At 43.5% G+C, this 71,890-nt stretch overlaps 1 protein-coding gene and 2 long non-coding RNA genes across 3 annotated transcripts; 2 read left to right on the top strand and 1 right to left on the bottom strand.

The window, feature by feature from the left end:
- Positions 1-19,029: 19,029 nt before the first annotated feature.
- LOC144367111 (uncharacterized) lies at positions 19,030-29,570 on the top strand. The gene is made up of 4 exons (XR_013426356.1): positions 19,030-19,162; positions 21,009-21,266; positions 28,325-28,456; positions 29,512-29,570. It is a non-coding gene; the product is annotated as an uncharacterized LOC144367111 (long non-coding RNA).
- Positions 29,571-29,619: 49 nt separating this feature from the next.
- Positions 29,620-50,063, top strand: Tnfsf4 (TNF superfamily member 4). The gene is made up of 4 exons (XM_078022323.1): positions 29,620-30,344; positions 31,848-32,009; positions 45,607-45,649; positions 47,075-50,063. The coding sequence occupies exons 2-4, from the start codon at positions 31,857-31,859 to the stop codon at positions 47,425-47,427; spliced, it is 549 nt and encodes a 182-aa protein (XP_077878449.1). The 5' UTR covers positions 29,620-30,344; positions 31,848-31,856; the 3' UTR covers positions 47,428-50,063.
- Positions 37,970-47,321, bottom strand: LOC144367114 (uncharacterized). The gene is made up of 3 exons (XR_013426360.1): positions 46,226-47,321; positions 44,437-45,031; positions 37,970-40,341 (listed from the first exon to the last, which is right to left on the bottom strand). It is a non-coding gene; the product is annotated as an uncharacterized LOC144367114 (long non-coding RNA).
- Positions 50,064-71,890: the final 21,827 nt, after the last annotated feature.

Below are 71,890 nucleotides of genomic sequence, written 5' to 3'. Positions count from 1 at the left end.
TGGAGGTTCCCAGACACCAGATGTTCCTATTCACTAGGCTGCACCAAAGTCCACGGGTGGCTCTCAGCACACTTACTTGTGCTTTCCTCTTAAAAGGCTTTCAGACTCTCGGGAGCATCGGAGTCATCTGTGGAACTTCAGGCGAGCCCAGCCCCAGCCCCAGAATTCCCAGTTCAGTGTCTTAGGTGGAGCCTCAGAATTCACATATCTAACAGGTTTCCCCGTGATCTGGACGGTGCTGGTGCAGGGACCACACTTTCAGAACCCTGTCAGACCATCTATCTGTGCGTCTTATTTGTCTTCTCAGGACACTCAAGTGACCAAGACTCAATGCCCAAGAGTTTTGTGTACATAAAATACATATTAATCTCTATTTAATCTCTATTTCATATTAACTATCAGTATAATCTGTTATTTCTTTTTTACTGATTCTTTTTAGTTAAATATGACTTTAGGATACATTTTGACATAATCACAAAAGCATGGAATATAATTTGCTCTAATTCAGTCCCCAGCACTTCCTTCCCCACTCCCTACTCCTACACCCCTCCCTCTACTCTACTGATCTTTCTGCAATTTATTTATAGTTTTGTTTAAATTAATGTCTTGTGGATGTACCTGATGATGGGATTCTTAAATGGGCATATTCTGTCGAATGCTGTAAATCTGTCTCAAGATGATGAGCTCGGTTATAATTTAAATTGAAAATTCATCTAATTTTACTAATATGCCCAAATGATCAAACTTAGTTAAATCCTTTGAAAGTTTTCATAAGAGCAAAGAAATGAGAAAAAAAAATCGAGCAAACTGAAGTGAAATCTCAGTTCAGCCCCTAGATGCCATATATGTAACACGTTGAATGGCTTATCAGCCACGCTAATGAGTCAGGAGTTGCCATATATGGATAAATGGATAATCAAATTTTAAGTGTTCAGAATATGATGCAGTATGCTCAGTATTGAAGTTTATTGATTGATTGATTGATTGTGAAAAATACAGGAGCATTTGATGGTTCAAAGGTTTCAGGATCTTGGATCATGAGCTATCAGGCTGACCTTAGCTATCCCCATCACCCACTCTTTGTTGAGCGCCTGCTACGCACAGGCCCTGAGGCTAGTGCTGAGCGGCATCTTGACCTCACGAAGTCTCATGGACATTTTACTAAGGCTTTAGAAGGAGTGACCCTGTGTGTTGGCAGTCAGTAGTGGGTTGTTGCTCACGGCGGGAAGCTTCCCTGTCCAGGTGCATGAACTTCTGCTTTGGGGGAAGTGGTGCACCCTAAAAGGAGTGGGTAGACTCAGGCTGCTGCATCCTAGCAGTTACTGCTCTGCCCAAGTCCTCCCACGGACTTTAAAGCCCAGATGAACTTCGCCCCTTCCTTGCATCCTCCTACTCCTAGTGTGCTGGATGTGGCAGACCACAGGAGTGTCATCAAAGACACCAGAGTACAGACCCCTTCGCTAGGATATTTCCAAAATGTTCCATGAACAATTTTAGCTTTGGCCATTTCCCTCAATCTTGCCTGGGTCACGTGAGGGATGTTCTCAGAGATTAACAAAGACCTTTTTTCTTGATATCTAGATCAACTTGGCAGCATTCACAAATTCAAGTTCTCTTGCTTCTTTAGAGTGCATCTCAGTTTTAAAACGCCCCCAACTGAACCTACCATTTTCCTGCCCCTGCAGACACCATCCTCCTCCAGCTCTCTCCTCCCTATCCTTCAATCATCTATTTAACCATTTTGTTAACTCTCCTTCCTAAGAGAGCCACTCTTTCCCTGTTGGCTGTCTCTTCCTCTCTGCCTCTTTCCTCCTTGTTTTTGACTCTCTCGTCTTTTATTTATGATGTGAAAGTGATCCTTCTAATACTTAAGTTATCTTGAGAGCTCGTACTTAAAAACCTTCCAACAGCTTTCCTTTGCCAACAGCACGAGCTCCAATTTTGTAACGCAGCTCATGAGACACTCCAAGACTGGCCCACACCTTCCTCTCTTGTCTCATCCCTGACCTCTCCCACTCTCACCACTATGAATTTGGTTTTGATTCTTAAAATGGCCTCATTCTCTTTTTTGTCTGAATATTTTTATATGCTGTTCTGTTTATTGGAACACCCTTCCTCAATTCCTCCTCCTCAGCTCAAATATTCCTTTCTCCAGGAAACTTTCAATTTTTCTGAATTAACTAAGTTATTGACCTTCTGTAATGTAATGCCTATCCACTTTATTATAAATTTTTAAAAAAATTTTTTTGGATGTTGATGGACTTTTATTTTATTCATTTATTTATATGCGGTGCTGAGAATCGAACCCCGTGCCTTACACATGCTAGGCAAGTGCTCTACCACTGAGCCATCCCAGCCCCCACTTTATTATAAATTCTTAATAGTCTATCTTGTTTGATGACCTGTAAGCTGAGATGTCAGAGGCCCTATGTAGGTGCTTTGAATACCATATGGAAGGAGCAAAATAAATAGCTATTTATTAGTCACTTTAGTGAATAACGTAACCAGTGTTGCATTTTGTCCAGTCCTCACTAACTCACAGAAAACACGTATATAGCATTTTACCCCTACCACCCCGTCTTGCTTTTATGATTCAAAACAATCAAACAAGCTGGGCCAGAGTGTCTGAAACCCTGGGTTAGCTCTAGATAAAACTGAAATAACCAAAAAAAAAAAATAGAAGAAGAAGAAGAAGAAGAAGAATTCAGTGGTTGCTGCTGTCATGTCTGAGGTTTAGTTTTCTCTCCCTCTGTCTAGTATTCCCAACTAAGAATCTGGGTAGGCCCAATTCCCCCTAGAAATTGCCACTTTTCCTATTAGTCTTTAAAAATATCTCAGTGAAATCCATTCCAGCTGGATCCCCCACTTCCTCCAGAGCACACGGTTCAGAAGACACCCACACCATATCCGTTGTACTCACCATCCTGTTCTTTCACTCCTTTCAATTTCATGGTAAGGATTATCCAGCGCCAGTTGCCAAGATTCTCAGTAGAAGGACCTCCAAGGAGGCCCACCCAGGAGGTACTAAATGATTAAAAAGACACCCATCTCTGCAAGGGAGGATACATTTGGCCCTATTGACAGGGAAAACTCTGAGAGAGTTTATTCATGTTTTTCTGAGACCAGGTTTGGTGGGAAATAAGGGGAGACAATAGTTAGGGCATTTGTTTCCTGGGAAAAAGTTAGAAGGGACACGGCAGAAATGGGAAAAGGGTATAGACATGGCGGTCTGGCACTGGTAGGCAAGGTGGAACCCCTCTCCAGGCTGGCAAGCTCTTGTTCTAGACTTGAGATGCTTGAAAAGAGAGAGAGAGAGAGAAAGAGAGAGAGGGAGGATGCTTGTGTTAGACCAGGACGCAAGAAAAGACCACTGACTCCAATTAAAATCAAATTAAAGCAAGCTTATTATTTCCAACGGCCGGGCTGCCTCTCCCAACAAATACCACGGGAACAAGACAGCACTGCATCTTTCCTGCAGCCCAGCTTTATAGCCCAGAAATTACACAAAGGGGGGTTACAGATAACAAAACTCTGACGAGCACCACACTACTAATGCTAGTTTACATTTTTCCTGGCCCCAACATCAGAATTTATGAAGGTCATTAGAGCCTCAGAGAGGGTCGTTATCTGTCCAGAGAAGGCCAAGATTTGTGAGGTGTCACTAAAGTTTCAGAGAGGGCTGCTATCTGGTCAGAGAGAGCCAGGCATGGGTGAGCTCAAGGCCTGGGCAGGCATTCCAAGCAGGTTCAGAATTTGCAGTAATTTATAGTAAAGCCGAAATTATCTTTTCATGGCTTTGTGGTGAGATGGCTCCCAATTTTAAGAAAAGATCAGGTTGGGTCTATCACTTGGAGAAGAGAAGACCCAGAGAGACCAGCACCGGTAGTTTGTTATCTGGTGATTGTATGTGTGAGCAAAGCAGGAGGGAACAGGGGTTGCAAAGTAGTGCCTTTATTTTTTATACATAATTTACCTTAAATTAGGCCACTAGGGTCTGAGAGAAAGAAGAGTTTGGCATCTTTTACTTCAACATGTGTGTTTATAAGGGGATTAAAATATTTCATGTTAAAATTTAGTTTAAATAGTACTGATGCAATACAGCCCATGCTAGTCATCATTTAAAACTAAAATCACACCAGTTGAATGTTGATGCCCATCTAAAGTAACACAAGCAAGAAAAGGTCCAATTACTGCACCTATAAGAAACACATTGTACAAGTGTATGTGAGTTCTCTTTCTCTATAGACACACACACACACACACACACACACACACACACACACACACAGAAATACTCTATGCAAAGGTACTCGGAATGGGCTGTTACACAGTGCAAAGTAACTTGTTGTGTTCACATATCCAAATATCATTTGGGCAGTGGGGTCAACTTAACCCTCCTGGAAAGCTATAAGTGCTCCTCAATCATTTACTAACTCCAGAGCTTAAGTGTCCGTGGTTGTTTCTGGCTCAGAACTGGTGCTACACAGAATTAGCTGTACTCATGAACGGCCGCCCTGTCCAGCCAGCACTTCCCCTCCTTGCTGAGGGGCCTACCCTTCCAGCATCGACTGTGAGACCTTGAGGGCACAGAGAGACCCCTCAGGAGAGGATTTTAGAGAACAAAGTCTGCTTTATTGTGCAGCAAAAATAGCTTTTATAGTGGGAATTTGCCAATTTACATGTTAACAGTCACCACAGGCCTGAAGTGATACACAACATATCATCTTAGGGAAGTCCAGACCTGAGGGTTCAGAAACTGCCACTTAGGCCGACCTTGCACCAACAGGGGAGTAACTCCTTGTCAACGGGGCAAGTGTTCTGACAGCACTGTCCCCAAACATAGCATTCTGTTAGGACTTCCCTGCCGCCCCGTGAGCAAGATAAGCATTCCTCCATGAGTGTCCAAGGTCAGGCCCTGCAACACCTCCTTTTGACCAGTTAGACCGGATGTGGGACTTGGCCCTAAGACATAATAAATAATCTGTTTCTTTTGGAATGGTTTGGTTCAGTGCTGAATTGACATTTTGTTTTGCAAGATACATTGTTGTCATAGTCTATGTGAGCTTTATAATTCAAATATTTAGTCTTTATTCCCTAGTATGTAGACATTTACAAGATCAGGGGAAAGAGAAGAGGCTTTTACAGGCCTGGGAAAGACAAACCATGCTCCCCAGCACCCCACCCCACATTATGTGAGTGCACTAAGATCATTTGGAAATTGCAAGTGGAGACTCCCAGTTTGGGACAACTCCTCAAGACTCCCTTTGCTGAGCCTATTCTGGGGACCCAGCAACGTGGTTAGAAGGATTGTGGAGCAGAAGGGGACAAAACCAAGAGTAGAGACACAGCGGAGAGACCGCACAATGACCTCAGCACGAGCTAGTGGAGCCGTGAGGAAGGCCTATGGGAAGAACAGGCAGGTGGGCTGGGAGGTGGCTCAAGCAGCAACGCGCTCGCCTGGCATGCGCGGGGCACGGGGTTCGATCCTCAGCACCACATACAAATAAAACAGAGATGTTGTGTCCACCGAAAACTAAAAATAAATATTAAAAAAATTCTCTCTCTCTCTCTAAAAAAAAAGAACAGGCAGGTCCTGGAACCCGAGGTCAGGGAGGGAAGAGACGGCCACCACCTCCAGGTGGAGGGTGAGGAGTGACAGACAGTGGGGGAGGGCGGCTGGCAGGGAGGTGGGGAAAGGGGGAGTCCTGTGGGGCGGAAAGACATTTGTCAGGAGGAGGCTGTGACGGCTTTTCCGTGTTTTGCTTTGGGGATGGCTAGATACCCATTTATTTTCAGAACTGCCCAGATTAGGGATGTGTGGTCGTTTTCTGTGTGACCACAATCCCAGGGGCTTAAAACAATCCAAATTTGTTAAAGTCCTTTTGGACGGGACTTTGACATGAGTCTCCTCACTGAGCTAAAACCAAGGTGTCATGGGTGTGCACCTCCAGAGACCCGGGAGGAGCCGGCTCCCTGGCCCTTTCCTGAGGCTGCCAGGCTCAGGCTCCTGGGCCTTCCCCCGGCTGCAGGCCGCGGCATTGCTTCCCTGGTCCCTCTCCCTCTGCAGGTGCTCTCTGCTTCCAGGGACTCACTGGCCAGGACCTCAAGTTTCTCTCCTTCATTATGTCTCCAAGATCCCTTTACAGTGTGGGGAACTCCTACAAGCCATGATTCTGCCCCCACAGGGTGGTGCCTTGTCTGGCTTCAGTGCTACTCGAATTCTTTTTTAAAAATTAATTAATTATTTTAATATTGATTTTTCAAAATTAATCAATCAATTAATTAATTTTTAATTGATTTTTTAAAATTAATTTTTATTTGTTTTTAGTTATAAATGACAGTAGAATGCATTCCTATACTTTGATATACATAGATGGGATATAATTTCTCGTTTTTCTGAATATACATATTATAGGATCACATTGGTCATACAGTCACATACATACATAAAGTAATAATGTCTGTTTCATTCTACTTTCTTTCTAATCCCCACATCCTCTACCTTCCCCTCATTTCACTTCCCTCTACTTAATCTAAGGTAACGCTATTCTTTTTTTTTTTGCCTTTATACATGTACTTTGTTGTTTTTTTTTTGCATTACAATTCTTAATACATATAAATACCACAATTTTTGTATCTCTATTTGTATATACAGTATGTTGACACCCAATTCAAGTATATATAATGATATCCATCCCATTTCACCATCCTTGCCAATCCCCTGCCCCCTCCCTTTCCCTCCCACCCTTCTTCCCTATCTAGAATTCATTTATTTTTCCCATGCTCTCCCTCCCTACCCCACTATGAGCCAGCCTCCTTATATCAGAGAAAACATTCGCCATTTGTTTTTTTTGGGATTGGCTAACTTTACTTAGCATTATCTTCTCCAACTCCATCCATTTACCTGTAAATGCCATGATTTTATTCTCTTTTATTGCTGAGTAAAATTCCATTGTGTATATATGCAACATTTTTTTTTATCCCTCCATGTGTCCCTGTAGTATACTGTTTTTAAGTCCTTTGGGTATAGTCCAAGGAGAGGGATAGCTGGGTCAAATGGTGGTTCCATTCCCAGATTTCCAAGGAATCTCCATACTGCTTTCTATATTGGCTGTACCAATTTGCAGTCCCACTAGCAATGTGTGAGTTTGCCTTTTTCTCCCCATCCTCACCAACACTTGTTATTGTTTGTCTTCATAATAGCTCCCATTCTGACTGGAGTGAGATGGTATCTTAGAGTAGTTTTGATTTGTATTTCTCTAATTGCTAGAGATGATGAGCATTTTTTTCATATATTTGTGGTTGATTGTATAATCCTCTTCTAAGAAGTGTCTGTTCAGGTTCTTGGCCCATTTATTGATTGGGTTATTATTTTTTTTTTGGTGCTTAGCTTTTTGAGTTCTTTATATACCCTAGAGATTAGTGCTGTATCTGGTATGTGAGGGGTAAAAATTTTCTCCCAGGATGTAGGCTCTCTGTTCACCTCACAGATTGTTTCTTTTGCTGAGAAGAGTGAAGTAGGTGGCATCTGTATATCAGACCTTAAACTATACTACAGAGCAATGGTATTGTCACCAAAACAGACTGGTAGAACAATGGTACAGAATAGAGGACACAGAGACTAACCCACAAAATTACAATTATATTAGACAAAGTTGCCAGAAACATGCACTGGAGAAAAGATAGCATTTTCAACAAATGGTGCTGGGAAAACTGGAAATCCGTATGCAACACAATGAAATTAAGCCCCCATCTCTCACCATGCACAAAACTTAACTCAAAATGGTTCAAGGACCTAGGAATTAAACCAGAGACTCTGTGTCTAATAGGAGAAAAAATAGGCCCAATCCTAATCTTCATCATGTGAGATTAGGTCCCAACTTCCTTAATAAGACTCCTATAGTGCAAGAATTAAAATCAAGGATCAATAAATGGGATGGAATCTAATTCTTTTAATCTCAACAAAATTGAGGTCACTGTTACTAGCCAGCTCTCTATTGCCTATGGAATTCATTGTCAAGAGAGGTCCTGCTATTATCTACACCTCTTCTGCCCTATCTAAAGCACAAAGTCTCTAAATATCTGAGTGGTCCTGGCTCAGTTTCTTGGTGCTTGGAGGGTGGATCACAAAGCAGGCTGCCCGTCAGAGGAGATGAGTATCTTGACCACTCTCATTTTTTTTTTTTCATCTGGGGAAACCCTGTGCTCTGCAGAGCTATCCAATCCAAACACTCTTAAGTTCATCTCAGACTTTGAGGGGTCCATTTTTCTTTTCTTACATAGTCATGCAAATGCAGAATGATGTTTTGGTCACTGACAGACTGAATGATGGCGGTCCCAGAGAGTGTCGCTTGGTGATGTTATAGCCAGCTTAGTCTGTGATGGCCACACAATGACAAAATCGCCTCACCACATTTCTCAGGAACGTGAGCAATGCTTGGCTGTATTTAAAGTCAGACAGTGTGATTCATAGGAAAAGGGACGAATTGTGAGACTCTGAGAGTCAGATATTGTAAAACCTAGAATTCTGAATACGACTTTGACTCCTTTGAGCTTCATGAGATCCCAAAGGCTTGGCTTTGAGGCCTCTTGTCCTTGCCGGGCATGTTCTCCACCCAGAGAGAAAGGCTCTGTACCTGGTTATTCCTCTGTTGGCCAGGCCAGTTGCATCCCACCCGTCTGCAGCCTTGGGAGCCAGCCCATGAATTACGCAAAGAAGCCACACCCCTGCCACCTTGTTCCTGCTCAGCCTGCCTCCCACAGCCCTGCTGCTTCCCTCTGCTCCCGAGCACCTCCTGTGCGCACAACATACTTTCCTGGGCTTGAGCCTATGTCAGATGTCGTATGTGCAGCATTTGGTGCTACTCATGGGGCTGGGAGTCCCTCCTCTGCCTCGTGGGCGAATTGGAGGGGACCAGGGCCCATGTCTGCTGCTCTTGTGGCCAAAGTATCTAGCACATCCTTTGGAAAAAGAAACATTACACTCCTGGTCCCTTCCTATGAGCCTCAGGCACAGTCTTCCTATGCAAAAGGAAAAAATGAATACACAATTAGATCAGAGGCTCTCAGGATTTTTCTAGAGGGTTCCAGGAACACTGCTGAAATGTGGCAGGGGACAGAACATTAGGATATTGGTTTTACAGGAAATTCGTGAACTTCCTGGGTATAACATGACCTTCTGACACTAAGTGAATAAACTTAGAATGTGTGGGGAGGGAGAGGAACTTGGCTAGACAAAGCCCCATTCCATCTCACTTTGCAATGGTTTCTTGTCTTGAATTAAAAAAAAAATAGGAAGAGATTGATATCTAGAATGTCAAAGGAATTTGTAAGAATCTGCTAGGAAAAGAGAGGAAATTTAATAACAGAACATGAAGGGTATGACTAGGCAATTGGCAGAAATCCAATGAGAGAATCCTGATGGCTAATAAATGTTTGAAGAGGTGCTAAATCTCACTAGTAGTCAAGAGAACGCAGATCAAAATCACGATGCTGCCTTACGCTCATTATTTGGCAGTCACAAGAAAATCAGAATATCACAGACTGGCAAGATGTGTGGCACCTGGGACTCCACGCACTGTGGGGACAGTGTGGGTGGCTGCAGTTACCCAGGGTGCAGTCCCACTTAATGGGTGACTGAGCCTCCTGTGCTCTGTGACTAGCACTGTCGTTCCTGGGGGACAATGCCAGAGAGATCCTCAAGGAGGGGTTCATGAGGGAGTTTAGTCTAGTGCTTTTTTGTTTTTGCTTTTCGTGGTGCAGAGGATTGAACCAGGGGTCTTGCAAATGCTAGGCAAGTGCTCTCTCTACCACTGAGTTACACCCCCAGCTCCAAGTGGCATTTGTGGTAGCAAACTACATGATCATTGATTGCCAAGGCAGTGGATAGAATGGGATGAGATGACTGGATTATCGGCTTAGTCAGAAAATGTGATTTAGATGTATATTTATCAACATGGCTAAATCTCACATAATATCGAATAAAAACTAAGAGACAAGGTAACACTTAGAGATAATCCCCTTTATTTAAATGGAAATACAAACACAAAACACGCCACATTTAAAATGCACTTATCTCTAAGGAAATTATGAAAGAGAATATTTGCCTATGAAAGGGGAAAGAGACTTTGAGTGGAGATGGAGATTAAAAAATAATAATAATAAAGGAAGTATGACCATGGTCCTCCCTTGGCAGGTGGTGGGAGTGTGCTTCAGAATGGGGGTCGCGAGGAACTCAGTTCTGGGTACCGATTTCAAAGGGGTGAAGAAGGAAGGGAGGAAGAGAGGGAGGAAGGGAAAGAAGGAGAGAGGCAGGAGTGGAATGTGGGGGCCAGGTTACAGAAATCTGACTTCAGGAGGGTGAACTCCAAACACTGAGCCGAGTCTCTGGCAGCCACTTTGGGCCCCTTTACTAGTGAGGACAGACCGTGACACTGACGGCCTCTTGACCAGGCAGAAAGGAACTTGGAGTGGAAGAGACGTGCACCCTCCTTTGAGTTCGGCTATAAGCAGGCTGAGTAATCTTGGTTAGCTGGCGGGACGGGTCCTCTCTGAGGGATAACAACGTCTGCTCTGCCTGCCCTGCAGGGTCTTCTGAGAAGAAGAACACGGGATGGAAAAAGTTGAATGCTTTTGTAAAAGTCAGATGACTGATCTATTGTGACATAAGGGTGGATGTACCAGTTGATTCTGGTGCAGACGAGGCTGGAACCAAGTTTCCTGTGCCCTGAACTATCTGGTCTTGGTTCCCTGAAGGACTGAGAGAACAAAACCCAGGTCCGTAGAGCTCCTGGTTCCTGCCCTCCCCCCAGGGCTTATTCGCTTCCTTCTGAAGTTCAAACCCGATGCTGTTAGTGTGGCCCACCGAGATCCTTGGGTGAGTACCTTTCTGTTCTGGGAGGAGGGCAGACGGCTCCTGGGCAGCTGGGCCTAGCAGGTGCTGGGAGTGACCCCTGGAGGACGAGGAGGGGGCGTTCCGTTCTCGAGTGCCAGGACTAGATGGGAGGCCTTGAGTAACTAAGCAACCGTCCCGCTCGGTTGCGAGCACTGTCCCCATCTCAGAGACGAGGTGAAAGACCCGGGGAGACTTCAGGTGTACTTGGTGACCATCAGTGTCGCGCACACACAATGGCAGCACTGAGGTGCGAATCTGATTGAGGCCAGAGCCTGTCATTCTGCCCTGCACCTCCAGAGACCATGGAGGTCACCCCGCAACTGTCTCCTCCTCCAGGGCTCAGCCTGCATTTCAGATGAGAAAACTGAGGCCTTCAGAGTTGATGACTGCCCTTTGCTGTCACAGACTTAGGTGAAGGCAAAAGTGGGCTTGGAGCTGGAGAGCGGTGACTCCCATCTTCTGTTATTGTTTGATGCTTCCCGTAGTTGCAAAATTAGATTATTTATAATCTATTGATGGTAAGAAGTATTTTTCTTTTTTCTTTCTTTCTTTTCTTTTTTCTTTTTTACCCTAAGTCATTTCTTAAGATCTTTATCCTCATTTCATTGAGACAGGCTGCTCCATAGCCTCTTTGGAAACATCTGTGGCTGCTCAGACAGCACCATGGCGGGGAATTCTGAGGCACTCAGCCTATGAACATCAGCAGGGCCCTGAGTCTGGGTTGAAGGCAGTGTAAGAAGGCTTCTCCAGGGCGATCCACAGGTGGGATTGGTTCTCTAGAAAGATGATGAGCCCTGACCTCAGAGCCTGTTGAGGCTGAGGCCGGGAGGCCGCCTGCCGAAGGGGCCTGAAATGTAAGAAGGGGCAGGGGGGTGGCCAGTCGGCCTCTCTATATGACTTATATTGAGTTTCTAATCAAAATATAGATTACAGGAAAGAAGGAGCTCTTCGGCAGAAATATCAATGTGTCAGCAGTGCCTACAAGTCCCTCCAGGCCTACAAGTCCCTCCAGGCCATCCTGTGTTTCCTGTAGATCTTGTTTCCTTTGAAGTCTGTCAGAGGCTTGTTCTGGGTCTCTGTAGCCTGCTGGAGAGGTCAGAAGCTACCCGTCTGTCCTCCCTTCCCCTTAATCCAGGCTCTTCAGGATTCCGTGCCATTCCAGTTACTGCGTAGAAGTCTGCTGGCCTCCATCAGGAGAAATAAATGAGATCAGATTCCTGGGGAGAAGAAGTAGCTCTTGACCAGGGGGCAATGTGAGAGGAGTCTGGGGAAGAAGAAGTGGGCGTGAGATGATCTGTCCATCCCCAGGAAGGCCAGGTGACCCTGTAGACCAGGAGGGCCAAATGGGGGGTTGCAGAGGGATCAACATGGAACATTCCATGCCTGGTCCCTGGTGGGGAAGGGTGGTGGTGGGTGCTGTTCACTGTCGCGCCCGGGGACTTGCCAGCAGGTCTGCAGACTCTGAGAAGTGCACTGGGTGTCCGCAGATTGCCTTGGAGTCGCTGAACAGGAGTCTGAGTGGCCTTTGTGGAGGACAGTTGGTCGGACCAATGAGTGGTGCGTGGATTCTAGTGAACTACATTATACCAAAGCTCTCTCTCAGCCTGGACTGACATGATCCTCTGGAAATAAAAGCAGAAGCTGAAAAGGGAGACTGGGTCATGAGGCCCCTGGAACCCGGTTCCCATGACAGGGGTAGGAAGCACCTCACCCACTGCATTCTTTTCAATAAAAAGCTTTCTGAGAATGACGGGTTTGCCTCTAAACCGTGAGTCTCTGAGCCACGAGGGCTAGAGCCTGCTCCCACTCACACCACCGGTGGGCCCCGAAATGCCCTCAAGAGAGGGCTCTTCGACCAGCTTTCTCTGCGGCCCATTCTGGAAAGCTTTTCATCCCTTCTGACCAGAAGCCCCCGAAACCTGTTCTCTGGGCCACCATCTCCAGTGAAGAGGAAGTACAAATTTGTCTTTTGTTGAAAATGCTTTGAGATTTTTATTCTTATATCCTGTTCCACCAAAATAAACGCAGTGCACCGCTGTTTTGGGTTTGGCATGAGCCGAGCCTGCGCGCCCCAGACCTGTCTCTAATCCAGCTCCACGGCTTGCTGGCTGTGCTCTCTCAGGACTGCTGTGCTTGCTGTTTCCTCTCTCAGGTCTTTGCCGGAATCTTCCTTCATGGTGCACAGGTCCATTTACTCCCTAGCTTTCTACCCTTCTCGGTGTTCTTCACAGCACTTAGAATCACCTGTTCCAGGATTTGGTTGTTTTTTGAATACTCTCTTATCCTCTGTCCCCCCATTAGAATGATACCTGGCATGGAGGGAGCAGGTACCTAATAAATATTTAATAAATTGGTGAGGAAATGAATGAAATAGCAACTTTGGGCATCTTAGTCAATTTTACAAAGGTTGTTTATTTTTAATTTTTTTATTTAAAAAGATAACTGAACTTCACTCAAAGGGTTTCAGTAAAGATTAAATACTTACTATCTTTACACAGCAAGCCCAGTACCTACCACATTAAATGTATCAGGGACTTCTGGATTTCCTTTTCCTGCTGAGAAATGATTCCTTTACGCTGCATCTAACGAATACTTCGGGATCTGTACTGCTAAATGATAAATAGGTGCCTCATGATAACCATCTCAACAAAATCAATAAAAAACAACTCAATAAAATCTCAATGCTTTTATGTGGCAATAGGAAAAAATACTCAATGAAAAATTGATTCTGGGGCCAAAATTATATTGCAGAAAAAAGCTTAAAAAGAAGACATAGAATATAAGAACAGCATGCAGAATAAAATAATAGAAGACACATGCTAGAAACACAGTAGGGTTCTTGCCAGACTTGGTATCAAGTTGGAGAATGTTTTGTAAGACAGCTCGAATGGAAGAACACTCAGAGGGCTCTGGCTTTCCGATCACCTCCTATCAGGGACAGGGTGAGAGACATGCGGGAAGGTGTCACTTTCCAGGTAACCAGCCACAGAGCTGGGGCTGGACCCCAGATGTGTGAGCCTCCTCTGCTTGCGCTCTGACCTCCCACACACCACTTGCTCCAAACACAAGTTGGTTCAAACCAGTTTCAGAATTTAGAGGCTGAACAGGTGGAAAATATTAATCATTCTGGTTTCGGGTTTTTGGCCGCGTTCTGGAGGTTAAGCAGCTTTCTAACACTTGAGTTATAAACATCTCAGCTTCTGTCATAATAGCACTTCATTAAAAGCAAAGACAGATTTGTTTCTAGGCCCAAACTTGTATTGTAGAGAATTTTAAAAAAAGAGGGAAAATAACAGAACAAAATGCTGGAAACTCCGTAGGATCCCCATCAAACATAGCATCAAATCAGAGAATCATGGTCTGCAGGTGTCTGCACCAATCAGTGAATGTGAAAGACGAGGGAAAGTCACGGACGCGACTTGAAAGTGTGGTAGAAAACAAGTGCAGCAATTTAAAAAATAAGTCTCACTTTCAATGGTTAGATATGGGTAATCTAAGAAATTTGATATCTCTTCTGTAATAAAGGCTTTATAAGGTTTAAAATTAGACATGTTTTCTACTGTCAGCTTAATAGAAAAATTAAAAGTAAAGTGTGTATTAAGCTGTAGTTCCCATCTGTCTCATTCTAGGTAGAATCATCATAAACATTTTTAAATATATATTTTTTAGTTGTAGGTGGACACAATACCTCCATTTTTCCATTTTTTTTTGAAACGTGGTGCTGAGGATGGAACCCAGCGCCCCACGCGTGCCAGGCCAGCGCTCCCCCTCTGAGCCCCAGCCCCAGCCCGACATGAACATTTAAAAAAAAAACTAGTTTCTAAGAATGAGCTAATTTTTGTCAAATGGGCTTCTAGTGATTCTGCTGGCTCAGGTTTTAACGAACAAGCTCAACCATTGATTCTTCCCTCCCTCCCTTTCCTTTCCCTGTGAGGTCCCCTCGCTTCCCCGGCCCGTCCCTTCTCTCAGCATCTCCTTCTGTCTTCCTTGGTGCCTCCTCCACCCCGTGCCACTCTTCCTTCCGATTCCCACATTTTCCCCATTGCCTCTCCCTGTCCCTCTTTCCTTTTGTTGGCTCAAGTGAGTTTGAAAAAATCATATAAATAAATAAGGCTACCAATGTCTTAGGAAGCCATAGAGTGATCTTTTTAAATTTAAAATATGCTATTGTTTTGATTAATTAGAAATGGAAGTGATCTTAGGTATAATTTGTCGCACAGATGGCCCTAAACTTAGGACAGGGTTACATCCCAACAAACCCATCATAAATAGAAAATATTGTAAGTAAAAAATCCACTTAACACACAGAGCCCACGGAACACCATAGCTTGGTGACACAGGACATTGACCCCGGGGATCTGGTGGCTGACTGGGACCTGAGCTCACTGACAGACACTGTCCAGCATCTCCAGAGTATCCTACCACATATCAGTAGTCCAGGAAGAGGTCAGATTTGAAATCGGAAGAACAGTTTCTACTGAATCTGTACAGCCTCTGCACCACCATAAAGCTGAGAATTTTAAACTGAACTATTTTAAGTCCAGGGACTCTTTACATATGGTGTTCACAGTCCTGTGTCTTCCCTGCAACCCACGTTTTTTTGCCAAGCGACTGTGAAGTTCTCCTCCCTGAAAAGGTACAACTGTTTTGGCCAACAGAATGGGGTGAGTAGATGCCAGTCGTCAGCCTGGGGACCTGGGTGTGCTCTGGTCTGAATGTGGACCTGGCACGTTCACGTGCTGTTCCTGATAGCTTAGGGGGGGCTGTTAAGAGGTGGTTGAATCATGCGGGAGCCTTCCGGGTGGTTAAAGAGGGCGTGAGTGAACTAGCAAGCCCATTCCATCCCTTCTGCCTGTGAAGACAGTGCTCATTCCCTCTGGAGGAAGCGGGGTTCAAGGAAACCTCTTGGAAGCCGAGACTTGGCCTTTGTTGGCCACCACGTCCGGCAGCACCTTGATCTGAGCTCCCCAGTATCCAGAACCGCGAGAAATAGATTTTGCTGCTTGTCCACTACCCGCGAAGGTATGCCCATAGCAGCAGAAACAGGCTGAGGCAGAGGCTTGGCATGTTTCTGCTTTGCCCTCTTGCACCTCTGTCATTACCAAGAGAAGAAGGAAGAGGGAGGAACAGGGAGGAGGAAGGCAACCCTTAATCTTCTCCTAGAAAATCTTTTCCCTGTAACAACAGGCCCAAGGGGGTTAAAAACAAACAAACACACTTTCTTCCCTTGCCAGGATCGTCCCCCACATCTCCTCCAAGAGCAATCATTCGCCTCTTCCCAACCACCATGGGTCCCGAAGGGAGGAGGCGGATACTGAATTGCGGGGCCCTGGACTTCTACCTTTTCCCATTGCGATGAGTCCTGGAAGGAGAACAGCAAACACCGAAGGTCTGGGTAACCATGGGGCCCAGAGGACGAAGATGAGCAGTGAACATGAGGTTCTGAGCTTTTCCCAGTGAGAAGGGGTTTTAGGCTCCCCCACCCTTTTAAAATTGGTTCTAATTAGTTGTACATGACAGCAGAATGCATTTTGATTCATTGTGCACAGCTGCAGCACAACTTTTCATTTCTCTGATTATACACAATGTAGTGTCACACCAGTCATACATGTACCTACATCATGGTGTCCACATTCCACCACTTTTCCTACCCTCTGCCCCTCTCCTCCCTCCCCTTTGCCCAATCAATGTTCTTCCATTCTTCCCATGCCCCCCCATTATGGATCAACATCCACTTATCAGAGGGAACATTCAGCCTTTGGTTTTTTGGGATTAGCTTACTTTACTTAACAAGATATTCTCCAACTCCATCCACATACTTGCAAGTGCCATGATTTTATTTTCTTTTAATGCTGAGTAATATCCCATTGTTATATACACCACAGTTTTTCTTTATCCATTCATCTATTGAACGGCATCTAAGTGGGTTCCACAGTTTAGCTAATGTGAATTGAGCTGCTATAAACATTGATGTGGCTGCCTCACTATAGTATGCTGATTTTAAATCCTTTGGGTATAGACCAAGGAGAGGGATAGCTGGGTCAAATGGTGGTTCCATTCCAAGTTTTCTAAGAAATCTCTGTACTGCTTTCTACTATGGTTGCACCAATTTGCAGTCCCACCAGCAATGTATGAGTGTGCCTTTTTCCCACACCCTCACCAACATTTATTGTTGTTTGTATTCTTAATAGCTGCCATTGTGACTGGAGTGAGATGGAATCTTAGAGTTTTAGCCTTTTACAACTTTTCCCGACTGCCCAAACTGACACATTCTGCTGCCTCAGTCTCCAATGATGAATTCACCCTCATTGTAAACTATAAAACTCAGACTCCTTCTGTAACTGACAGCCATTTTTCTACCCAGAAAATGAGCCTCCCCAGTGCCTGATTAGATCGACTCTGCGGAGGAATGAAGGAGAACTTGCAGATCTATTTGAGGTCTGCTTCTGCCCAGTTGTTTGTGTTCATAATGGTGCTGAAACCGTGTGGGTTATTTTTGTTTACAAGCTGATCCAAATTAACATGCAAATTCATGAGCTCATAAATGCCTGTCGGTATGCATGATTGAGATTGGTGGTTGTCACATATTATGTAAGCCATAGGAAATTGATACACTATGTAAACCCATGTCTATTGGGAATGTGAGAACAGTCTCAGAGAAGTCTAAGGATGCAAGTTAGTTTTTGCCAGACCTGGACCTGAGATTCAGAACTTCAGGCGGCTGCACCTATGCTTTGAATAAGTCATGCTTTTTGTGTGTGTGTGTGAAGTGCATTTGTATACTCCTATAACTCACCATTTAACATCTTTTAACTTCTCATTATTTATTTAACTAATTTCAATTTATCATTTTAGTAGTCAGGTTGAATAATATGATAAAAAGCAAGAAAAAATAGGCGTTGTTGTATTAACAAGATTTATCAGTCTTGCAGTGGTGAATGTGTGTGTGTGTGTGTGTGTGTGTGTGCGCGCGCGCGCGCGCGCGCGCACGTGTGTGTTTATGGTAAAGAGCTAAGAAAACTTGTATTAATGGCTACTGTTAGTTGAGCAATTACTCTATGTCAGATACTGTGATAAGTGGGTTTTATTCATTATCTCATCTGGTTTACACCAGGTGTCATGGTTTCAAATGTTTGTGTTCCCTCCAGTATCCCCAAGACTTAATCCTCATTGCAGTCATATTAGGGGGGTGACCTTCGGAAGATGATGAGGTCATGAGGGCTCTGCCCTTGGGTATGGAGCAGAGCTTTAGGGAACAAGGTGGCCCCCTCTTTTGCCTTTGCATCCCCTTTGCCATGTGAGAACACAATGATCATGTCCCTCCCCACCAGGGTGCAGCAATGGGTGCCATCTTGGAAGCAGAAAGCTGCCCTCACCAGACACCGAACCCTGTTGGCACTTTGGACTTCTCAACTTCTACCCCTGGAGACCTAAATTTCCATTTCTTGTAAATCACCTGGTCTTTGGCATCTAGTTACAGCAGAACAAAATGGACTAAAGTGCCAGGAGTCGCTGTCACTTGGCCTGAGTCAAGGGGTGGTGCCACACTGTAGGCGGCACTGTGTTCTTCAAGCACCACATCCAGTAAACAAAAAAGTTATTTCTATTGAAGGATGTCTTCATGAAGTACCGGACATCAATTTTATTATATTTTGACTCTTTGAGTTTGCATCTTTTAAATATACCCCTGTTGGCCATTTCTGTCTTCTTTAGAAGAAATGTTCATTCAGTCCTTTGCCCATTTTAAAATTGGGTTACTGTTTTCTTGCTGTTGAGTTGTTTGAGTTCCTTATACCCTCTGGATATTAACTGCTTGTCAGACGTATAGTTTGCAAATATGTCCTCCCGTTCTCCAGGTCACCTCTTCACTGTGGAAACGTTCTATGGAAATTTGAGGATAGTTTATGATTTTCTATTTTCGATGAGATTTCCATTCCACCATAAGCTATAAAAACTGAGAGTTGGTGATGTTTAGAAGTCAGATGAGACCTAGAGAAGGAGATGAGTGTGTGTGAGAAAGGCTGGCTTCTGTTTCTCTGGTGAATTCCTTCTCCATGCCCTGGCAAGAGGCGGAGGGTCACTGTAGACTTCCAACACAACCTGTGGCCATCCAGCCTCCTACCACAGGGCCTTCCCTTCCAGGTTGCCATGGATACCAAAGGGAGAAAGTCCAGCAGTTCAGAGAGCTGCTTAGAGTTCCCCTGGGAAGCACAACTCTGCTGATCAAACACTGTGGCAGAAAAAAGCCAGGCCACCAAGAGAGCTAAGGTAGGCAGTGGGGAGGGAGGTGGCAGGGCGGGAGAGTATGCTCCATTAGCTGCAGAGGTGTGGCAAGGGACCTGGTGGACAGAGGGTGCAGGGGGCAGGAAGGACAGCGTGGCTGGACCCAAGGGTTGGGTGGGAAGCTGTGCTCTGGCCAGGCTCCTGCTCCTCCACATGGCAGGGGGCTCCCACACGCCTGGTCACATCACTTTCACTGCAGCCTCGAGGGGGAGAACCCTGGCTTTGTAGCTGGACACCCGAGTTGAATTTTGGCCCCCAGTGCTTATTAGTGTGTGACCCCAGGAAAGTCACTTAACCTCTCTGAACCTCAGATTCCTTGCCTTGCAGGTTCTTGATGATTTAATAAGCTACCCCCTGCAAGATATCCAGCACCATTTTCAACTCAATTAGAACAGCTATTGTCACTATGGCCTACCCTGACGGGCTCAGTGCTGGACCAGGGTGACGGCCCTGGGCCTATAGGGAAAATGGGACCTATCTAACTCGGGCAGCGCTGAGTTCACGGTCTAAGCACCTCTTCCCCTCTGACTCCCACTCTGCAGGGATTAAACGAGAGGCCGGGGACACAGGACTCATGTCACTGCCTTCTCGCTCCTCCAGGCCCGTCTTCTGTTGGCCCCTCAGCCTGTGCCAGTTTTCTAGTCTTGAGTTTGTGCCCACAGAGGGCAAGGGACGGGCGGCCTGCCCATCTAGCAGCACTGAGTGCTCCCAGGCTCCTGTTCCGAGGAAGAAGTCTCACGGGTGCTGTGGGCCGGGGCTGAGCAGACAGGCACCCCCATGCAGCTCTGCCGCGGGCCTTCTTCCCTGGCTGGGCCCAGGACCCACTGGCCACTCTGTGCTGGCTGCACCTAGTCCCCCGCTACTCTTCTTGTCTGGAGCTCTGTTCTCCTCCGCTCCTCCTCTACTTGCTTTCAGCCAATGTACTGTTTTCAGCCAAGTTTTCAGGATACATCTTGGAAAAGGAAGACGGGGGAACTGTGACATGTTAGAAATTATCCTAAACTTCAGAGCAGTTTCAGTAGGATTAGGTTGGTCTTTGGTCTTTTTCACCCTCTTTACTGATCATTTTTTCCAGTGAATCTCTGTAATCCACTCTGTAATCTTCCTCTCTGTCTCTTTATTCTTTTGTTTTATGCATTCACTTTTTTCATCATTTTCTTTCTTTTCTGGACTGGGGATTGAACCCAGGGGCACTAGACCCCTGAGCCCCATCCCCAGCCCTGTTTTGTATTTTATTTAGAGACAGGGTCTCACTGAGTTGCTTAGTGCCTCACCATTGCTGAGGCTGGCTCTGAACTTGCAATCCTCCTACCTCAGCCTCCCGAGCTGCTGAGATTACTGGCATGTGCCACCTTGGCACCCGGCTTAGTTTTTCTTTTTAAGTTGAGTGCTCAATATTCAGTAACTATTCTTTTCTAGAGTGGTAGCAGAAATGCATTGGGAGAGTTGGGATGGGACAGAGTTCAGCATTCTAAGAGTTTTTTTTTCTTTCTTTCTTTTTTAAATGTTCATTCTCACTAAGAAAGAAACCCTGGTCCAGCCAGAATGAAACTCTAGATAATAATATAACAAGTGTAATACTTTTCAAGAGTGGTTGCCAGGTACTTTACATGCATTACCTCATTGTCCTCTAGTAGCAACTTTGAGGTTGGGTACGAGGTAGTCATTAGACTCACTCTCTCAGCTTAACCAATGGAAATCCATTATCCCACAGTGATGGGGGTGGCAGGTCCCAGAGCAAGGTGCTGGCGTGGCCAGTTCCTGGTGGGGCCTCTCTGCCTGCCTTGTGGGTGCCCTCCTGCTGTGTCTTCACGAAGCTTCTCCTCCGTAGGTGCAGAGAGACAGCGAGTGTGAGCGGTGACGTTGGACTTTCTTCCACATTCACTAATGAGGAAACAGGCTAAGAGAAGTTAAGGACTTTACCTCTTCCTTCATAATCCCTCAATTATGGTTGAGAGACTTAAGATGACCTTCCAGCCAGCCACCCCACACAGTCTGCCTCCAGAGGTCTTGTCTGGGCAGTCTCCCCAGAGTGCAGAAACTGGAGTCTTAACCAGGACACAGCCGCTCGGGATGGCACTGACTCTGGGTAGGTGGACCCCTAGTTCTGAAAGGAGGCATGGCAATGTGACTTGCCATTTCTAGGTGCCTTACCGTGGTCTTGCCTTTCGGCTGCTTCCCCTAGCTTTTCCTACCAGTTTTGATGATTATATTCTCGTTTTACCTTTAGAAATCACTCTGCTGACTGGTGAGAAGGCTCGCCCTCCCCACGGTCTGGCTTGGCATTGATTTTCCCCTCTTGTCCATTCTTGCGAAGAACCTGCCATGACAGAGCAGTGATGAGGTCTGCACAGCACTCTCACCAAGGGTGGCCTGGGGCACGATGGAGAAGGCGCTGCATCCCGTGCTCAGGGAGGAAACTGCCAGGCATCTAGCTGGGGCCTCTGAGCCTCCCTGCTTGGACCAGTTCTTCCCCTGAGGTCGGTCAGGGGGACAGGCTCCCGAGCGCTCCTCACCTTGGGCTGTCCCTTATCAAGGTTTCTGCTGCCTGGTTGTGGTGTGTGTGGCTATTTATTTATTTATTTTTACTAATGCAACTAACTTTCCCTGATTGAGGTTGGGGCTTTTCTGCTTTGGTCATTTCAGACCCTGCTGGTGGAATTTTCATATCTCGTCTTTTTTTTTTTCTGCCTTGCATTTCCTTTTCTTAGGCTCATTTTAGGTTTCAATTAGTAGCCTCCGTCCACGCCCCCATGGAGAGTACCCCAGAGACCATCGGGTTCTCACTTGGTGAAGTAAACCTAAGACCTCATGCCCTTCTAGTCCTGGCTTTGGAGATGACACAGTCCACTGTGCCAGGCACATTGCCCACCTACTTACTTAACCCTCACCAAACTCTAAACCAGAAACTTCAGTTTCAAGAGGAGAGAAATCAGGGCTTAGAGAGATCAAGTACTTTGCCAAAGGGTCCTGCAGCTAGTCACTGGTGGCCCTGGGATTAGAATTCAGCAATCTCAGCCTCTGCTCTGTTGTGTAAAGGAAAACACATAGAGTGAGCTAGCCAAGTGACCTCTGTTAAGTTACACAAACTCTCGGTGTCTTCAGAAACTCCTCAATTATGGTTGAGAGACTTAAGATGAGCTTAAACTCTCTGAGCCTGGAAAACAATTTGGTACTCAAACAAGGAGCACGGCATCACAGAGCTCTCGATTTGCAAACTACTTCTCTGCTCCCAGGAGCTTGGTTAATGGCCTCCCCTCCGCCCAGTGGCCCAGAGCTGCCCTGGATTCCTTCATGTACTGTATCTAACCCAGTAAGTCTCATTACTCTATCTCCATGGAACTTCTTGAATCTGATACTTTGTCTCCATCTCTACTGCCACACCGAGCACTCTTCCTGGACTGAAATAGACTTCCAAGTCTCCTTCCTGCCTTTACTCCTAACCCACGGAAGTCATTTTGCCCAACATAAACCAGAATCAGCTGGCTTTTCAAAAAGCAAACCTGTTATCATTCTCTTTAAAATCTCTCCCTATTTGAGGCCTTCCTATAGCTTCCCATAAAGTCCAGGGCACCAGCTCCACTCAGCGGAGGGCGTGGCTACCTGCTGATGCTGTGCGGTCCACTCACTTGCCCCTCACTGTGGGCACTGAGTCAGTCCTTCCCATTGTACCAGAGTCACCTTCTTTTCTTCAAGAATCCAAACTTACTTTTACCTTAGGGCTCTTGGGCTCACTGTGCTGTAACCTGGAAGGTAGTTCCTCCAGTTCTGTCCATGGCTGACCCACATGAAGCTTTGCTCAGCAACTCCCACCTCAGCAAGGCCTGGGATGGCAGAATCACCAACGGAGGCTCCTTGTCCCTGTTCATAGTGTACACACCCTGTAGGAGTGTGTGTGTGTGTGTGTGTGTGTGTGTGTCGGGGTCGGGGGAGAATATTACCACCTAAAAACTCTGAGCTTGGACTGCTACCGGAGAATCCCATATACCGGTGGCTTAAACAACTAACACTTGCATGTCACAGTTCTGGAGACTGGGAAGCACCAGATCAAGTTGTCAGCAGATTTGGTGTCTGGCCAGGGCCCTCTTCCTGGTTTACAGATGGACACCTTCTTGCTGTATCCTTCCATGGCTGAGAGACTCTCATCCTTGTTTCTCTTCTTGTAAGGACACTAATCTCACGTGTGGCTCTATCCTGGTGATCCAATCACCCACCAAAGGTCCCCTCTCAAAGTTCCATCACATTGGAGATAGGGCTTCAACATATGAACAATTTGGAGCAACACAAAGATTTAGACCAAACATTCAGCACTAAAATTATTTGTCTGTGTACAAGTTTATTGTATGTTTTCTCCAACAGAAATATGAATTCTAAGAGACCAGAAACCATACCTAGTCTTTAGTAGGGATTAAATAAATAGGTTTTAAGAATGAGTCTTGGCTATTCCCAGCAGTACGCCCTTTGGAACTTCTAGGTCATTAATGAGGCAGGGAGTACAGATCTGTTTCAGGTTTAACCAGGACACCTGGGGAAATCTGTCAATATAGGAACCGCAGGAAGCAGGTCGCAGCAGAGAGTATGGAGAGAAGGCCCAGAGCAACTCTATGAGCCGAGTTGCATATAGTGGCAGAGAGTTTGCCTGTGTGTGTGTGTGTGTGTGTGTGTGTGTGTGTGTGTGTGTGTGAGAGAGAGAGAGAGAGAGAGAGAGAGAGAGAGAGAGAGAGAGAGATTTTTGCAGAAAATACATGCCTCCAAAGACTTCCAAGCATAGCTTAGGATGGTGGGAAGGAGAGACCAACAGTGCATAGTGGTACTGAACGGGAAGACAGGAAATACTACCTTGAGAGAGAGAGAGAGAGAGAGAGAGAGAGAGAGAGAGAGAGAGAGAGAGAGAGCAGGCAAAGCTCACGGTCTTTTTCTCAGTCTCTGATCATTAGGACAACTTTCTGAAGTTCTTTCTGTGGGGGGACAGTGTTTTGGAAGTGATAATGTGTTTCTCCCCAGCTATTCCCTGTTATTTTTTCCCAGGCCTCATTTAATCCACTTGTCTATGCTCATTATTTTGGGGGAAGGAAAGGGCGAAGCCTAAACAGATAAAAGGATTGTCCTGACTAGAGTTTCCAAAGCTCAGGCCCCAGAGGAAAGCAGGAAACACTGATGAGTAAGTGGAAGGCTTTCTTGCCACCCAAATAAAGCAAAGATCCCCTGGCCTGGGGGACGGGGACCAAGGGGTGGGCTGGGTGCATAGATACAGGTCATCTGAGCACCAGGAGCCCTGACCCTGCTGGAGCCTGGGGCAGAGGAGGGGTTCGGCCAGACCCCAGGTGTGTGTTAAGAGGTGAGGTGCTGTTCTGAAAGGAAGCTTCTAGGGTGTCAGGGATCTGCCCTCAGTCTTCATCAACCACTCGGCCCTTCTGTCGATGCTTTTGCTCAGTGCTTTTCAAATGTCATGTGGACACAAATTTTTTAAAAATATGAATTCCAATTTGGTAGGCCTGGAGGGGGGCCTTAGATTTTTTCTTTTTAAATTTGTTGTAGTTATACATGACAGCAGAATGCATTTATGCACTTTTATGTATCGTACATAGGTGGGATATAATTTCTCATTTCTGTGTTAGTTTGCTTTTCAAACAGCAAATCTGTTTAGCAGCATCCCCAGCCTCTACCTACCAGAAACTAGTAGCACCCACCTTCAGTCCAGATAGCCAAAAATGTCCCTAGATATTGTCAGATGACCCCTCGGGGGGATCGACTCTTGGATGACAACCATCAATGTAACTGATTCCAGCTTGTACTCCATTTAATATATTTTGGAAAGCAGGGAAGATGACTGTGCTCAGTGTAGATCTGCTGTTACAATTATTAATATTTAAACTAACTGCCCTTTGAAGATGCATAAAGGTTCATCATATTAGTGTCTCATCAGTTATACAAATGTTAAAACTCATCTTTTGTGCACTTTAAATAGATGCAGTTTATTGGACATAATTATATTTCATTATGATAAAATTTCCTTTTTAAAAAAGAAAATTCTCTATATTTGATTATGAGTTGAAAATTGTACTTACATATTTTTATTTTTATGTGTGTGGCCTGAAATTCCATGTGGGCTAAAAGTCTCTGCGAATATGCGCTCTGTCGGGCAGCTTCTTGTCACTGTGATCTAAAGACCTGACGAGAGCAACTTAGAGGAGGGAACGTTTGTTTTGGCCCCCGGTTTCAGAGGGTCAGTCCGTGGTCAGCTGGCTCCATTGCTGTGGGGCTGCGGTGAGGCAGGGCATCTCGATGAAACTGCTCCGTTAATGGCAGCCAGGAAGCAGAGAGAAAGCTGGAAGAGCCAGGGACAACGTGTGTGATTTCCCAAGACCCCCCACCCCACCCCGACAGGCACTTCCCCCACCATGCCCTGCTGGGGCCAGAACTGGACAGGCAGTCAGTGTAGATAGGTAAATCCGGCCAGGGCCGATCAAGGAGGCCAATTTTGAGTGAGTCCCCCAATAGAGACTGCCCCTGAGGGACTGAATGTGAATTCCTTCAGAGCCCTTCCTCCCCCCTTACCACTCCAGAACCACCCCCTGCTCCAACCTGCTGCTGAGGTAACCTGTCCAGGAATGGCCCTCCCTACAGGGAGTTTGAGCTGGTTCTTGTGTCCTGGGCTGCTCCATCCTGCCCTTCCCCCTCAGCCCACCTGGTTCCCACCTCTGGCCATCCCACCAGCACCCCTGGGCCTAGTCACGGGCACCTGAAGGAGAGAGACAAGGGGAGAGGACAGGAGGACAAAGGCAGCCTAGGAGATACAAAGGGGCAGAACACCTCGCTTCTGGGGACACCAGGACACCAGCTATGGCCCCCTTCTCCCTCCCGGGAGAAGTCTATGTTGCCCCTTTTTGAATGAACCCTGCCTTATATGCTTGCCTGGGCGAGCTTCTCTAGTGTTCAAACTTCAGCATGTGGGGAAGCAGAACTCGCCACCAGTAACCGGTGGTGTCACCGCCTGCCTACAGTTACCACCCAGTAATTCACATTAACTCTTCTGTCCTGTGGATTAAACCACTGATTGGGTTACAGCTCTCGGAATCTAATCATTTCCATCCTGCGTGAACACAGGAGCACTTGGGGGACACCTCATATCCTAACCACCATGCTTGCTGATGGTAGGGTACTTCATGGGCACAGTTCCATACAGAAAAAAATATGTGTGGCTCTTTTGTCCCACTGGGTTTTAGAATCTATCATCATGCCCTAAAATAACTGCCTGTGGTCAATTCAGCTATTTTAAAAAGTACCAAGCAACATGAAGAGTGAAAGGGAAAACCAGCAGTGGAGGAAAAGGAGCTGACAAGTGGGGGCTAATGATTCTGAAACCCAAGTGGAATATTGTTATAGGTTCACATTTGCATTTGAACTAATAGGATATGCCTGGTTTCAATGAAAAGTACACATCTCAGATTCACTAATCTTTCAAATCTAAGATCAAAGTCCAGCAACCCAGAAACCTCTGTGTTTAATAGTGCCATTTTCAGTATCGTTTGGTGTCTTATTCTTTTCTCATCCTGTAGATTGTGCACTTCTACTTAACATGGCAAATCACGATAAAAAGCTTCTGGTCCTGTGAGAATACAGTACAGCCCTCCTCGCCTCAGAACCATACAACACCCGGTGGGAGTCTGAAATAGATTCAAAGAGTTATAAAAGATAAAACTTAGTTTAACAAATGTTTTCAACTTGGGTGAAAACAGTCCTTCTTCTCGGCCCTGGGAAGGCTTCCCATCATAGAAGTGTAGCAACGAGGGAGACCTTCAGTGGTCACTTGGGGAGATTCACAAATTTGGTTCTTAATGGAATCTTTTAGAAATACAGCTTCCAAGACCCCACTTCAAACCTAAAGAATTAGATTGTGTAGAGTGGAGGGATTAGGAATGTGAATCTTTCCAAAGCCTTCAGAGTGATCTGAAGATGAACTAGACTTTGGGAACCATGATGCCATCAACCATGTACCCAAAGGCAGAGTCACCTGATGGTGTTCTTGTGCAAACCCACTAGCTCACAGGCAGCCCTTCATGGAGAAGGGCATGGGCTGGAGGGATCTGGTGGGCAGAGACAGAGGGTAAGGGTGTCTGTGGCTGCATTAGTAGCAGAAAGAAGCCGGAATGGAAGGAGATGAGTTGGGAGGGGACACCTGGGGCTTCATCATGGAGTGATCAAAGTGTGAAGCTCAGGAGTCTCCACGTTGCCCCTTGTGTGATGGAAGCCCTTGATAGGGCCATGACCTCATGAGTGGAAGAAGCCTGCCCAAGCAGAATGGATTGGAGACCAGGGAGGACCATGCCAGGGGAATGGTGGGCAGCTTCATTGGAGAGTCAAGTGAGGAGTAATAAGAACTCGGAGGAGAGGCAGTAGGGATGACAAAGAGGAGGAAAGCGTGGCTGCATCCCAGGGCTGGCTCTTCAAAACGCCACTGACTGGGGGCAGAGAAAAGTCAGGTGGATTCTGGGGTTCTGAGGCCCCCGAGTGGCAAAACATTAACCAGAACAGTGACATTAAGATCAAGAGCAGACTGAGGAGGCAGAGGGCAAATGAGGTTTCTGACATTTGATAATGTGTTTGTTTCTGTAACTTCCCACATCGGCCCCTCACCTGTCCCATGGCAGAGCCAAGACGTGACTCTCTGTTGTGCTCAGAGGTGGCACAAAGACCAAAGGAACGTTTGCTGAATGAAAAGCCACTGTCCATGTCTTCACCCATCACCCTCCCTGCTGTTTAGAGCCTCATTATTTCTCACTTACTGCAAGCCCAAGGACAGCCCTAGCTCATGCAAAGTGCCCCCTCTGGGCCTATGAATTAGGAAAGCCGTGGTCACCTGCAAAGATGCAGCCTTTTCTTCAGGGCTTGGGAGGCAGAGCGCACCTGTGGGAAGAGAAAGGTGCTGCTTCCTGTAGGGGACACCTCTCCTGCTGGGACCAAGGGCCCGGAAGGCTCAGCGGTGGGATTTTAGGTGCTCATTCCCTCGGCTGGCACGGAGAGCCCTGGGAGTCTCTCCCAGCTGGCTGCCTGGAACCAACCCTGCCATTTCCATGGCACTTAGAGGATTTCCCCTCGGAAATGCAACCCTACTGTACTCTACTTCAAACCTTCGTGTTTCCCCAGCTCCTCAGATCAAGTCCGAAGTCCTTCACTGAGAACAAAAGTCCCTTCAGGACAGCTTCTCGGGGCCACGGCTCTCCTTGACATCCTGCTCTCTGTCCATCTGCGGTTCCTGACGCCTCCGCACACAGCAAGGTTTGCCCAGACTGCATCTCCTGCCCCTGCCCGCTCCCTCCCAACCCCTCCCTCCCAGACTGGGCCTGGTTTTTCCAAGATTTACCTGGTTCACCTCAGGGGAGCTGCCTTGCCTTAATTCTAGTCTAGACTAGCACCTGCCCCTGTGCCCTGTCCCTCCTGTGGTGACACCTGGAACTCAGCACTTTCCAGGCTGTGGATCCTGCCTTCCTGTCTGTGACCTCAAGGATGGAGGATGTGTTTTCTTTACGCCTTTCCCCCAACATTGGGATGCAGGCACCAGGCTTAGTCTTGTTCAGTGGACAAATGACGCCTGGTGCAGATTTTACCAACCAATCAACAAACAAACAAAAACCCCCCAAATATCAAACAGAACAAAACAAGAAAAAGCAAAATGACAAAATCCCCCAAAGCAAAAAAGCCCCCCAAAAAGTTTTTGCTGTCTTTTGAATATGTGGTATTCTGTCTGTTGTCAAAATTGTTTTTTTTTAAAATAATTTTATTTTCCATACTTTTCTAGAGGCTTGAAATTATTATTCCCTTAAAAAGCCAATGATCAAATTATCACTTGGCTTATTTGACCTCCTGGGGCTTCATCCCAAGGCTAGTTTGTTCTAGTATATGTATTTGATCTCTTTGAGATGCTTTGAAATATTTGCCCAGAGATTCAGTAACATAGTTGGCCTCTGGGGTTAGAGTTGTGGCTCAGTGGTAGAGCGCTTGCCTCGCATGTGTGAGGAACTGGGTTTGATCCCGAGTACCACATAGCAATAAATAAATAAAATAAAGGTAGTGTGTCCATCTACAACTAAATCATTATTATTATTTTTTAAATTTCAACTTTGTTTAAAAAAATAAAGAAAAGAAAATACCATTTTTAAGGTAGACGGCTCTGCCCATCTGCCTCAGACTAAAACCCATCTCTGATGGTGGTTTCATGAGTGTGTTCAAATGCTAGAACAGCTCCACGATGAATTCTGGAGTCTTTCCTGGAATTTCCAGCCCAGTTTCTAGTTTTTAAAATGTTTGTATTTTTTTTTCTCCTTTCTCCCAAGAATGTAAAAAAGTGGAGAGAATGTGATTAAAGAAGAAGAAGAAGAAGAAGGAGGAGGAGGAGGAGGAGGAGGAGGAGGAGGAGGAGGAGGAGGAGGAGGAGGAGGAGGAGGAGGAGGAGGAGAGAGGAAAAGAAGAAGCAGCTGCTAAATGTACAGAATCACATATTCAACAGCACTCACTCCAGGTGAGGCACCAGGAGAGGCCCCGGTGGAGAGGCTCACCTGGCTGCGCTGGTCCAGCTGTTGCTCCAGTTGACTGCTTTCTTGAGAGAAGGAAATTCACTGTGCTACACAGCTGTTATTGTCTCTAAAGGAAAATGGCATTTGTCAGTTCTTCTTTGAGAAGGGACCATTGTGACAGTGAGAAGGGACGCTGCGGACGGGGCACAGCTTTGGGTCCTGTACTGTTTGTTTGTTCATCATTTTGGCAGTCACTGGAAGACATTCTCTCTGCCCTTCATCTCAAATAGTTTTTACTACTTCTTTTGCATCTGGTCTCTAGTTTCTATTGGTATTTCAGGCTTTGTGGGGGGCGGTTGTTTTAATCATTTTTTGAAAAATAAATGAGTCAATAGTTACTGATTCTAATCCTTGTTTGTAACTTAGCTATGATGCAAGAAGTGGGCTTTGCACACTGATTTTCCTTTCGACTTTGGTCTTTGTACCCTGTATTTTGCACATACTTTGTTCATGGAATAACTATTATAAAGCAGCTTAGATGGAAGTTGGTTTCTAGTTTGGGCCTGGCGTCTTGATATAGTGACTTAGTTACCTCTCTTTCAGCTAAAACCTTGAATTTCTGAAGACTGAAATGTTCTCCAAATAAATGCAAGGTATGATTATTGTAGTGAAGGTATTTAGTCATTTTAATTGATTCATACTGCAGTAAATTACTTTGCATTTCTTTTAAAAATTATTTGTTTTTTAGTTGTAGTTGGACCCAATATCTTTGTTTTATGTATTTATTTTTATGTGTTGTTGAGGATAGAACCCAGGGCCTCGCACATAGTAGGTGAGTGCTCTACCACTGTGCCACAAGCTCAGCCCCTACTTTAAATTTCTTGCAAACTGTCTCTCTTTTTAATATGCCTCATATCCATTTTTTGATAAAAATCAGTTACATATAACATATTTCCAATATCCAAAAATTACTCTCTCCCTTCTTTCTATAAATATCTGCTGGATACTCCATAGGGAGCTCAGAGGAACGTATTTTTCTATGGAAGGAAGTCAAAATTTGGTCTTAATTAGGTCCTGCCCAATATCCCTGAGTTGTCCAGTACAGCATTGGGCCCAAATTACATACTCAGCAAATATTTACCAATATGACATAATTTTATTGCTTATTTCATTTCACTGTTTATTTTAGCGATAAAGGCTAAGAGAAGTCTATTGCTAGGATATTTTTACTTTCCAAGTTCTGAGTCTAGCCATAGCCTTAAAAAATGAAATAATCTTGAAGGGTAATTTGAATCTATACTTTTGTTCCCTCCTGCAAAAATGACATATGGGAAATACAAAGTGGAGGGAGGGAAGAAACCCAGGATATGCTTCTGCTTCTTTTCTGATATGCAAAAAATTAACTGTGTCTATTGAATTTGCCTGAAAGGACATAGTAAGAAAAAAATGACAGGATCATCCAACACAGTATCTGACACCACATAGATACTCAATAAATACTGACTTCTTTATTTTGATGTATTGGCCTACTTAACTGAAGGGTCTTACTCCTTTATTTCCATATGATCCACCTTCCTATTTTCTTTGTTGTCTTTTTCATTTCAAGAATGTTCTGTGGGTGCTTTTTCTCTGAATCCCTAAAATGGGCTCCATGTTCTGTTACATAATAGAGAGAAGTATCTTAGCCTGACATTTTCCTTGAGTCTTTCATATGATTTAAGGCACCTTGAGGAAGGGATCTGTGAGCTCCTGTATCAACGGACGATGATCTTTATCAAGTGACCCACACATTGGTAACTAGTGCAATGAGAAATTAAGAAAATAGCACACTTCTGTGACTGTCATCTCACAGTCACTCAAATCAGAACTGGAATGCCACAAAAACAACTCCCTGTTAGCCCTGAGGAAAAAAAAAAAGAAAGAAAGTAAAGGGGAAATTCAGATTAGTCACAAAGAAGTTCCCCCGCCTGCTTGCAAAGTTGCAAAGTTAAAACTGAGCGAGTCCGCTCTGCTCTTTCAATCGCCTTTCCTCTCTGGCCCCGGACCGGGGTCTGTCTTCTGGGTGAGAGCTTTCTGTGGCCTTCTTCTCCTTGTGGGGAAGGTGCCCGTCTTCCCCCAGTTCCTCTGGGCCACATCTGCATCCTCCCTGCTTCCAGATTGTGGAGATGGAAGGGGTTCAACCCCTGGATGAGAGTGTAGGAAACACACTACGGTCAAGATGCCAGAGGAACAAGCTCTTGCTGGTGGCCTTCGTGGCCCAGGGGCTGGGGCTGTTCCTGTGCCTCACCCTCATCTGCCTGTACCGCTCTGCTCCTCAGGTAAGATGCGCCACCAGGCGTTTCCCCCTTGGGCTCAGCTGGTGGCAGCTGCAGTAGCAGCAGTTACTGATGCCAAAACTGTTGTGTCTCCTCACCACCAAGTGGTCGTAAGGTGTGGTCAGACACCCCCTGTCTCTCCTTTCCTTCCTTCCTTCCTTTTAGCGGTGGCAGGGGTAGGGCACAGTGGAGATGGGGCAGAGGCACCACTTCTAGGTTTTTTCCTTTCTCTGCAGGGCAAGGATCCTAGTCTTCCTGCATGAGCTGTCACTTTGAAGCTGAGTCACTGATCTCCACACTTGGTTTATCCATCCTGATAAACATGTGTCTGATGAGGGAATTGATGTAAAAAGAAAGAAGAAAGAGACCAGTTCTACTTTTCTATCATAGTCATAAATTCTGCAGGCACTCAAACGATTTGCTTTTTAAAACAGGCTGAAGGTTTCCAGATTAAGTTCTTTCAAACAGCTGACCTTGCATTTTAAGGGCAGCAATGCATGCATGCATGTGTGTTTGCCTGTATGCCCACACATTCATCCCAAAGATCGGATCCAGTGTTGTTCCTCCCAGTCTGTCTCTGCCCGTCTACCTACGCTGTGCGGAGACAAGGCTTCGTCTTTTCCCACTTGGGGGAGCACATCATGCAGCGGGGGTCCTCAGCATCCTCCTCACTGGACACCTTCTTCCATTTCCCCCGCTCTCTACTCTCATTCCATGCTCCCCTTGGGTCACATCATTTTTTTCTTATTTATTTATTCAGATATACAAATATTATTAGGTCTTTAAGAGTGTTCTTCATGGCAGGTGTGAAGCCTAGAGTCTCCCCAGCTCCCTCTGTGGGGCTGGTCTGACGATTCTTATTTCCCTGGATGGTTGCTTTGGGTGGTGAAAGTCTTCCCGGTGAAGGGCAGGCAATAGGAATCTTTTCTTATTCATTTGGCTTATTAGTGCATTATAGTCATATGTGACAGTGAGGGACCTGCATGTTGATGGCCATGTCAGAGACTGGCTGCCATATTAAAGCAGGCCGAGCAGTCCCAGTAAATGCCCGGGCTTGTCTCTGCCCACAGGAAACGGGGATTTTCAGTGGTCGGTGGGAGCATGTGAGTTGATGACTGCTGAGCCTCGGAGAGGGCTCGTGACTTCAAATTCTAGAACTGTGGCTGGTGTGACACAGCCAGCACACCTGTTCCCCCCACCCCCACCCCACATTCACTTCTCCCTCCGTGCACAGCCCTCGGGTGAAATTAAAGCAGGTGCTTTGGGGAGAGAGTGTGTCCATGGCAGGGCACCCAAGACACAGACCGGAATTAGGCTCTTGGGAGAAGAAAGCAAACAGGGTAGCTAAAAATAGAACCGCTGAGTGCATTCACCAGGTCTGGGAGCCCCGAGTGCTTTTTAAACAACCGCAGAGCTGTGCGTTTCCTTACTCTGTGGCATGGTGAAGACAGGACGTGTGGCCCAGGCAAGGCTGGCCAGATGTACCAGGGCTCTAGGCAGGGGACATCAAGGTGAAGCACGCATGTCTAGCCTGCTGGGTCTGGGGCCACCTGGAACTGTCGGCGCCCTGGGAACCCTGAGAAGAAGAGAGGCCCTTTTTACAAGCCACTCAGCAGCTCTGGGTCAGACCTGGGAAGCAGACTGACAGCGGGTTTCCAGGCCACTGGGTCTCAGGTGAGCAGCTCTGGGAGAGAAGTAGCTCCCGTGTTCTGGGGTAGAAATGGAAGCAACTATGTAGGTAGTATGAGTGGTTTGCTCAAGAAACAGGATCCCATATATTCTGGATAGAGTTTTTTTTTACCCTTTTTTGGCTCAGATATTTGAAATTCTTCACGTAACATTGACTTAAATTTCTTTTTCCATTTTTCTAGCTAGACTGTTTTAGTTAATGTGATTTAAATTTTTATTTTATTTTTTAAAACTGTTAAAGGTCCTGGAACAGCACATGGGTTGTTACATTTAATCTCATATACTTCAGCATGGGGAGGAGAGCACAGACAGGTTGTGTGGGTTTTGCCTGGAACTTGTTGGAACAGTGTTGGTGGCAGCAGCAATGGCTGCTGTGGGGGGGGGAAGGGGGAGGGGGGGAGAGAGAGAGAGAGAGAGAGAGAGAGAGAGAGAGAGAGAGAGAGAGAGAGAGAGAGAGGGAGAGAGAGAGGGAGAGAGTTGTAGAGTAGCCCTAAGAAAAGTGTTACAGACTGATAACCTTTTAAAACCCCACATGGATGTCTGGCCTTCTGGCTGGGAGCCGGGTAGGTGGTGGTGGGATGCAGACCACACCTCTCTTTCCTGAGACACACTGCTCCAGGGGTGTGCCGTGTGCATTGGAGGCCAACTGAGGCTGCAGTGCTCCTCATTCACCCAGTTAAACTGAATCTCTTCTTCAATTGCAAGAGAAAAATATTTGGAAAACAATCGTATTTTCCCCCTGATTTCTTATATTTGATTTTTAGCCTTAGAAAATCAATGCCTACATGCATGGCTCTGTAGAAATTCAGACACAGCTTCTAACTCCACTTGGCAGTCACCCTCCCCTTCAATCAACTTTATTTATCCATCCATTTCTCATCTCTGGGTTAAATTTTATTACACACATGAAAAGCAGAACTTGTTGTTTTTGAGATGCCGGAACCAAGATCCCTCTTGCCTTACCCACTCCTCACAGCTCACTTCCCTTTTGGGGCCTTGATCTTCTCACCTGTAGCAGAGGAAGTAGGGCTGGAAGATCAGTAAGACCTCTGTCAGCTCAATATCCTGGGTATGTTGATGACATTCATAGAATGGGCCTGAGAATTTGAGAAATACAAAGCTTGAGCTAACAGATTTTTGAGATTAGAGATTTCCTGGCTCTTAGGAAGGGACTGGGGAAAATAAAATCAGCAGGAATACACTTTTCTACACTTAATTTATATTCCCTGTACTTACCTAAATAGTCTATTCTGAGTTAGCTAAATACCTGGTTTAGAAAGAAGAAATAAGGGAAGGCCCTAGAGGAAGACCCACAAGTTATAAAACTGAATGCTCTGTCACCAAAACAAGCACACATTGGAGACCACACTGGGGCTGCCACTTAAAGGTCAGGCTTCTGGTCTTACCTGGAACTTCAGCTGGGGTCGGGGCAGAAAAAAAGCTGGCCTATGAGAAGCTTTGGTGAATTTTGTCTGAGTGTTCCAGGGATGATGTAGCTTGCCTCTTCAAATATTTGTCACTTTTCAAAGTTCATTTCAAGTGCAGGTACATTTAGTTATAATTCCTTAGCAAATTCCACTGTCAAAGGTCGACAGTCTTATCATTTGTTTCTGCTGGAGAAACAGAAGCAGAGGTTCTTGAACATAAGTCAGACAGTTCTGAATCAGTCAGAGTCAGAATTAAAATTCACAGTTTCTTAATGAAGTTTCAGGCTATAACTTCCACCTTTCTTTGTATCATTTAAGAAGAGAAAGAAGAATTTCCCTTAAAAACCGTGTCTCAGATTAGCTCAGTTTAAATAGCTGCATGTAATCTAACATTTTTTTTTAGAAATCCTGTTTTTAGGACAGACATGTAAATGAAATAATTTTGAATGTAAATTTAATTTGCTCTTTATAAGCAGCTCTTTGAGAATTAAAAAAAAACAACAAAAAACAAAACCAGAAGTGGTAAGCTGATTCATCATAAAGTATTTTGAGATTCCTAAGGGAGGTATTAATGAAAAGGCACAGAATCATTAGCTATTTGATCAGGTATTAGACCTAGTCTATTTACAGATAGAACAAACAAACAGAAATAAACAAACAAACAAAAACCCCCAGAAACCCAGAGAGGGTAGGTGAATTGCTCATGATCACTAAACTAGTTAATTAACCCAAACTCCTCACTCCTGTGCTAGGGTTCCTCCTATTATTATTTAAGATACCTTTTCTCACACTCATCCCACCAACTGTTCAGTTGCACCAGGTGCTGTTTGAGGCTTTGGAGACAAACTCATCGGAGAAGGTTTTTGAACTCTCTGACCGGATAGTTAAGATTCAAGTTGGGGCCAAGAGTGTCAGACATCTGGAGACATACTCAAGGGACAACAGGAAGAATAGAGGAGGGAGGAGGGACCCACCCAGGAACACTGTGGGTAGAGGATGCTTCTGCTGATGTTGGAAGGAGGAGCAGAAGTCCCAGGTGAGAGGCACAGGGTGGGCAGGCAGGAGGCTGCAGGCTTTCTAGGCAGGAGCAGCAAGTTACTGAGAATGGCCTACCCATTCGGAATCTCGTGAATCGCCCTAAGTGAACGCACTTTATTCTCTTTTATGCCAAAGAAAATGTAGGAACAATTACGAAAATCCTTGCTTCTCCAAATTTTGCTTCTTTCATGTGGTCCACTTACTGGCAAATCTAGAAAGTGAGTCTGATGTCTTCTGGCACTAGGGGGCACCACAGTAAAACGAACCATCCTGCGCGTTAGGGCCGGCCTGCCTTCTCCTGGAATTGAGAGGAAAGCTGTTTTCTCAGGAAGTCAGGTGCTCATCTGTGTCGAGGAGGGTGAACAGCTCCAGGGGGACTAGTAGTGTTCACTGTTTACAAGGTGATGGTATTTTCTAAAATTTAGATGTTCTGACCCAGTACTCAAAACAGGATGGAATCATCTGGATGGGGATTATGCTGGGGAGTGTCACAGGGGGACACACCACAGAGGAGAATTGGGAAGTGAGCAAAGAGGCTCCTGGTTCTCATCTAGGGATGTCATCTTCCTCTTCTCTGCTTTGACCTCACCCCTGGCTACGGTACCGAGCAGACCCACCCTGCCACGGGGCGGCCCCTGCCCTTCCAGTTCTGTTTCTGCTCACTGCCTTGTGCCCTACGCTGTCAGAGGGCCTGCAGCTTCCCCCCATTCGGGACTCCTCATTTATGGAAAATGACCATTCATCCTTTGGAGTGTGTGGTCACAGTGTTGTTGTTACTATTAAATGAGAGACAGAAAAACAGGAGGACCCAAACCTGAGTTGGGAAGGGGCAAGGTTATTTCCCCACAGTCACAGATGAAGCTCAGGGTAGAGCTGGACTGAAACTGAACTCTCCGCCATCCCATGCCTTCCATTCTGTTTGTAGTTCCCCGTGCTTTTGAAGAGACTAAAACACTTTCTTACGTAAAAATACAAAATACCTCAGATTTTAGAGAGAGTCATTGAGCGTAACAGAGTACACTGGACCAGGAACCAGAAGACTCTGGTTCATTCCAGACTTTTAGCTTTGAGTCCCTGGGTAAAGTCCCTAACACCAACCAGTTTAATGATTTCCAGCCCTGGAATGTGGCTGCTGTGAGCTTTGGGAATGCCAAGGTGGTCATCACGGTCCTCATGCTGGGGTTATGAGGTTCAGTGACTGGTTGAAAGTGGTCCAGAGATCTAAAATCACACACTTGGAGCACCCGGGCCTGGCAGATTCCGTTACCCTTCACTTTAATATTTCCTGCAATTCTCCAAGGACTTGGCTGCCAAATCCAGCAGAAAATTGTATTTACAAGAGACACGTGATCTGGTTCACAGTACTAGAAACACTGAGGATATGGTTGGCGTAACTAAAAATTTTTTTTTCAGTAGAAGTTTCATTTGGAAATGCACGGTAGGTGTGTTGATTTGTACAGATTTATCTAGCTCTGGTGACATACAAGCACTATTTAAGAAAACATGCTGGCTGACAGAAAGAGTCCCTTTTTAATTCTTCCCTTGCTGATTTAATAAGAACTTGAGGATGGGAAGCCTTTGGTCCTTAAATACTGTATCTTCTAGGTGCCGACTGAGGGCTGCTGGGAGCTTAAGTGACGTAGGCTTGGCACTGGGCTTCCCTGCAAGCAGCCGGAGCCAGAGCCTAGAAAGCCAATGAAGCCGGTGAAGATCAGGAGGGCCTGACCATGATATTACAAAAGGTTGTAAAGAGACACTTAAAAAGTCACCAAATAAATCTTAAAAGCCTTGTTGAGTTATAAATTGTAAAATGTCTTTTATTATTTAGTAATATGAAATGTATTTTGAATTATGTGCGTTGAGTGCTTAATGATCTCAGTTTCCAAGCCCCTACTGGCATTAATCTAGCCCTTGTTCTGGCCTAAAGAGGGCTGGCTCTCAAAGCTCTTCTGGGGTGGGGTGGGGGGGTGGGGGCGTGGGGGGCAGGGCCTGGAGGCTGAGCACTCCTTGCAGTGAGAGCTACTCATGTTGGCAGAGCTTTTCCTACTTCTGTCCTCACTTCTTTATTTTGACGTGGAGGAAGAGAGGACAGATGTTTGTGTGCTGTCTTATGCGGGAAGTTTGAGGCGTAGAGACTTGACTAGGTTTACACAGACGGGGCAGGGTTAGAAATCAAGGCCAGGTCTAAACTCCTTGATCATGACTCCATAACTCTGAGCTTTAAGGATGTTGGTTGGCTCTTTTAAAGATTCATTTTCTTTAAATAAATAAACAAATAAATAAATTCTTTTTTTTCCTGACATTGTTGCTTTTGAAGAAAAATAGAGGATTTATGCAATATCACAAAAGGAAAAAAGACTCTTTTTAAATAGGGATTTAAAAGTACAAATGTCAGTAATATGATTAATGAAGCTTTCACAATCTCATAAACCTTATAGCATATTTTTATAAAATGATTGAAGTGTGCCCATGTTTGCTTTCATCTTTTTCTTTTTTTCAAACAGTAAGGGGATTGTATTATGCGGTCTCTACTTACTTAACGGGGTAGTATGATTATTACATTGTATCCAAACACCTACTCAACCATGCAGTGATTTCCTATGGCTTCTGTAAGAATCATCACAAGTGTGTGGACTTCACACAGTAGCTCTCTCATAGCATGGGAGGGTAGAAATCTAAATCCAAGTGTCGGAAGGGCCATGCCCCCTCACTGCCCTGGGGAAGAACCTTCCTTGCTTCGTCCCAGCCTCTGTTCTTTGACTTGCAGCTGCAGCACCCTAAGCTCTACTCCGTCCTCCATGTATTTCTCCCCTGTGTGGACCCTGTGTGTCCGCTCCTCTTCTCTTAGGCGTACTAGTCAGGTTGGACTTAGGATCCACCCTGACTGCCAACCTCATGTTCCAATCAGCTTTTTTTGCTGCTGTACCCAAAAGACCTGACAAGAACAATTAGCAGAGGAAGAGGTTTTGGGGGGACTTATGGTTTTAAAGGTCTCAGTCCATAGATGGCCAACTCCATTGCTCTTGGCCTGCCTGAGGTGAGGCAGAACATCATGGCAGAAGAGTGTGGTGAAGGAAAGAAGCTCAGGACTTGATAATGAGGAAGCAGAGAGGCTGTTCCACTCACCAGAGACCAAATATGTACCCCAAAGTCATGCTCCCAAAGACCTGCCTCCTCCAGCACACCCCACCTGCCTGCAGTTAGCACTCAGTCAATCCTCATCCGGGGACTCAGGTTACGGCTTTCATGTCCCGATCATTTCACCTCCACACCTTCTTGCATTGTCTCACACATGAGCTTTGGGGATATATCTAATTCCTAAACCATAACATTGACTAATTACATTCACAAATATTCTATTTTCAAATAAGGTCACATTCTGAATTCTAGGTGGACCTGAATTCTGGGGACACTAGCCCACTGAAAGTCATTCATTCACGTACTTCTTCAACAAAGTTTGGATCATCAGTCACGAGTCAGGCACTGAGAACACAGAGGGGACGCTAGATGGGGTCTTGTCCTGCCAGAGTTTGCACCTTTGGGGAAAAAGAAGGCAGTTAAATAAGCAGTGGGAGGAGTGGGGGTAGCGCTGGCAGGCAAGTAGGGTAGAGTTCTTCAGTGACAAGTCTCATCCAAGCTCCTGCCAGCTCCAACACCCAGATTCTCAACTGCAGGTCTGTGAGCACCCTTCCTCTGGCCCTCGGCCTTGGGCTTCTCTTCCCTTAATTACTGGAGAGCTTTAGCTTGAAATGCCGTGGCCATCCGTGCCACCACCCTCTCACCCCGCGGCTCTGCTGTGGTAACTCTGCTAGCCACGGTCTTGATCTATGTCAGAGCGTGCCTGGGGGCCACGTGCTTCACTGCACACACCTCCATGTTCTGCAGCTGTCCCAGGAGCCACCTGGGAGGAGGGCCTGCGGTGCGTGTCATGCAGAGGTCGGTTGTGTTGAAGAGATCTTCTGTTCAGTCTCTTGAGATTTATATTTTGAATATGGGATTTGCCTAATTTCTGAGTTGGAAATGTCCTTGGGTACTTTATTTAACTGGAGAGAGGACACTGGATGGGGATGTTGGAACTGAGCAGGGAAGGGACTGGTTCTAGGTCACCAACAGAACGCAGGACTCCCTCCTGTCAGCCCAAGGCCCCGTCCGCCCTCAGAACTTGCCTTCTTCTTCTTCCTCTTTTTTTTTTTTTTGAGAGAGAGAGAGAGAGAGAGAGAGAGAGAGAGAGAGAGAGAGAGAGAGAGAGAGATTTTTTTAATATTTATTTTTTAGTTTTCGGTGGACACATCTTTATTTTATTTTATGTGGTGCTGAGGTTCGAACCTAGCACCTCACGCATGCCAGGCGAGCGCGCAACCGCTTGAGCCACATCCCCAGCCCAAGCTTGCCTTCTTAAGGTGATAATTTCTCCTTTCATAATGCAATGAGACGGGGAATGAGTGATCTCAAGTAGAAAGGTATTGACTATAATAACTCTGCTCCCCCCTTGTACTTGAAGATAAATAGGACAGTTTCAAAAACCCTGCCAGATATTATGTGATCCTGCAGTCCCTGGCTAAATTCCCCTGTGGTCAGCAGATGCTTATTACCAAGTGTCATCACTTCTGAAGTGTGGTAGGAGGTGTGCTAATACAGTGGGCACACTGGAAACCTGCCCTTCATTTCCTAGACACTAAGCTGGTGTGAGCCTTGATCCATGAGGTGAGGAAGGGAGGCTCAGGAATGTTTTGGTGAACTTCAGGGCTTCCCTGGCCAAGGTGGAGTGGGAAACTCAGGTATAAGGAAATCTCCCCTTGGGGGACATAAAGAGGTAATGTATTAGGTCAATCACATAATTTTGCAGAGATTTATGTTCCAAGGATGTCTTTGAATGATTTTGATATTTATCAGAATATCTGTTCTCACTCTTGGGAACTATCATTTGCCAAGTATCAGGGATAATGAAACCATGGTTCATGTTCCCTGAGAGAGGAGGAATGTGTCTCTGAGGGGAGACACATGTAGCTATTACTCAGACTTGACAGAAAGAGGGAAATGGTGGGAGCAGGTTATGAGTATGTCACCCAACCTGTCTGTGTGTGTGTGGGGGGGACAAAGGTGGAGGTTAAAGGTGAAGCTGCAGGGAAAGGTGCCGGCAGTGATGGTCAGGGGTAGGCATGGACAGGTGGCTTTGGATGGCCATTAACATGGCTTCGCTCTGGGCTTATTACATCCCAGTAAACTGTTGGTTCAGCAAGGTTTTCAAATCCACATATCTTTGTCTCTAAAAGTGTAACTTTGGGGATAGTTTTACTTGAATATGGAAGACTCCTTGATCAAAGAACTTCTATTCCTTTCTCTGGGTGGGGTTCTGAACTTCCTCCATCCAAAGTGGGACCCGTCCTTTGTTACAGGCTGTTTCGTGGAGTGTCCACTACATCCACCAGGATGGGAGTCTATGCTCTCATCCTGGTGAGAGTGGAAAGTTCCACTTTCCTCTGTGGAGGGACCTGGAGACATATCTGCAAGCCTGTGGGGTAGTGTTTTTAGGACCTCTTAGGTCTCCTCTGATTAAACACAAAGCCCAAGGAGTGGGTAGGAACTGGTCCATCCCAGGGGAGGTGGTGGGGTAGGGTGAGGAGCCGCTGTTTCCTCCACTGTCCTCTGCTGACTCACACCTCAACCCCTCTCCCCCAGGATATTGACTTGGTGGCCTGGTAACAGGGTGAAGCAGAGCCCACTTCCTGGTTTCATATTTGATGGCATCCCTCTACCAGACAAATGACAAATGAGTATAAGATCGACAGCCCCAAGCCACATCCTAGTGAGTCACACTCGGAGGCTCACACTCTCAAAGATGAGCTCTTTAAACAAATTATCACTTTCTTGTGAATAGAGTAGAGGCTGCTAGATAAATACCGACACCAGACTCTTCCACATAGCTTCTCGGACAGCCCAGCACTCACAGGATGAAGAGCCAGGAAGGGTCTACTTGTGACTCTCCTCTCACCAGCTTACAGTCCTTTACACTTTTCATGAGCTTGCTGCCCCTTGCCAGGACAGTAATGCCTAATCAGAGCCCAAGTCATGATTTTGCTAACCTCAACTATACAGAAAAAGCTGGGATTGGTTGAGGAACGCTTCTGGATATTCTGAAATAACAGGTGACATTTCTTAACTCCTTACAATATTCCATGCCAGGTGCTGGGCATTCACATATTTGAAGCTCATTTAATCTTCATGACAATCTTCTGAGACAGTGGATCTTTACTGTTTCTATTTGCAGATGAGGAAAGTAAATATCGGCAAGGTAAATGCAGTTTTCCCCAGGTCACACAGCTAAATATGTTCAGAAGGAGAGATGAAACTTATACTGGGTAGGGATACTAGAAGTCAACAGAGTGATTTTCTTTAACATTAGGGTCCACTCTTGGGGTTGTGCATATTCTGGGAGTTTGGGTATATGACATATACCCATCATTATCCAGGGATCTTTTAGTTTCCATAATTTTGTGTTTTCCAGAATGGCACATCCTTGGAATCATACAGTATACAGCCTTCTCAGATTGGCTTCTTTCACACAGTGATACAGATTTAAGATTCCTTCATGTCTTTCATGGCCTGAAAGCTCATTTCTTTCTAGTGCTGAAAATAACATTTCTTTCTCTGACTGTTCTAGTTTATCCATTCACTTATTTTTTAAAAAAATTTTTTTAAAGCTGTAGATGGACACAATGGCTTTATTTTGTTTATTTATTTTTATGTGGTGCTGAGGATCCAACCCAGTGCCTCATGGATACTAGGCAAGCACTCTACCACTGAGCTACAACGTCAGCCCTATCCATTCACTTACTGAAGGACATCTGGCTATATCCAAGTTTTGACAGTTATGAACAAAGCTTCTATAAACATCTGTATGAATAAGGTGATTTTAAATACTTGGTATGGGAGTACAGATACCAAAAAACAAGGATTTGATGTAAGTCTGCAGGTGTTAGATTTTGATGAGCAGAGATAGGTGAAAGGATTGTTTTGGAAGAGAGAAAAAGATAGCAAGTATTTTTTTCAATGTTTATCATGAGCCTGGCAATCTGCTGGATATAAGTTATTCTATTTAAACCTAACAGTGATCTCCTAGAACATTCCCATAATGGCATTATGACTTCTTTTCCCATACGTGAAAGTCAATGCTAAGAAATGGTGTATATATATCTTTTCCAAATTTCAAAGCTAGAGAAATCATAATTGAAGTGAATTTGACTCTACTGCATACACTCTTTGTCCTACTCCACTGGGCTCTCTATCCAAGGGCAAGGAGATCAGAGTGACTCAGTGACTTGATCATAAGACACAGAAAGCTCATAAGACAAGGAGACTGGAGCCAGGCTGCAGAGGGCGCTGACTTGGGCAGTGTGTGGTGACTATGGGTAGTGGGACCACCAGTGTGTGCAAGTCACAGAGAGAGATGGAGGATGTGCAGGGAGGAAGGGGGGGGCTCCTTTTTCTACCTTACAACTTGTCTGAACTGTTGGTTTTGATGCTTGTTAGAGACTTCTGAGAATATGCAAATGGCTACCCCTTGGTGACCTTCTCAGGAGAGGGAGTTCCAGTAGATCAACCCAAGGGGGGCAGTCACATGAGCTTCCCTTGCGGCCTCTGCAGCTTCTCTGTCCCCGAGGATGCCCTCTTGGTCACTAGCACCGCGTAACATCAGGGCACTTCAAAAGCCGGGAAATTTCTTTGGTTTTCGAGAACCTTTAGGGAGACTTTTGCAATGTCCATTAAAAAAAAAAAAAAAATCACAAGGGCTTTGAGATCAGACAGCTTGGAGTAAATTTGTGAATGAGGAAGTTTTATGTTTTTTAAAATTAAAATTGACATAGAATTGCAACTCTTAAAATCATGGGAACTGAGTGGTGCCCACAATCTTCTAGTGATCTTTAAAGATGACAAACTGACACCTATAAGCCTTATAAAACTAGCCTAGAATGACCCAGGACCTGCTCTGAACCCAGGTGCTGCCCGCTGAGCCTCATGCTCCTTGTGTCACATGGCCATGCAGCTGGCACACACTAGGCAGAGAGCAGCGGGGACGTTTATTTACCCAGGGAGCACTGTGTGGGCACAAGGGAGTCACAACAGCACACAGAGGGCAGGGAGCCAAAGACTCCCACTTCCACCAGGTCAGCCCCTCTCTCCACAGCTTAGTATTGAACGAAAACTGGTGCCGGGGCCCAGCCCCTCCTCCCCAGTGCCTGTTGGTCTCCCTGGGGGAGGCTTGTGATGGTACTTACAGGGAAGTTCCTCATCTGCGCGGGGAGTCCCCACTGGAGTCCTCTCAACTGGGCCAGGAGAGTGGGAAGCAGGGATTCCACTGCCCAGGGCATGAGAGCAGATGTCTCCCACACCTTCCATCAGGGCACTCTGCCAGAAACAACCTTGTGGGAAGAGCTGCTGCTGTCTTGGCAGGACAACAGGCCTTCTTTTTCCTCTTCTAGTAGGAAATACAACCATATGGTACGAAATTTAGGAAGGAAAATAAAGTAGACCAGGAAGAGCAAGGGTCCCTACTACCCCTGGCCTCAGGCCTCCAGCTCCCTCTCCAGAGGGAACATTGGCCACCAGTTTCTCCTACATTTTTCCAGACACCTTCAATGCCCATAGAAGTGGTATTCCTTTTCCGTCGCACATGGCACTATACTTCCTGTATGATTCTGTCCTTTGACAGTTTCACTTAAAAGACTTTTGATTTGCTCCCTATTGAGCTTTTCTTTTTTAACCACCAAATGACTGTGGACATTCACTCCATCTACTAAGCTTCCTCTTCCCATGGTTCCACTTGTTTTCTTGCTACTGAGGGTGGATATGGTTCACATTAGGTTTTCCACTCTGTTGAAGAAAAGGAAAAGATGCAATGTTTTAAAAAATAAAAGCTATATTTAATTCTATTGAACTCTAAAGGATTAAAATAGATTTTATTGCCTGTGTCCCCTGCAAACCTGATGTGCTGATTCCTGTGTTATAGTGGAAGAAAAGCACACAAGAAGTTTCCAGGACTTGCTCCCAGCAGGTTCTGGGAACCTGTGGTCATGATGGACTGATTGGTCACAGACTTCTCCATGAGGGACTCTCTATGAATGGGTTTCTCCACAAGAGAACTAGTAAGTGTACTGTTATCTAAAAGGGGAAGTTGGGGCCCCAGTGAGCCAAAACAGTGCACCAAAGAGGAGCTTGGCAGAAAGGAGAACAGACCTCAAATGCTGGCATGAAAGAGCAGAGTAATCCTGACTCGTCTTAAGAAACGCTATAGAAACGCAAGAGACAGGCAGAAAATCCGACTCTAACCCTCACAGAAGAAACCGAGTCTTTGTTAAGCCTTTCCCTCCACAGGCTCCTGGGTTTCTGTTTCGTTGGCTCTGATGCCTTTTTCATCCCCCTAAAATATATCCTTTTTCATCCCTTAGGTGCAGTATCCTTCAATTCAAAGTATTAGAATACAATTTAATGGTAAGTATTGTCAAAAGTTTAACTGATCCATATTTTTGAAAGGATCTTCTCTTTAGCCTCTTAATTTCCTCACAAGATCTATCCTTTTCCTTGGGGGAAGTGTGACATCCCAGGATTGTTGGGACCTGAATATGATTTTCATTAGGGACACAGAGGTGCATAAGAAGCAGGGGGGAGTGGTTGACCACCACATCCATGCTTGTCTCTGTACTTCACCGGCCTCACTTTATCCTCCAGGGACCCTTGAGGGTGAATAATTCTCATGCTTCAGCTAAGGAGACAAAGGCTTTACCTTTCACAAGTCTGTCTGACCTTAGGACACATCACTTGCTGGCTCTATTCTGGGACAAGATTTTACCTTAATGAGAGTTGGGGAAGGCCCTGATATGAAGAAAAGGTGCTATTTTGACTATCAGGAGAGCACCATGATTACAGTCAACCCCCACTGGTTTCTATATTAATTCATTGGCTTGTTAAGTTCTCTGAGGCTGAAGGGAAGTACCTTTTGCTCTCTATAAGTGGTGTTTATTTCAATTCAAAGTATGCCCCTTGGGACTGATATAAGGCAAGAATTACCAAATTGTGGCCAGCAGTGGAGACATGTTTTCCCCATCACTAAAGAACATCCTCCAGAATAGGTGTCCACGATGTAGTTGCCTGGCCATTCATCATGCTGTTGGGCTGACGGGGAATAAAACAAATTTAGGCTTTTTAGTTTCCACTTAGAATTGCCCCATACACAAACTACCAAAGCTTCTCCTGCTCCTATTCCTCCTCCTTATCCTCCTTTTCTTTCTTGTATGGCAACAACTCTTCCCAAGTCACCTTCCAGGAAGAATTAGCAATAGGAGGGGGAAGGGAGAAGCAAGTCGGAGTCCTGGAGCTCTTCAACCTGCACTGGCTTCCTGTGCTTAGCTGCAGACTAGCCTCACGGGGTAAAAGCCGTCAGCGAGTCTGATGCCCACAGGCAGTGGGGAGAGGCTAGGGAACTATTAAAGCAATGGCTTTGAGTGAAGCTAGGAAGAGGTGTGCAGGACCAGGGCAAGGGGCACCGCTGCCACTCTGTGCTCTAGTCTGCCCCCTGAGCAAGCAAGGAAGGACTGAAGCTGCCAACTCCATGCAGTTTTGAAAAATCTGGGAAACCTCAAAGCCACCTTTTCTGCAGTAGGTCAGCCACGACAATTTCTATAATCCTCAACTCAGGAATCCCAGCCCCATCGGAGACTCTCTCTGCAACTGGGGTTAGCTCTGCCTCTACTTGCATTCCACAGGGGAAGGGGATTCCAACCCATGGGTAGAAACTCCGTGCTGGCTTCCACTCTTTAAAAACATCTGTCTTCCTTCACTTTCTCTTCACTTGATTTTAGTTGTATTGGGAGGTTGTTGCCTAATGTAGTGCTTCAGTATCTCTATTTTTTATTCTAGCCCTGCCCTTTTCAGGGTGTGAGAAGAAATTTTTCCGCATTGTACCAGAAAAGGCTGAGACCATGAAGGTGGAAAACAGCTCAATCATCATCAACTGTGATGGGTTTTATCTCATCTCCCTGAAGGGCTACTTCTCCCAGGAGGTCAACGTCAGCCTTTACTTTCGGAAGGGTCACAATCCAATCTCCATCCAGAGCACCAACAAGAAGGTCAACTTCATCACGGTGGTCTCTCTGGCTTTCAAAGACAAAGTGTACCTGGACCTGAGTGCTCACAATACCTCCTGCCTCCCAGTGAACGGTGGGGAATTGATTCTCATCCACCAAAATCCTGGTGGGTTCTGTGCCCCCTGAGGATCTGATGGCCACACCCCAAGCCAGGCACCAGCACGAACACCAAGCCGGGGTGGCAGGACACTGATTCTTCCTTGTGAGTGGAGTTCTTCATGCTCGGCCACACGGGATGTGAGCAGAAGCGGATCCTGCCCTACCCGCTCACTCAGGGATATTTAAAATGTACTGTGTGTACCCCATTCACCTTATTTATCCCGCATCTTCAAATCACCCAACTCATCCCCCACGATTGCCTTCAGCCCACTAGGAACTTTTGTGAAAATGAAAAACCAAATGCTTCTTACAGACAGATCAGTCAGGCAACTGTTTAAATAAACTTTAGTCACTGAAAAAAGCACTTGGCTACAATTTGCTGGAAATTTGAGATGTGTATGGCATTGTCAAAATGAAGAGGAGCCAAGAGAGGGTTATGATCTGCAAAATGTGGTGTTCACCAATCCCTGGGAATCAAAATGAACTCTCCAGCGTTCAACTGATGGCCGTTTGCATACTACTTACATCCCTCTTCCTTGGAGGAGTTCAAGAGGGACTTGAAGACAACTGTCTAAGAAATACCATGTACTCTAGAACTTTTTTCATTACCACTTAGCTTTTCCAGCTTCCAAACATATGTAATAGAAATCTCCTTTCCCAAGATCCATCTTGGGAATATTATGCTGTGAAAAATCTAATCAATGGTTAAGAGAAACCAAGAGAGATTTTTCCCTGGAGGGAGTGTGTAATAAGGTGAGAGTTATCTTTATCTCATAGGAGAGCAATAAACTGGACCTCAGGGTAAAAGTCAGTAAGGATTGGGACGGTCTGGGGAAGAAACCCCTCTCTTTGCCATAGACAAGCAAAGCAGTGCACCCTTACCTTCCTGCCATGCTGAGATCCCTCCTCAGCACCACGCTGTGTACACAGAAGCCACATTGTTAGGTCTCCCCCACACCCCCCCAAAAATGAAGTAATGCTACAATCAAATGCAGTTTATGTCAAACAGCACTAAGAAGCAATTATACCTTATGAAAAACAACCAACTCTGTCCAGAAGTACTAAGTGCTATATATGATCTCACAATGAAACCAGAAGGACCTATAATTGGTCATTACCAAATCTTCATATCCCCGTTGAAATAATGAACCATGAATATGGCATTGTGATTTTCATGTCAAATTTCTAGATTATTTACAAGTTCTCTGTGCCAAAATTTTTATTAATGTAATTTTCAGCAATTTTTAAAAATGTAGTGAATGTTTCCCTGCTGTTTTAAATAGGGGATACAGTGTACCCTAAAGTCTTTCTGGATGATTCTGTGTCATTGCAGGAACTGTACTGTGTGAAGTACGTGGTTACCTCTAGGACCTCTAGGAAGGCAAAAGGCTGTCATCCTGACACTAAGTGGTCTCAGTTCCATTTGGGCTTTTTCCTGTCTGATGCTTTTCTATTTCTTCATAAGTGCTTATCTCCAACTATATTCCCATCCCTCTACTTCAAGCTATTAAGAAAGAAGCTAAATAAAAATTCTATACAACTTGTGTGTAAGGTAAGAGTAATCAAGTTCTGAGTGGTCACCAAGGTACTCATGGAGTCACGGTCATGGCTAAACACTTAGGGAGGGTCCACTCTAGCCCAGGAACTGGGTTAATTGGTACATGAATTATTCTGAGCAAGGTATTCTGTGCTGTATTTGCCTACTCAGAAGATTTATGTGTGTGTGTTTTGTGTATATTTTACTTTTTGTCATTGACTATATTATGCAAAATTAAGTGATATTTTAAAAAGCAATGTTTAGGACTACAGGTAGTATTTAAAACAATATATGTCCACTTTTTAAAGTTTGGAATTTTTGTCTGTGTTTCTCAGAAATGTGCGGTGCCTAGGCCAGGCCGAGCACTGTTGTCCTGTGGCTGGTTGTCCTGGACACCAGGGCCTCTCCCTGTGGGGACCCCTGCTTGGCTCTTTCCATGCTGGCCTCCTTCAGCCACACAGGGATACGGCTGCTGGGCACCAGCTTCACCCCCAACTGCCACCCATCGAAATCTGTTCTGTGTGCCAGGCCCTCCGAGTCATATCCTTCAAAGAGATAATTAACCCTGAACTCACAATGTGGAAGAGATCTGTGGAAAGAGAGTTAAGTGACAAGTTAGGAGGCAGGACTTCTAAATTTGACTTAGTTACTAACTAGCTAAGTGACCTTGGACAAATAGTTCCTCATTTCTGCATCCTGCTTTCCTCTTGTTAAGTGACAGGAAAGGTAATGTCTAACAGTTTAGAATGTTATGCTCATGTAGCTGAGAATGCATATATTAAATGTGCTTGTTATATAGTTGCTGTATTCAAGAGTCCTAACTTTCTCTTTTACTGTATGGAGTATATTTCTGCTCCCACTCCGCCCCGCCCTGGCCAAACCAAACATCTTCCTTTTGCCTTCTTGGTAATCCCAGTTGTTGTCTAGCTAGTGACTTTCTATCTGGAGAATGCTGATGATATTCTAACTTTCTTCTTGAGCACACTGGGCAGGTCCCCTATTCAGTCATAACTTTGTATTTGTGCATTCTTGGTTCTCAAATAATATAAATATTGATATTAATAATACAGATAATAAAAGTATTGATATTTACATAAAAACAAATAAAGGATCTCAGAATCCAGTACTGGTTAGAGTGTTGGAGTAATTATTTTTCCTTCTCTTCTCCAAGTTCTGGTTAACTAGTCTCCTGGTGCGGGGAGGATGAGACGAGTTTTCTGGTTTCCTATCTGCCTCCAATTTTACCCGTCAGAAGTATGTCCAGGGGATGGTTGAGCTGGTGAAGTCCATTTTTGCTTTTGAAAAGATGATCTCCGGAAGTCCCCAGAGTCACAGCCCAAGAGAGTGATGAGGAAGAGTTCCCCCATGCACAGTCCCCTTCCCTCAGGACCTCTCACCTCATTTCTAACCGTGGGGTCATCGCTTTGAGCATCATGTCCCCTCTTCCTAGTAGTAGGTATAGCTGCTGTCTCAGGAAGAGGTCAAGCTGAGTGGGCCGTGGGGCACAGTCTGGCCATGCTGACCCCTGTGCTGCCTTGGATGGTGTTGGTGACCCCCTGAAGCTCCCCTCTGCCTCGGCTCCATTGACCTCACTTCCTCCCCTTCCTCTCTGTCCTCTGCCTTTCCTGGTCTTCATTGCCCTTCCTTTTTCTCTGTTCACCCCTTTGGTGCTGGAGTTCCTCAGAACTCTCAGTCCTCCTTCTCTACATCAGTGATCATAGTCTGGCAACAAATAAGCCACAGTTTGACCCTGTATGCCTTTTATTTGTTAAGCTGAATTTAGTTGCCAACATTTAAACATTGAGAAATTTTTGGCTTCTTTGGAGAGCAAAACCCAAAACAAAACAGGCCCCAATTTTGGCACGAGAGTAACCATCTAAAGCTCCCATCTTCAGGGATATTCAGCGTTTCCAATTTCCAGGGTCCCCACCATTCACACGATGTATAAATGTGCTCATATCTACTCACTCCACTTGTTGCGTGGCTTGAGGCATCTGAGTTGTCACCTCTGCTCTGAACACTTACCAATGTCATCAAGTATTAGGCCTAAACCATAGGGCGTGCACTGATGAAATCTAAAACCACTTTTCTGCCAAGTATCTTCCATTCTTGTGTCATGTTTATTGTCACCACTTGTGTTAATCATAACATACCACTTACTGAATATTCACTCTATGGAAGGATCAGATTAGCCATTTATAAGCATTATTTAATTCTATCCCCCCAACAACTCTTTGGGGTAGAAATTATTATGATTCCTAATTTGCATATGAGAACTTGACTCTGAGAGGTAAAGTTGCCCAAAGGCCCGCAGCTACTAAGTGGTGGGACTGAGATTCAAGACCAGACAGTTGACACCAGAGACCATGATCTTAACCACTGCTACTGTCTCTGGGCAGTTCACATGAATGCAGTAGGTACTTATACCCACATGTCAACAATGAGCATGCTGTCTTCCTCGCCATGCCCCTCCTCCTGAACCATGATTTTGGTTAAAGGCATTGCAATCACTCCTGAATCCAGAAGCCCAGGATCTGCCTACTTTCCTCCATCCAGTCTTTACCCACTAACTGCTCACACACGTCCTATTTATCATTGCAGCCCCATCATGAACTCCCAGGTTGCCCCCAACTCCCAGGCTCCCCAAACCACAACTTGAAGGAAAAAAGAAAAAAAAAATTATATATATGAATGCCTTTGCTAGTCACACACACATCCTTATGAAACGGTTTGACAATTTCTTTGGAAACTATATATGCAGGAGGGGTATTTGTAAGTAACAGTTTTTGCCAATATCCAAAAGCCTACAAGCCTGTGGCTATGGCTTCCCCAACTCTTCATTTACTCTCCCTCATACTTTTATAAGGAACTCCCAGGGGCCTCCTTGCCTCGGTTAGTTCTGTCTGATGAAGAAGGGGACACACATTAGCTCAATGGATGAATGAAATGAACAAACAAAATGAGGCAAGGGGGGGTTCAAGATGGCGAATTAGGGGAAGGCTGCATCCAGTGGCTCTGCGGCTCAGGACTCAGGATGAATACTTCTCAGCAAGGCGGGGGAAAGGGAGAGTTCAGAGTGTCTTAGAGACTCAGGAATTTGGGTGCATTAAACAAACAACAAGAAAGAATATCTTAGAGCTCAGCTGGTTCACTGCAGAGGGGAGGGATAAAAAGAGAGAGAAACAAAATGGGGAGATTTGGCATGGAAAAACCCTGTAGATTAGAAAAGCAGTTGAACTCAGATGATCCAGAGGCTGCCCAGCAAACTAGGACTCTGTACCTCTCAACTGGCAAGCTGAGGGCTGAGGTGGGAGCCATCATGAGGTGGCCATGCTGCAGTTGCTGCTGCAGGACTGGGAGGTCGTACTGCGAGTTGCCATACTGTCCTGGCAAGGGCCTAACATGTGACCTAGGGTGTGCCTAGCTGAATGTGAGTGTAACATGCACAAAGAAGTTTGTACTCAAGGGGATTCAAGAAAAATGTAGGGGCATTCAGATTGCTTTCCCTGTGACCAGCTGAAGGAGGTCAAGAATCTGAACAGGTAGGTGTGAAAACACTCAGGGACTTAGTTTGGGAAGGCTGTGTTCCCAGGCAGCAGATGTGTGGAGGATCGGCTTCCCTGTCCCCCAAGTCGAATTCTTGAGAGTCTCCTGAGATTCAGACTCACAGCAGGGATCAGCATTTGCTAGGCCCTAGGAGCGTGTTGATCGAATTTTCCAGAGCAGATATCACCCAACAAAGTCCCTAAGGCCTGACTGGACCTAAGCCACAGCCACTGGAATTTTCCTTTTAGAACTCTGCCGCAGCCCCACCCTGAGATTGCGTCAATTTGGTCTATCCAGGCAAAATTCCAATCAATAGTACTCCCCATTCCCTCCTACCTTCTATGGTGAGAAAGGAAGTGGAGAGCTGTTTCAACCAGCTTCAGTTTTAGTCCACTCCAATATGCAGCTCAATGAGCAAAATAAAAAGATGAAGGCGTTAACAACCTGTAGACTATGCTCATCCCTTTATCCCTCCTCGCTCAGTACATAGCCCAAGAAGAATGGAAAGGACAGTTGGGCATAGGAAGTGACCATCTATTCTTGTGGATTGTTTTGTACACACAGTTGAGATGATTCTTTCATTTTTTTGTTAGGAATATTTTCTTTTAGGGTTTTTGGTTTGTTTGTTTTCTTTTGTTTTTTTCTCTTTCTCTCTTTTTTTCCTCCACTAATAGCCAAATTCTCTTGTTCTCTCTTCTATTGCTTTTTTCCTATTTTTATCCTCTTTAAAACCATTACTGTTCTGTGTTCTCTGTTCACATTTTAAACATTCTGAACTCCCTTCTACCTTCCTATAACATTTTCTTTTCTCTTAATGTACTCTATTTTTACCATCTTTTAGATTTGTTTGGTTTATGTATCTCCTGCCCCCATGATTCATGTTGTTGCGATTATTACTGCTGTGGATGACATAGTTGACACCTGCAGTTTACTTAATGCCTGATCTAGTTCACAGTGGTTTATTGGTTTTGGCTATCGCTGACCCCATCTTTCCTATTTTTGTGATAATTAGTGTCGTTGATGTCATAGTAGGCATCGACTATTTATTTCAATGCTGTATGTTGTTTACATTGGTTGTTGCTACTATTTGCATCTCCCTTTTCTGTGAGGTATTGGGAACTACAGGGACACTATAGGTTCACAGGGTAGAGATTCTGCTGCTGAACTAAACTCAGCTAAAAGAAAACACATGTTGTTCCACACACAGATTAATAACACTCAAACTTCATCTATGCTTTAATACAAAGAATATAAGACACAAAACCCCCAATTAATGGCCAGGCTCCCAATAGGAATGGCTAGGAGTTGGCCCTCAGTGCCCACTCACAGACATCCATTCCTACAGCAAAAACAGAGAAAATTAGCACAAAGACTGTGGATATCACACCTATGGAGGGATGTCTTAATCTAGATTACTCTAGGACACTTTGGCAAGAGGAGGCTGTTCCATAAAATAGTCCACACATAAGAGTAGAAGAGAAATCCATCTCAACAGGTGTATAAAACCCAGCTCAGGAATACAAGAAATGTGAAAAAATAAGGTAACACAATGACCCCTAAAGTTTATAATTCACCAGCAACAGACCCCAAAGATATCAAAGTAGATGAAATACCAGATAAAGAATTCAAAAGAGTGGTTATAAAAAGGATCCATGAATTCCAAGAGGATGAAGAAAATAAATGAATTAAGATAAAGTCAGCATAGAATATGAATGAGAAATTCAATAAAGAGATGGAGATATTGAAAAGACCCAAACAGAAATCTTGGAAGTGAAAAACACAATAAATCAAATGAAATGTTCAGTTGAAAGTTATTCTAGTAAAGTAGACCTTGCTGAAGAGAGAAACTCAGGACTGGAAGAGAAGTGGCTGCCTTGAACATTCAGAGAGTATCAAAGAAAAGAAAATAAGTGACTATGACCAGAATATACAAGAACTAAAACAACAACAAAGGTCCAAATTTAAGAATCACTGGAATTGAAGAGGATTGTGAGATGCAGGCTAATGGGATGGCTTATCTTTTTAGAAAAATAATAACAGAAAAACTTCTAAACCTTGAGAATGAAATAGACATTCAAATAGAGGAGACAAGATCAAAAAAAGAATTTCTCCACAACATGATATAATTAAAATGCTAACACAGAAATCAAGGATATAATTTTAAATGTCTGAAGAGAATAAATTCCAATTTCTCAAGACACTCTAAACTCTAGAGAACTTGGAAGGATGTACTCCAAGTCTCGAAAGAAAATAACTATTAATCAAGATTTATATATCCAGCAAAGCCTTCTTCAAAAATCTAAGAAAAAAATAAAACATTCCAAGATAAGCAGAAACTCAAAGACTTCTTCACTACTAAACTGGCACTACTGAATTTATTAGAAGAAATACTCCACACAGAAGAAATAAAAACAAACCCCAAAGTTCACAAATGATCAAATCTCATTTGAGTACCTAAGTGAATGAGAAACAGTTCAAAATTAAACATTAGAAATAAATCAAAATAACAGGAATTAATAAACTTCTCTCTATAACAACATTAAATGTAAATGGTCTCAACTCTTCAATTAAAAATCATAGGCTGGCAGAATGGATTAAAAAAATTAGACCCAATTATATGTTGTTTGCAAGGGACTCACCTTACAGACAAAACCAGGCGTGGATTGAAAGTGAAAGGGTGGAAATACATGTACCATGTGCATGGAACCATAAAACAAGCAGGAGTAGGGGCTCTGAGCAGATTTCAAGACAAAATTAATCAGAAGAGACAAAGAAGATCACTTCATACTGGCAAAGAGAATAATCCAACAATAACATATAATGATAATAAATATTAATGACTCAAATGTTGGTACATCTAATCATATAAAACAGACACTACTTGAATCAAAGGCTCAGATATACTCAAGTGCAATAATATTAGGTGATTCCAACATACTTCTGACACCAATAGATAGGTAGTCCAGATATAAATTTGGTAAAGACTGTTTGGATGTGAAAATATCATGAATAAAATGGACTTAACAGACATCTATAGAATAATTAATCCAACAACAGCTGAATACACTTTTTTTGTTTCAGTGGTTCATATAACTTTCTCCAAAATAGGCCACATTTTAGTCCATATAAAGCAATTCATAGAAAATACAAAAATATTTATATAATTCTTTGTATCTTATCAGATCATAATGGAATAAAATTAGAAACCAACACCCAAAATCCCTACAGAAAATATATAAACATATGGAAGCTGAAAGTACACTTCTGAATGATGAATGGGGAACAGAAGTTTAAAATCAAACACAATAGTGATGCAGTATACCAAAACCTCTGAGACAAAGCAGTTCTAAGAATGTTTATAGCTATGAGTGCCTACATAAGAAAATCAAAATGATCCCAAATAAAACCTAATGATGCATCTCAAGGCTCTTACAGAGGAATAAAACAATTCCAAAATCAGTAGAAGGAAGGAAATAATTATGGCCAGAGCCAAAAATCAATGGAATTGAGAAAGAAAGTACAAAGGATCAATTGAAATTTGTTTCTTTGAAAAGAGAAACAAGATTGATAAGCTCTTAGCCAAACTAACCAAAGAAATAGAAGACCCATATTAATAAAATCAGAGATTTATTAATAATAAAAATCAGAGAAAAAGGAGAAATCACTAAGATATCACAGAATTCCTGAGGATCATTAGGGACTTAATTGAAAAATTATATTTCAATAAATAGGGAAGCCTAGAAGAAATTAGTACATTTCTAGACACATACAATCTGCCAAAACACCTAACAATAACTAGCAATGAGGTAAAAGCAGTAATAAATAAAGAGCTTTCCAAAAAAGATAAGCCTAGGACCAGATGAATTCTCAACTGAATTCTATCAGACCTTTAAAGTTAAAGAACTAATGCCAATGCTTCACAAGTTATTCCACAAAATAGAAAGGGATGGGACACTTCCAGATTCATTCTATGAAGCTAGCAAGTATCTCCCTGATACCAAAACCAGATAAGGACATACCAAGGAAAGAAAACTACAGACCAATATCCCTGATGAACTTATATGCTAAAATACTTAATAAAAATATTAGCAAATCATATTCAACAATACATTAAGAAGACTATACATCATGACCAAGTTGGTTTATCCCAGGGATGCAAAGATGGTTTAACATAGGCAAATTAATAAATTTAATTCATCACATAAATAGAATTAAGGACAAAATCACTTAGTATTCTCACTATATTCAGAGAAATTCTTTGACAAAATTCAGCACTCATTCATGATAAAACACCAAAGAAGCTAGGAATAGAAGAAATCTATCTCAACATCATAAATGTTATATATAAAAATCACAAAGCCAAACTCATAGTGAGTGGAAAAAAACTCAAAGGCATTTTAAAAAAAAATCTGAAATAAGAAAAGGATGTCTACTATCACCTCTCCTATTTAACATAGTACTAGAAATTTTAGCCAGAACAATTAGGTAAGAGAAGGGAATAACAGATATAGATATATGATTTAGGAGCAGTCAGGGAGTTGCCTGAGGAGGAAGAGGCTGGGTATTCTACCTCTGATACCACAGCCCTGGAAAATCTGGAGCCACTCTCCCATGGGGTGTGGTTAAATCTGGGTCTGGATCAATGTTTTGGTTTATGGAACTGATTGACTTTGTTCATCTCCTGTGACCTGTCTGCAGGAGGGGACAGAGAGATGTTAGAAACCTGAACACTGACTCTTAGCATGTATGTTTTCCTAGAGTCCTGCCAAAACTGAGAAAATTCTTTTATTTTCATATATGGTGATGATTAGGCTAGAACTTTCATTTTACTCCTGATTTAGACAGTCTTTACCTTCTTGGGTTTTTGAGGTTGGAATAATAATGAAATTTAACAGTAATAAATAAAAATTGTAGAAATGTTAGCAAGAAATAATATCTAAAGAAATAATATCCTTTCAGGCCAGTACTCTATTAATAAATAGGATGAGCTATTTATTAATAAGTTACCATCCTAATTAATATCTTAGAAGCTTTTTATGATATAGCAATCTATATGTTACCCTTACATAACATTCTACAATCTATAATTAAAGTAGATAGAACTTTCCAATTCATGAGAATCTCATTCACTATTTCAAGTTAGTTTGGCACTAGGCAGTTGGCATAAGTTTGTTCTACTCCTGCTGTACACCAGGCATTGTGCCAGGCACTTAGGGATACTTTATTTCCTGAGGGAAATGAAATTTTGTTGTTATTCTTGATCTTCTTTAACTCTCAAGGACAAGGACTTGCTATTGCCCATCACACCCAACACACATGCATTATGCAGGTGCACTTTGATGATATTCCACTGAATTATTTTTATATTTTTCATGAACAGAAACAGTATTATTTTATCCCCTTAAGTCATGATCATTCTATTTTAAACTTTTGAACATTGATGCAAACACACTTCTAGATGAATAATAAACAATACCCATTTTATTTATAGTTAGATCTCATTTTATTAGTAGTCTAGAAGTATTTTTTGAGAAGACTAACATTTAAAAGTCCAAAATAATTTCATTTATGAATTTCCTGACTCAGGGTATTGAATTCATAAGATCAGGAAAACCTCATAAACCATAATTATCTACCCACAAAGAAAGCAATTACACCATTACTAATTACCTGCTCCAAGTTCCTTGTGAACACAACAAGATACTTCAGAGGAGACACGGGAGGCAGAATACTCATTCTGAGTCTGCACACAAGTCGTGTGCTTATAATAAGGTGGTTGTAAGAGGAGATTTCAGCCAGCTGGTCTTAGTCCAGAAGAAGCATGAATTCCTGCTGACTTGGAAGGCTTCCCTGATAGTTTAGGGAAGTAAATCCACATATCACTCACCAGGAGTCTGTGCAGGAGAGAAGGCTAAGGAGCTGGAGAAAAAGCAGTATTTCTAGCTGCATCAAGACATGGAGATTAGTAGGGTCTAAAGCCACATTTCACAAAAAGTTCTGGACTGAATTAACTTTTCCCCATAAAAATAATTAAGACAAAGGCCTCTCTGAAATCACAATAAATCGTGCTCTTCTTAGGGCTTTTGCCAGAAGTTCTTGAGTGGCTGAGTGGCAGCCCAGTGTGCACTATAACTTCCCAAGTAAAATCTTCCTTTTCAGGAGGACTGAGAAGGCCCTTGGGATCTTCAGGGAAAAAAATGGGGGAGTGCATGTGGGGGAGAAGCAAAAGTCAAACAGACTTGGAGAAGAAAAGGGAACAAGCACGGGGTAATATAGTGGACCTGAAGGAATAGAGATTCACACCAGAGACTTATTAAACTCCAGGGCATATGGCACAGTTTGGATCAGAAAGGTCCCCCAAGGGTCCAGGAGTTAAATATGCACCCTGGGTGGAACTATTGGGAAGTGGTGGAGCCTTTAGGACGTGGGGGGGTCTTCAGTCACTGGGGACCTCAGCTACCTCTTCCTTTTCTCTTTTCTTCCCAATCATGAGGCAGATACATCTTCCATGTGCTTATGCTCTGTGGGCTGCCTTACCACAGGCCTGAGGCAATACGGCCAATCAGAATCTGGTGGCCACTCTGTGAATGCCCAGACCTTACACACTGCTTTCAATGTGGCAGAGGAGAAACTTGCAACCTGGGGTGCCTCAGACCTACAGCCTATCTATGTGTAACTGTGCTCCAAACTCTGGTTCCATGACTTCTCCACAACTGCCATACATCAACCAGAGTTTCACAACCATCACTAGTGTTCCCACAAATAGGACCCGGTAGAAAAATCCTTAGCCATGACTTCCCTTGTTGGAGAAAATGAAATTGGGAGAACCCCAGAAGTTTTCAATGCCACTACAGAAACATCCACAGGTTCAGCTGTTGAGGACTCTTTGCTGATGCCATCCAGCCAATAGCACTGCATAGGGACTATACCATTATGCACCCCAAAGAGCCACATCCCACTCAGCTAGTGCCCTCACATCCACCCAGCGGTGAAGGTCTTTCCCCACATATAGTAGTTTGTGAGTTCTGGAAGAGGCGACTCTGATTGCTCCATCAAATGCACAGACATCTGTGAAAACCAACAAGGAGCATGAAGAATCAAGGAAATGTCAGAACCAAAGTGACTTCATACATTTCCTACTAACCAATGCCAAAGAAATGGAGACCTATAAATAATATGACAAAGAATTCAAAATAGGCGTCTTAAGGGAGCTCAGGGAACTACAAAAGAACATAGATAATTTAGCCAAACCAGGAAAGCAATGAACAAAATTAGAAGTTCAAAGGAGAGAGGGAAATAATGAATAAAAGAATTAAACAAAAATTCTGGAAGTGAAAACTACAATGCATGGAATGAAAAATACAATAGGAAGCACCAACAGTAGACTTATAAGTAGAAGGAAAAAATCTATATAATGGAAGACACAGCATTTGCAAATATACAGTTCAAGGAGAAAAAGGAAGAAAAAGCCTATGGGATTTATGAGACATCATCAAGAGAGCTAACTTTCATCTCAAGGAGATATTTATTCTTATTCTCTCTGTTCATTGCAATACTTTTCAAAATAGCCAAATAGCAAGCTCAGTGTTTGTTGGAAGAATGGAGAAAGAAATTTGTCATATAGGAGTAATAGAATATTATTCAGCTTTCGAAGCAGGAGAAAATCCTGTCATCTTAGACAATATGGTTGAACCTAGAAAAAATTATGTTAAGTAAAATAATTCAGACATAGAAAGTCAAATACTCTATGATCTCACTTATGTGTGGAATTTTAAAATGTCAAACTCATACGAATAGAAAATAGAAGGGTTATTAGAGATGGCAGTGGGGAGTAGTGGGGGAAATGCAAAGATTTTGGTTAAAGATATGAACTTTCATTTATAAGATGAATAAGATCTGGATACCAAATATACAACATAATGAGTATAGTCAAGAATAATGTGCTAATACTTGAAATTCACTATGAGAGTAGATGTGGAGTATTCTCATCATATACACACAAAGCTAACCATGTGAGGTGATGGATGAGTTGATCAACTTGATTTTTGAAATTATTTCACAATATATACATATGCCAAAATATCATGCTGTACATCTTGAAGATGTTTGATTTTTATTTGTCGATTATATCTCAATAATCCTGAAAAACAGAAAAGAGAAATGTCTAGAGATAATCAAGTTCAATTAAAAAGACAGAATTAACTGCTTCATGATGAGAAGAATAATTGAGTTAATACTACTAGCTACCAACTCTTTTCTTTTTTCTAGAAGTACTGGCATTTCTTATAGTTAAGGGTGGTGGTGGGACTGACTTCTAACTCATGAACCACTGGTGAATCATGGCTCAACTCATTCCTACTCTGTAAGCTCCTCTCCTCTCCACTGGCTGCAGGCTGACATGCAGGGCAACTTTGATGTCTTCATCAACCCTATTTCCTTCATCAATGGCTTGGAAGACTCTTTCCCAACCTCCCATCACCAATCAGAAATACCTGTTTGGTCTACATAAGCAAGACATTTTTAATATTTTAAGTCACTGAAATCCCGTGGGCTTTCTTTTTTATTGCTTAACTAACACACTTTGTAAGAATATGAGACTGGCCTTATGTATGAGGGAGATATACAAGGACTTAGCAGCCAGGGCATGATGACAAGTGAGGAGGTTGGGGGCAGGGCCAGAACAACAGAGCATGGAGAGCGTCTCCTGATGAGGTCAACCTCCTGCTGGATGAAAGCGTGTAGATGTACATGGGGGACCCAATCAGACAGACACTTCCATACTCGTGCCCCTAAGCAGGGGATCCAATAGAAAAACTAAAACAGATGTGTGGACAGAAAGGGCACCAATCAGTAATAGTGAGGAAAGCATGGACAGTGGAGGAGATAAGGAAAGAAGAAAATTTCAGAGACCACAAAAAGAACAAGCCAAAATTCCCCCCACTGGATTCCCAGCTCTGGGGTCCCTTCTCTTTGGAGAAGTCTATAATCTCTGTCACTTTTGCAATAAACCTACTGCTTGTTTTCTATCTCTGTGTCCTGTTCCTCAATTATTTGCTGAATGGAGACAATAAACACAGCACCTCTAGACAGTCACCTGTAGAGTCACTCATATAGCAAAGTTTATAATTTCAGGGCATCAAGGAATCAGACCACAGATCTATCCTTTTCTTTTCTATAACTCCTTCATCTTTAGATGTAACTTAAAAATCAGACAATTTTTGGTCTGGTTCACATTTGTACAAATGATTGGTCATGTGTAAGCATCACCTCAAAGCTGTGATCTGTTATCAAACCCTCCTTCATTCTAATGCCATTGTACAGTTAAGTCAGGTAATACAGCAGCACTATAAACAGCGCTCTTCAGGACTCTAAATATTTGAAGAAAAAATTGAAAATTGAAATAAGGTTTTATATTGAAACAGCAGTAGAATCTTCAAATAAATTATTTGGTCTTTTCTCTCCTCTAAAATCATAGCATGATGGTCATGATGACAATGACTAACTTTCAAGGAACTTATACAATGCCAGGCACTGTGTTAGGTGACTAGAGTATAGTCTTATTTAACAACTACTTCAAGGGGTCTGGAACTCCACATCTCAAGAGATTTAACATGACTTGTTGGAACTTTTACAAATATCAAGAACTTCATGTAGTAGTGATTCAGAAAAGAAATGAAAAATTTGCCACTGACTTATCTGGTAAAATTTATTGCATTGCTTTCTTAGGAAGTTAGAAGTCAAGGTGTCTTTGGAGACCTAGCCTGTCTGGTGGACTAGAATGAGCTATGTACTTAAGGCCAGACCTTTGGGTTCCAACATCAAATTTTTCACATACTTTACCACCCTTGACCTTAGAACTATGATTTTCATCCTAATTCTTTAAGTTATAAATCAATGTAATGGGGAATATGTCCATGTAATCTCTAATATTTCTCCTAAGTCCCATGCTCTATGAGAGGAACAGCCATACTTAGGGGACAAGCTTACCACCACCACCACCATCACAATCCATGAATAATGGCACCATAGAGTGGCTAGAAACTAAAATATGGTACTAAATGACCTGCACTTGGATCTTGGCTCCACCATCACTAGCTGCATGACTTTAGGAGAGATAGTAAATCACTCCATGTATCAGTTTGCTCATCTGTAAAATAGGAATGAGGAAAATAATATTCACTTCATTCATATATGAACATGCATTTTGAAATGCTTGGAATCTGGTAAGCACTAATTTTGTGTTAATTATTCTTAATATGTTTTTAGGTAAGTCATGGCACTAGGGAAAACACAAAGCCATTGAGGTCTCAGTCCTCATCTTTCTGTGTCTATAAAAGTATAAAGAGCATGGTAATGGGTAACCAAAAAGAAAAGTATTTTTAATTTCTCTGGGTAATAGATCTTGTGTTAACAAGGAACTATGGTTACTACTCTGATTCTTAAGTTGGTTAGTGGATAATGACTGTTAGTTTTACCACAATGCATAATGTACACATACATAGTATGTATTACTTTGCATGAATCAAGTATTTCATTAAAACAATTAAAAGAATTTTTGAAATCCAATTTAGGAATCATATAAATGGATATTCATGTGCAATGTGAATGGATTTTCAAGATTAAAGATCATGGGTTGAGCACCCTAACTACCCTGAGAGCAGAGTGACATTCAAAGAGCTGAATTCAATGCAGGGCAGGTAATCAGCCTAGAAGGGTGAGGTGAAGTGGGATGAGCCGTGACAGAAGCAGTGGCAAGGCGGGTGAGTTTGCCTTTGGGGTCAATAGGATTCTTTTCCTTTTTCCTTCCCTCTCCTGTTTTCCTCCTGGTCTCACTTCTTTCCTTATAAATCCACACTTTTTGGGCCCCATCATCTGTTGCCTAGATTTTTTAGCTTCCTCCTAACAGGTCCCTTTGTCACCAATCATATCCCCTCCAATTCTTTCTCTATCCCAAATCCAACAGGTGATTTTGAAAACACAAATATGACCATGTCCTTGCTGAGCTTGATACATGCAGATGTCTTTCTGCTGATCTCTTGACAGAGTTAACATGGTGTGGAGATACTATCCAAAGTTTACAGTGGAGCATCTTGAAAAGATGAGAAAAGGGAAGCTGATTCAGGGAAACTGCAACCTGCTACTCTTTTTCTGTTCTTTGAACTCCCAGTAGAATGGTGGCTGATATGGCCATCTTAAGTGGCATTAGGGAAAGAATACTGTACTAACAACAGAACTAGATGCTAGAATTTGTTGGGAGTTCTTGCCAGCATCATGGAGGTAGTTTGGACTGCCTCCTCCTGGAACCGTTTTACACAAGAGAAAAACAACTTTATCTTCCCTACATCATTGTTGTGGTGATCTCCATTTCCTACAGTCATGCCGACTTCCACACTACACCCATGGCTTTATGGCTGTGTTCTGCGTATCTCTTTGCCCCCAACTCCTACACATTTTGCCCTCAACCCTCAAAAACCCACATCTCAAGCTGCATAAAAGATTTTCAGTTCCTCAAACTTCTTAGTCTGTTCTCTCTGCTTGAAATACTCTTCTCTTTCTAAATGCTTACTCTTCTTTCTAGTTTTGCTTGTCTCTTCTTCCAGGAAGGCTTCCTTTTCACTCCAAGTCTGGACAGCTCTGTTCTGTGTATTCCCAGAAAGCATTTTGCATCATCTTTTATATTATCTGGTATTGACTGTAATTTCTACATCACTGTCTGTTTCCTTCGTTAGGTCATAGGTCATAGGTCCAAAGGGAGTGTGTCATGTGTAAAGTCTTATCCATGATGCTTAGCAGGAACTCTGGTACTTGGAGCTAATCCGTATGCATGTGGTGACTGGAGAATGAAGGAATAAGTGAAGGGATGGATACATTCTCACCAAAGTGCAAATGATGGGTTTATTTTGTAACTGGACTGTTTTCCTGCCAAAAGAGGTCAGCGTACTGCTCCAGTGAAAGAGATTCAGGTCTCCTGATGTTACACAGGCCCCCTGTTCCACAGAGGTGAGTGAGGGTGGCAGATTTCCACTCCTGTCTATGGCTTACCTTTGCCAACATGCACTTCTCACCCCGTCTCCTCCTCCTCACCCCTCCCATATGCCACGGCTTAGAGGGAGATCCATTTACAGACGAGCACTTCTCCAGGAAAACATCAAATCAAACAAATTTCAAGGAGTTCGAGGGGCTCTCTTGAGGTTGATAATGGGTTGGAGGAGGGTGCTGCCATGTGCCAGATGCCACACTGGTACCGTTGGCCCAGCATAAGCCTGACCACCCCCCTCCCCAGCTTGTATCATTGCTCACAATTTCATAATCCTTTTTACCTTTCTGAAGAAATAATAATTTGCCTAAAGTGATCTTGTCTGGGGTTTGTGTCTAGCAGAGGCTGAAACCTGGTTGGAAATGTTTGTGGCCCACAGTGAATTACACTACTTCTGATTTACTTGGATAATTTTGTGACTTTAAGAAAACTAAAAAAAATTGTTGAAGTAGAGGACCTACATGAGATTTTCATTAGTTTTTTTTTTTTTTGGTAAAAAATTGGCAGCATTTTTTATTAGGAGAATAAAAAATGTTTGCAACTTATAAGGGTGTTACTTATATTTTGTAAAACATAATATTCAAAACCCTGGAACATAAAAATAATTTCTGAACAAAAATTCAAAATAATTTCAAAATTTTAATGCTTCTCTAGTTTCAAGCCTCTGATTGTAAGAGTTCATTACTATTTAAAAAATGGATGTTTTAACCTTATACCCCCTTAGGCACACGCATACACACACACACACACACACACACACACACACACACAAACACACACACACACACACACAATTATGTAATAGTCCTCCTTTATCCACTGCTTTAGTTTCCATCAATTCAATTACCCATGGTCAACTATGGCCTGAAAATATTAAATAGAAAATTAAAGAAATAACCAAATTATAAGTTTTAAATTATGCACCATTCTCAGTAGTATGATGAAATTTCACACCAACCCCCTCAGTTCTGTGACAGTCAAGCCAAAGCGACTCCATTTTGTTTTGTGACTCCATTCTGTAAAACAACCATGCCAAGTAGAAGGGTCATGACCGGGGCAAGGTGTTCTCTTTCTTTTGCTATAGAAACCTTTAAGAACGCGGAACTACCTAGTGGGGCATTGTTTCTGTAACTAGGGTAACAGGGCTCTGTTTCTGTAACTGGGGTGACTGGGCTAATAGTGATTGGCTAAGTGTCCCTCGGCCTGACTGCACTCTCCTTCTTCTGTAACCTGGCTTGCTTGCATTGGCTGACCCCCAAACAGTTTTCAGGCTTATAAGGAGTGCCCTTGCAATTATTTGGAGCTGATCAGGGGGACAGATTTATGTTCTGGTCAGCCGCCACATGTGTGCTTCAATAAAGGCTTGATTTATTATTGTCTGGAAGTCAATTTATGAAACCCCGGGGCGATGCTTTAACTGTAACAGTTCAACTTGGCCATGAATCATCTCTGTCTATAATGTCTGCACCTATACATCACTTCTCCGTTACTCACTAAAGCTGTCTGGCTTATCAGATTGACTGTGGCAGCCTTCAGTGCTGTGCTGAAGGAAACCTTAGGCAGTAGCCTGACAGTATGGCACAGTAGCTGTCATTCGCCCCACTTCATCTCATCATGAGTGCAGGGCAATAAGAGGTTTTGAGAGATAGGGTTCACATTTCCATAACTTTTGTTGAAGTGTGTTGTTGTAATTGTTCTATTTTATCATTAACTCTTGTTATTGCTCACTGTGCCAATTCATAAATTAAACTGTATAATAGCTATGCACATATAGGAAAAAGCATTGTATATTTAGGGTCTGATGTTGTGGAAGGTTTTAGGAATCCCATGTGGGTCTTGGAATGTATTCCCCACAGATAAAGGGGGACTAGCGTACTCACTCTGTGCATGTATACGTACATATAGTGTGTGTGTGTGTGTGTGACACACACACACACACACACATGCACACAAATATATTCAATTTTATTTTTCTAGATGACCATTGGTTTGGTTTATATAAAGATAAATTGTGACATTGGCTAAGGAGGTAGAAGCAGATGTGTTGGGAAACATTTTTAATATGCATACCTTCTGAATTTTTAAGCAAGCATGACACAACTAAAGGTTGACATATAAATCTCAGAAATGCAGTTTCCCTGGTCCATAGTCTCAAAATTCCTTTTTGAATTTCACAATTATAATAATTAACATTTCTATTACATTGCACAGTTATCTTGCATTAATTCTTGTGATTTGGCCAAGGAATGAAATGCCCACCCTCAAAAGTTGACCAAATAAAGTAGCCAAGCTTTAAGTGTTTGAAGAATCAGTTATTTCCCTTATTTTTATATTCTTTTACTAATGAAATACTTCTTAAATTTTCTTTTTTTTAAAGGTATTAGTTGGAAGTTTGAAATTCTAAAAAGAAATTTTGATACTATGAACCAGAGAAGCTTCATTTTTGAGATTTATGTATTACCCTTTACTTGTGTTTTGCTTGTTTAAAAATTCAGAAGATATGCATATTAAAAAATGCCCTAATAGTATTACTTCTACCTCTCTAGTCAATGTCATAATAAATTGAAGTGCAAGTAAAATTCATGGTATATCTTGGATTCTTTTAGGAGCTGTAGTAAATTTGGTCAAAGTCAGGCAATTTTTTAAAAAGGAGACACTCTTGAAATGCCAATTATAAAGATGCTTTACTTTTTTCAAAATCAGAAATAACTAGCATATTTCAGACCTACATCCACAGGTGGAAATTTAGTCATCAAAAAAGATGATGATGAGCAATGGAGGCAAGGCAAGTAGGGAAAGAATAGGTCTCAGTGTGGCAGAGACTGTCACCCTCGCCTTTCTTGTCTAAATCACAGTCAATCCATCTCCTCTGTTTTGCCTGATGTAGCTTCAGAAGTCGTGTTGGCAGTGTTCCAGGTAGATGCTAAATTGTCTCAATAATATTAATAATATTAATTGTCATTAATAAGATAAAGACTTCTTTTGTTAATTCAGTATTAAATATGGAAGTGTTGGGAGTATTTAAAAACCAATGAGAATCTAATCATGGAAACGGGCTCAAGCTATTGTAATTTCCAAAGAACATGATTAAGGGACTGAGTTAGAAGGTGGATCCTCTAAGTATAGAATTGTTTCAGGGATGAATTTGAAGAGGGCTTGGACTCTTGTGCTGGAAAGCTGAGCATCCTGTGTTTCCCTGCATGGAATGAAGCTCACAGATATCACATCTGTCATTTACGGCTGTGTGATTTTGCACAAGTCACTATAGGTCTGCGAACTTCTCTATCCTTATTTGTAAAATTCCATGATAAAGTTGTGTGGGAATTAAATAAGATCATCAAAATAGTTTTGCAAATTATAAAGTGTTATGGAAATAAGATCAAGAGAAAATTGATTTGTAACAAACACTAAGATAGCTACTTCAAAAGTGGAATGAAATTTCAAGATATATTGGAAGGATAAAAAGCATACTAAAGCCAATTTATAGCAGAATAAATCCTCCAAAATTATAAATCTAATCATAAGTAGGAGAAAATAACAGTGAAGGCAGGTCTAGGGGACCTCTAAGCCTAGAGAATCCCAAGGGGAGCTGGGGCTTCATCAGGGAGCTCAGTGGAGTCCCCATGCTTGGAGGAATTAGGCTCTTGTGCTGAGCAGTGGGCAGTGGTGGTGGTGTGAGTGGGCAGTGGAAGCAGAGGCAAGGCTGAGGTCTAGGTGCCTACTTTGCTCCCCACCCTCCAAGAGCAGTGGCAGGTGAGGGAAACCAGACAGACAGGCCCAAACCAGTCCCTCAATACAGAGATGAGCAAACACTTAAGGGAAACCCACACCTGACAAAGAGGCACCGCAGCCAACAAACAGAACTCTTTCCTCTGGTTAGAAAACAGTTAGAAGAAACTTATTTGTGGAAGAAAGAACAGAGCTCAGAGAAGGATGGCATCTGATGCTAATCCAGATCCAGGTGAGGGCTCACCTAAGCCCAGAGGCTCTTCCAGAGTGACTGAGCTACAGCCTGCACCATAAGCTGCACACCTTACTTCTGATGTGTCCTCAGTACTTAACTTTGGTGTTATGGAATATTTTGTCTGAGAGTTGTGAAATAGTTTGGTGTCCAGGGGTCCTTGTGAAACTGACAATGGAGTGGGCAGAGATGCTGCCACGTGGGGGTGGCAGGTAAGCACTGAGCTCCTACATTCTGTGGACAGCTCCTGAGAAAGCACTAGGCAGAGGTGGTGCCTGCTGAGAAGGTAGCAAAACTTAGATCACATGACTTTGGATTGTTTTTTAGAAGCCAACTTCCAAATGTGACAAGTGCACACGTTTATCTGAACACTTATCAAGTGTGAAGTGTGGAAGTGTGCGTATGAAAGTCTGTGGGAAAGAGTTCCAGACGTACTTCTGTTTATACTACTTCAGTTGCTTCCACAAATCACATAACAGTTAAATAACCACAGTGAATGATAGTGTAATGCAGATGTATGGTGCAGACATGGGCTGCTACAGTATTCGAAAAAGGAGGAGTCGTTGTGAATTGAGAATTTTCCCTGAGAAATTTTCCTGGATGTGATGAACAATATTGACTTTTAAGATTTCCGATTGAATAGCAGAAAAAGTGAGAACATTGGAGCTGGACCCACGCCTTGCAGACTCCATGGATTCTGAAGAGGTGTATGGTTCCTGTGATTAAGGAGAGCTACTGAACTCCAAATCTCCATATCAGACTTTGGAAACAAAGCAAGAAAGAACCCAAAGTGCAATGGACAGGGAAAGAATCCAATAAGAGCGCCACTCTAAGAACTTACCTAGCGGGATCAAGGACCTCTGCCCTTTGTGGCTATCTAACAGCTTTCAAATAGTCTCTGAATTTGATTGTCCCTCTGTTAGGATTTCTACCTGCTACTGGGCTTGGGGTGAGCTGCTTTGTTCCCGCTGTGCTCCCGCCATGATGTGCCATGGGGCCACTGACTGACAGCTGAAACCTCCCAGACTGTGCAGCAGAGTAGACCTTTTCTAAGTTGATGATCTCAGGTATCTGTTATCGTAACAGAAAGCTGACCTAAATACTGCCTTTCTTAGGTAGAATGTTGCTGGTATGTAACGTAGATTCCACTAATCAGTCCCAGACATACAACTTTGGAGTGAGTTATGTGAGGAAATAGTCTGAGTGCAGGTCTCAGTGGCTTGGTTCTGGGATGGATGGGAGAATTACAGTTATGTGGTGAGATTCTTTTTGCAAACTCAGCCATAAGCTTATTTCTCTTGCCCTCGGAGCCAACTAATATCCAGTAAATAATTCCTTATGTGCTTAAACTAGCTAGAGTGAGTCCTCCTTTTGCAGCTAAGAGGCCTAGCTGACCTCTATGGCTTTAGGTAACCTTTGTAGGCCTTGGCTTTACACTTGCCCTCCACCCCTCACTGATTATCAGGTGGGTCACATGAAGTCTAAGCAGTGAAGGGATCATGCGTAACTCACAACAGAAGCCAAGTAAGGGCCCACTGCCACTCTCTATCTGTCACTGTTTGTTCAGAAGAGATTTTCCTTCCTTGCTCTCAGTGAACGCGAGTGGATTCCAGGCTTTTCTCTGATGGAGGCATGGCCATTTTAAGTATTAAACAATCTGTTAATTACTATTACACAGATTTCAATGTGGGACTTAGTGGCACCGGGGCACATTCTCTCTAACAGGGAAGGGGATGAAATTGGTTGCTTCTCTGTCTCCTCATCTCCTCTTCTTCTCCCTGGGAATTGTTGGACAGGGAGTGAAAAATGAATTTTAAAAAACTCCATTAATTGAACTGACCAAAAAAAAAAAATCAGTTTAAACGCGGTGTACGTTCAAAGCAGAGACTTTCATGAAGTACTTCTGTGGCTCTTTGGGAGCCATGGTAGGCCTCTTGGACTTCATTCAGTTTCCTTGTCCTGAGCAGACAGTTCTGTCATCTAGATGGTCACGCATACCTTTCTGGGAATCCAGCCTTCATCTAGGTTTTGCTGTTGATGTGTGGCTGGCTCTTGCAGTTATATCAGACAAGCACCCAAAGTGACCCTACTCTGGTCCTTCCTGCACATGGTCTCATTCCCATCCCTTCCCCTGACCAACTCCAGCAGTATTTCCCATCAATACGCCAGCCTTGCCCTGTTTCTGCCACCTCTGTTTGAATCAAGACAAGATTCTTATCAGAGTTTCAACTCCTAACTTTCAACTGCAGTGGTCCATATTAAGATCTTAAATGTTAGCCCCTGGAAGCCAACACTTCTCCTATGATGAGATAAGACACTGAATAATGTTGATATGGAAATAAAGGACAGGTGTATGTTTTGTTTAAAATAAAATGTTCTAAAAATTCAACAAATTGAACTCAGCAGACCTATATGCAACAAGTAGTGAGCATGTGTCAGAGAAATGGTGACAAATCACTGCTGGAATGATCTTGTTAGAAGAGTAGATTCTTAAAGAGTGTGTAATTATATTATTAAGAGAAAATAAATCACATTAATTCAATGGAAAATGTCTGGATGAATGATACTGACAGGAAAATATGGGAAATTTTGAAACTGAGAGAAAAGACCATGCCAGGAATTTGGCTTACTGAGGAGGTGGTTTCCTTTATGTTTGCTGCGCGGCAGTTGCTGATTGGGAGGTTGTGTCCTGAGGGTACGCCTCACCTCGAGTGATATCTGGAAGTCTCACTACTGACTTCAAATGCCGCATCAAGTTTGGCTTGGTTTCTGGTGTCTACAGGAGTTTTGTGCACAGCAGCGAATACTGACAAGGCTTTTGCTTCTCTGAATTATCTCAGGAAACACAAAAGCTAAACACTAGGAGTTCTTTAATGGATAAAGTTATTATCCATTGATCAGAGTCTCAGAATCCTGAAACTGGAAAGCAGGAGATTTAAAAGTTGTATCAACCCTGGTTAGATCACAATCTTCATTATTAACTTCTGCTGGAGAGTGGATTTGGAGGGAGAGGCCAGAAGTAAGAAAAGTAAGAAGTCCTGTGAAGAAATAATGCTAAGTTGAATTTACATACCTCTTTAAACTAATTAAAGACACATTTTATTTCATCTTCTATATACAACATGCCTGAAAGATAGGTAAAGAACAGAATTACTTTTGTTTTTCTTAATTTACTTAGGAGTCAACAGTAAAGCTTTTAAAGTCCTCCTAAGTCCACAACATCTGGCAGAGACCTTAAAATAAATACCATGCAAATTAACAAGATTATATATGTAAATCTCCTCCTCCTGTAGTCATTATCTCGGTGCCAAAGTTTAAAAGTGAAGCTCAACAAATAGAGTAAAGAGAGTAATTTTATATTGCTAAAAGGCACAACTAGCACTGAAGACAAATATATTGTACTTTTAGG

The sequence above is a fragment of the Ictidomys tridecemlineatus genome, chromosome 10, assembly GCF_052094955.1.
Source record: "Ictidomys tridecemlineatus isolate mIctTri1 chromosome 10, mIctTri1.hap1, whole genome shotgun sequence".
Classification (NCBI taxonomy): domain Eukaryota; kingdom Metazoa; phylum Chordata; class Mammalia; order Rodentia; family Sciuridae; genus Ictidomys; species Ictidomys tridecemlineatus.
Note: the sequence above shows the minus strand (reverse complement) of the source record. Positions and strands in the feature narration are given on the sequence as shown.

Bases quoted from the DNA above. Each gene is read 5' to 3' on its own strand.
- Tnfsf4 (XM_078022323.1), top strand. From the start codon at position 31,857: ATGGAAGGGGTTCAACCCCTGGATGAGAGTGTAGGAAACACACTACGG. The intron at 32,010-45,606 runs GTAAGATGCGCC...TTCATCCCTTAG, and splicing joins TGTACCGCTCTGCTCCTCAG to GTGCAGTATCCTTCAATTCA. The intron at 45,650-47,074 runs GTAAGTATTGTC...TTTTTATTCTAG, and splicing joins TATTAGAATACAATTTAATG to CCCTGCCCTTTTCAGGGTGT.